We start from the raw sequence: 72,089 nt of genomic DNA, 5'->3' as shown, positions 1-72,089 counted from the left end.
GGTCGCCGATTTATATGGCTACTGTGAAAAACAATGGCACTGTTGAGCCGCTTTAAAGCTTCATGTAATAGGATAGCTAAAACTTTGTTTATCTGCCATGCCATCGAGCATGCTTCATAGCCCTTTGTGACAATCTGTGCCGCCCTTCAGGATATATTTTATGCATAGTCTTTGATGACTTGCCTTCCTGGGTACAAAAAACTTAAAAGTGTCTAGCGGTTTACCGCTAAACATGTCATAATATCCAAGAAGTATATAGTACTTGAGCTGAATAATCAAGTGTTTGTACAAAAAATAATGTACAGAACATACCTCATTGAGTGAGCAAACGTGTATACAGCAAAGGTGTTTAACACCAACCCGATACGTTTGATAATCTCATCTTCATAATGCTTGTCTATCTATTAAACCGGACCGGTATACCTACCGGATTTTCTTCATAACAATGGTGATTTAGTCAAACCATACCGGGTCAGTGACCACCGGTTTATAACTGATCATGAGCCAACAGCTGGTGGTTGGAAAGCAAGCCGGATCAAGGATGCCGGTTTATCAAAAAATACTTATGATTGTCAACAAACAAAATTCAAATAGGAAAATATGCGAGGCTTTTTACGAGCTGCCAGGCTCCAAATCGAGGCTTTTCATGGGCTGCCAGGCCTCTGAGTTAAACCATTTAACAAAGCCTTTTAAGATGGGCCTCCAATTAACCAATCACCGTTTTAACTATGACAAGTTCAGGGTCTGTAAAAGATTGACTTGTCAAACGTTCGATGGGTCATGCCAGGATTACCTGGATAGGAGTGGCTTACTTGATGAAGGCAGGTTAACCCGGGGTTTTAGGTGAATACACCAGGCTTCCAAGCCGTGGCTTGATAGCCAATTACGAGGGTCCTTTCAAACTCTTTGTTGCTTTGCAAAAAAGAGCCCCCAAGTAACTTTGTGAGCGATGCTCAGCGTGTGCCTATGTTTGAGTTTGTACAGTGTACAATACTCTCTTTGGCTCCACAAATTTTTCCTTGTGTGGCTGAAATGCCTATCAAGAGGTGTAGCTGTGGTTCAAACATGACCAAGCCCCCTAGTGATTTTCTTTATCTTTATGCAGTTGCTAAATCCGGTTTAACAAAGACTCCGCTTTGCCCGTTAACTTGTAAAAGCACACATATGATATAAGAAAGAACAGATACCCCGCTTATAACGGAGGCTCCGGTTTATTATATGGTATATACACTGTCATAAATATGTACAGGTGAAAAAGCCTATGGCTTCAAGTATAGTAAGGCCGAAGGAGAGCTATGTTCCATGGCCGCTTTGTCTCCTCCTCCGATTGACGTGAGTCTTCATGCTCTCGAACATCAATGAGGTAGTAGGATCCGTTGTGCAGATTTTTGCTGACCACAAAGGGTCCTTCCCAAGGGGGGGATAACTTATGCATATCAGTCTGATCCTGGATGAGCCGGAGCACCAAATCACCTTCTTGAAAGGTTCTAGTTTTAACCCGGCGGCTGTGATAACGTCGAAGATCTTGTTGATAAATCACCGAACGTGCTGCTGCAAGATCCCGCTCTTCATCCAACGGGTCCAGAGAATCCTGACGTGCCGTCTCATTATCAGCTTCAACATAAGCTGCCACACGGGGCGAATCGTGACAGATGTCACTAGGAAGAACCACCTCTGCTCCATAAACCATGAAGAAAGGCATGTAACACAGAAGTTAGCTCCTCGACCCAACAACCCGATGTCCGCTTTAAGGGAACCATAAGCCTTGGTTTGATACCCCACAGAATTTCATCGAAGCTCCACCGAGGTACTTCTTCCTCCTATATATATCTACGTACCCCCAAACGATCGGGAACGGATCCAAAAACCTAATTCCACCACTGCAACTTTCTGTATACACGAGATCCCATCTTGGGGCCTGTTCCGGAGCTCCGCCGGAGGGGGCATTGATCACAGAGGGCTTCTACATCATCATCCAAGCCCCTCCGATGAAGTGTGAGTAGTTTACTTCAGACCTGCGGGTCCATAGCTAGTAGCTAGATGGCTTGTTCTCTCTTTTTGGATCTCAATACAATGTTCTCCCCCTCTCTTGTGGAGATCTATTCGATGTAATCTTCTTTTTGCGGTGTGTTTGTTGAGACCGATGAATTGTGGGTTTATGATCCAGTCTATCTATGAATAATATTTGAACCTTCTCTGAATTCTTTTATGTATGATTGGTTATCTTTGCAAGTCTCTTCGAATTATCAGTTTGGTTTGGCCTACTAGATTGGTTGTTCTTGCCATGGGAGAAGTGCTTAGCTTTGGGTTCAATCTTGTGGTGTCCTTTCCCAGTGACAGAAGGGGCAGAAAGGCACGTATTGTATTGTTGCCATCGAGGATAACAATATGGGGTTTTTATCATATTGCATGAAATTATCTTGCTTAAGGCGTTACTCTGTTTTTAACTTAATACTCTAGATGCATGCTGGATAGCGGTCGATGAGTGGAGTAATAGTAGTAGATGCAGAATCATTTCGGTCTACTTCTCTCGGACGTGATGCCTATATACATGATCATACCTAGATATTATCATAACTATGCTCAACTCTGTCAATTGCTCAATAGTAATTTGTTCACCCACCGTAGAATACTTATGCTCTTGAGAGAAGCCACTAGTGAAACCTATGGCCCCCGGGTCTCTTTCTCATCATATCAATCTCCATTACTTTATTATTGCTTTGCTTTTACTTTGCTTTTACATTATTTACTTTGCATCTTTATACCAAAAATATTATTTATCATATCTATCAGATCTCACTTTCGTAAGTGACCGTGAAGGGATTGACAACTCCTAAGCGCGTTGGTTGCGTTGAGCTATTGTTTTTGTGTAGGTACGAGGGACTCGAGCGTAGCCTCCTACTGGATTGATACCTTGGTTCTCAAAAACTGAGGGAAATATTTACGCTACTTTGCTGCATCATCCCTTCCTCTTTGGGGAAATCCAACGCAGTGCTCAAGAGGTAGCAACATGCTCCTAGGGGGATAGATTGGTAGGAAAAGATCATCGCTCGTCCCCGACCGCCACTCATAAGGAAGACAATCAATAAATAAATCATGCTCCGACTTCATCACATAACGGTTCACCATACGTGCATGCTACGTGAATCACAAACTTTAACACAAGTATTTCTCAAATTCACAACTACTCAATTAGCATAACTTTAATATCACCATCTCCGTATCTCAAAACAATTATCAAGTATCAAACTTTTCATAGTATTCAACACACTCATAAGAGAATTTTATTATTAATCTTGTATACCTAGCATATTGGGATTATTTAGGGAAATTACCATGCTATTTAAGATTCTCAAAATAATCTAAGTGAATCATGAGACATCAATAGTTTCTATAAAATAAATCCACCATCGTGCTCTAAAAGATATAAGTGAAGTACTAGAGCAAAACTATATAACTCAAAAGATATAAGTGAAGATCATAGAGTATTCTAATAATTTCCGAATCATGTGTGTCTCTCTCAAAAGGTGTGTACAGCAAGGATGATTGTGGTACACTAAAAAGAAAAGAATCAAATCATACAAGACGCTCCAAGCAAAACACATATCATGTCGTGAATAAAAATATAGCTCCAAGTAAAGTTACCGATGGAAGTAGACGAAAGAGGGGATGCCTTCTGGGGCATCCCCAAGATTTGGCTTTTAGGTGTCCTTAGATTATCTTGGGGGTGCCATGGGCATCCCCAAGCTTAGGCTCTTGCCACTCCTTGTTCCATAATCCATCAAATCTTTACCCAAAACTTGAAAACTTCACAACACAAAACTTAAAGTAGCAAACTCGTGAGCTCTGTTAGCGAAAGAAAACAAACGACCACTTCAAGGTACTGTAATGAACTAATTATTTATTTATATGGGTGTTATACCTACTGTATTCCAACTTATCTATGGATTATATACTATTTTACTAGCCATAGATTCATCAAAATAAGCAAACAACACACGAAAAACAGAATCTGTCAAAAACAGAACAGTCTGTAGTAATCTGTAGCTAGCGCAAGATATGGAACCCCAAAAATTCTAAAATAAATTGCTGGACGTGAGGAATTTATCTATTAATCATCTGCAAAAAGAATTAACTAAATATCACTTTCCAAATAAAAATTACAGCAGTTCTCATGAGCGCTAAAGTTTCTGTTTTTTACGGCAAGATTAACAAGACTTTCCCCAAGTCTGCCCAACGGTTCTACTTGGCACAAACACTAATTAAACCCAAAAAAGCACAACCAAAACAGAGGCTAGATAAATTATTTATTACTAAACAGGAGCAAAAAACAAGGAATAAAAATAAAATTGGGTTGCCTCCCAACAAGCGCTATCGTTTAACGCCCCTAGCTAGGCATAAAAAGCAAGGATAGATCTAGGTATTGCCATCTTTGGTGGGTTATTCTTCAATGAGGCGTCTACCGTCCTTAGGGATTTCTTTCTTTTTATTGACTATCAAACTTTTAGGCACAAGATTGAAAAAATCATTAGCAGCAAATGGTTCCTTAATGATAGCAAAAAGATTAGGATGAGCACTTATAGATTTGAGATCCGCAGTTTCCTTGCTAGAGGATTCACCTTTAGTTTTAGGAACACACATAAGCTTGGAAATTTTAGTTGGAGGACTTGGAGTATTATTTAAGGAAGAATTTTTTTCCCAAGTTGGTAATGATACCCTCAAGTTTATCGATTCTAGTGGAATCATGATTTATTCTTTCATTAACTATAGGTTCCTTCTCTTTAATATTTTTCAAAGTTACTCCTACTTTAGATCCATATTGGGTGATTTGGTTGTGGATCTTCTTGTTGAAATTTTCAATTAACTCAACGGTAGCAACTTTATTTTCGATAATTTCAAGTTTTTGCATTACATGCTCCAAAGTTAACATAGTTCCATTAACCAAAAGAGGTGGTGAGCCAAACAGATCTATCATAGCATTATAAGAATCAAAAGTATGGCTACCCAAGAAATTCCCTCTGGTAATGGTATCAAGGATATATCTGTGCCAAGGAGTAGTGCCTACATAAAAATTGGGAAGAAGAACGGAAGTAGATTGCTTCCTGGTAGATCTATTTTGAGCATTTCAAATTCTATACCAAGCATCTTTTAGATTTTCTGCCTCCCTTTGCTTAAAATTTAGAACTTCATTCTCGGGAGACAATGGAGAAGATAAAGGGCTCACCATAACAACAAGCAAACGGGGAACGGTAAAAAGAGGCAAATAGAGAAAGAGAGAGAGGACAGAGAGAGAGAGAGGGTGAATAAAACGGCAAGGGTGAAGTGGAGGAGAGGAAAACGAGAGGCAAATGGCAAATAATGTAATGCGGGAGATAAGGGTTTTTGATGGGTACTTGGTATGTTGACTTTTGCGTAGACCTCCCTGGCAACGGCGCCAGAAATCCTTCTTGCTACCTCTTGAGCACTGCGTTTGTTTTCCCTTTAAGAGGAAAGGGTGGTGTAGCAAAGTAGCGTAAGGATTTCCCTCAGTTTTGAGAACCAAGGTATCAATGCAGTAGGAGGCTACGCGCCAGTCCCTCACACCTACACAAAACAAATAAATCCTCGCAACCAACGCGATAAGGGGTTGTCAATCCCTACACGGTCACTTACGAGAGTGAGATCTGATAGATATGATAAGATAATATTTTTGGTATTTTTATGATAAAGATGCAAAGTAAAATAAAAGCAGAGTATTGGAAGATTTAATATGATGAAGATAGACTCTGGGGCCATAGGTTTCACTAGTGGCTTCTCTCAAGAGCATAGGTATTTTATGATGGGTGAACAAATTACTGTTGAGCAATTGATAGAATTGAGCATAGTTATGAGAATATCTAGGTATGATCATGTATATAGGCATCACGTCCGAGACAAGTAGACCGACTCCTGCCTGCATCTACTACTATTACTGCACACATCGACCGCTATCCAGCATGCATCTAGAGTATTAAGTTCATAAGAACAGAGTAATGCCTTAAGCAAGATGACATGATGTAGAGGGACAAACTCATGCAATATGATGAAAACCCCATCTTGTTATCCTCGATGGCAACAATACAATACGTGCCTTGCTGCCCCTACTGTCACTGGGAAAGGACACCGCAAGATTGAACCCAAAGCCAAGCACTTCTCCCATTGCAAGAAAGATCAATCTAGTAGGCCAAACCAAACTGATAATTCGAAGAGACTTGTAAAAATAACCAATCATACATAAAAGAATTTAGAGAAGATTCAAATATCGTTCATAGATGAACTTGATCATAAACGCACAATTCATCGGTCTAAACAAACACACCGCAAAAGAAGATTACATCGAATAGATCTCCACAAGAGAGGGGGAGAACTTTGTATTGAGATCCAAAAAGAGAGAAGAAGCCATCTAGCTAATAACTATGGACCCGAAGGTCTGAGGTAAACTACTCACACTTCATCGGAGAGGCTATGGTGTTGATGTAGAAGCACTCCGAGATCGATGCCCCCTCCGGCGGAGCTCCAGAACAGGCCCCAAAATGGGATCTCATGGATACAGGAAGTTACGGCGGTGGAATTAGGGTTTTGGCTCCGTATCTGATCGTTTGGGGGTACGTAGGTATATATAGGAGGAAGAAGTACGTCGGTCGAGCAACAGGGGGCCCACAAGGGTGGAGGGCGCGCCTGGGGGGGAGGGGTAGGCGCGCCCCCTACCTCGTGGCCTCCCAGTTGGTTGCTTGACGTAGGGTCCAAGTCTCCTGGATCTTGTTCGCTCAAAAAATCACGTTCCCGAAGGTTTTATTCCGTTTGGACTCCGTTTGATATTCCTTTTATTCGAAACCCTAAAATAGTTAAAAAAAACAACAATTCTGGGTTGGACCTCCGGTTAATAGGTTAGTCCCAAAAATAATATAGAAGTGGATAATAAAGCCCAATAATGTCCAAAACAGAAGATAATATAGCATGTAGCAATCAAAAATTATAGATATGTTGGAGACGTATCACATGTTAAGGCTATGGGTTTACGAATATTTGAATGATCGTTTTGGACAAGTGGTAGATGTTGGAATCATGTGTCTTGCAACTATATTCAAATTACTTGGAATTGTTAATATTCCGAATGCCTCATTATGGAATTATACATGTATTTATACATGGAATTGCTTTACATGTTTAGCATGAAATTGTTACTTGCAGGAATGTACTTAAGTAATATATGCTTAAGAAATCTGGTCAATTATCAATGGAACACAATATACTAGTTATATTGGAAAGACTACCCGGGTACACTGGTGATTGGAAGAAGTTAGATCGCATAGTTAGATTACAGCCCTAATGTTGATCTATGTAATTAGAGAAATTTACACTCTATTATGGCGCGTTGCTTACAAGCGCGTCCTCCAGGGACATAACGGGTAGAATCCATTAACAGACAAATATGATCGTGGTTGTTAATTTGTTCTAGACTCTATCCCGGAAATTAGTTGTAACGACTAGGAAACTTATCTGTGTAAGAGGTGGACTCTTCAGAAAGACAGTATAAGAAGGTCCCTATCCCCTAGCCTCAGATATGCGATTTGTGAGCGGCACCACAGATAAGCGCGGAGGAATAGGGGATAGACCAAAAACCCTAAATTTCTAACAGTGAGCTCCAAAAAAAATGACAGACTTTTATAGTGAATAATGCATGTGCTAGAAGTACATGATTTTGTTTTTTTGTCCAGCTCACACCAATATGTATTCCATCATGAAATTATACAAAGATGTATACATCTCTATGTTCATGTGTATATTTCAGAATTTTTTGAAACATCGAAATATGATTTTTGTGCATGAACAGTGAAATGAGTGTCATGGAGCCAGAGCCCCCCAAAAAACACACTCTTGATTGATACCACGTACGTAGCTAATTGTGTGCATGTATGCTTGACTTAAAATATTTTCTAAAGAGGTCGGAAAAATGTGTTCATTCAATCTGAGGGCAAAGGTACCTATGGTGAATTTACTTGGATATTCCGTGGCTATAGTCTTTAGTGAACACCGATTTATGCCTCAGTACGGTAGCTCGACCAAGCATTCGTAAACTCCAAGGTACATACTGACCAACCTGTTTTTGTCCTGTTTGGGAAGGTGAGCCGCGGAAATTCATCTTGAATGGTTCTGATGGCGGCTAGCTGCAACCCAATAAGGTAACAATGGAGCAGCGGACTGTAGTAGTGTACGTTCATATAAATTAGGCTGTGTGGTGATTAATAGATGTTTATTTATAAACAATAACTCTGTGTGGTACTCCGTGATTCTTGTACTGTAGATGAATTACATCGTGCTTAGGGGCACAGCTAAGTGAATCAACCGTGATGCACTGACATATGGGTCAAATAAATCGTTTCGTAGTTTATGAGCTAAATAAGCATGGTGCACCAGGTTGGGATGACAAGAATGCATCAAGGGCCCTTGATTTCAGTTCACAAGGCTGCGTTTGCCGCCGCCCTGCCACAGCTCGCAACATCTAGTGTCCTGCCATTCCATCCAGCTGCCCAACTTTTATCTCCAAGCCATCCATTATCTTCTCCACGTTTAATTTTTTTGCCAGCTGTGCCTGGGCCTTCAGTAGTAGTAGTTATTTTCCTCTTATGTTTGACCAATGGTTCTTCTCAATTTTTTCTATCGTCGGTATGAATTAATTCAGAGGAATCTCATGGCAGAAAGATGTACGCACTAGAAGATAATGTGCATATTTTAGCTACTTATAACTTTGTTTGGACTAATATTGTGTACTTTGCAATAAAACATCAGTTGCAAATATCTTTAGGTTCATCACTGCCTTGGATATTTGGGAGAAAAAAAACTTGTCCATAGATATTTATTTATAAACAATAACCCTATGCATTTCATGATAAGCTAGTAACAAGCCGGTTTTTGTTGAATTGCATTATTTTACCCTGTAGGTACTCTACGAATTCTATGGGAGACCATTCATGATTACATGGCACAATGTGGTAGTAGACTCGTATGTGTTCTATCTACTTGAAAACATAGAGCCCTGATTTGTTTCCCTGGAAAGTAATGGGAGTTGTGGCTTGTTCAGTGGGTGCTAGTTCCCGTGCTACTTTATGGATTACACTTCTATATATGCATCTGACTCGATTTTCTAACACATCCCATTCCCCTGCTAGATCGCGATATGTGACCAACAGTTCCATGCACCTTGCCCGTTATTGTTGCTCCCCTACCTTGTTTTGCCATCCTCTACCAGTCTCCCTACCAACTAAATATGATCCCTCTACATGGGGAATAAGCTTAGTTATTTATAGGAGGTCCACTGAGTGATCAACGTCGTGTGTGGCCAGGACATCAACATTGCTTCATCAAATATCACATGCCAACTGTTGTATCATTTAATTCTACCGTGAGTGATGTACTTGCCGACATTTATAACACATATCTAAATGGAAACATATTTGGTGAACGATTCAGTTTTGACGACAGATACCAACCGTTCTATTTAAGTGATTGACAAAAAACTACCACTTTAGGGGTTTGCGTCCCACAGAACTACCACTTAAAAAAAGTGACCGAAAACTACCAAAATTTTATAATTTCGTGACTAAAAACTATCATTTTCAGATAAAGACCAGTTTAGACGATTTAAACGTGTTTATGACAGGCGAGGCCCACGTGTCAGCGTCAACCTCCTCCTTCTTCCTCCTCTCTCTGTGACATTTTCCCAAACACTTTGTGTGCACCGGCGCGCCACCTCCGCCGCCGTCCACCGGACTCAGCAGGGGGGCCGGCGTCGCGCCCACGCGCAGCAGCTGAACCTGCCGCCCTCCACCGGGCTCAGCAGGGATGGCCCAGCGTCACGCCCCTGCGCAGCCGCTTCCTCGCACCGGCCCCGACACAGCCGCCCCTGCCGGACGCCGGCGACCACACCGACGGGCTGTGCTCCGCGGGCTCCTGGGCGGTCTTCTTCCCCCTTGCCATCGCCGTGCCCTCGGCGGTCACCGTCGCCCTCAAGGCCTCCGTGCCGCCGCGGCCCCTGGACGGGAAGGTGCAAGTGTCCCTGCAGAAGAAGGCGGTAGCAGCGGCAGTGTCAAAACAGGCACGCGGGGAGCAGAGGTCCGGCGCGAGCGGCAAGGTGGCTACCTGTAGCGAGGCAGTCCAATGGCAACGGGGACGGCAGGAGGCGGAGAGGCGAGCAGATCCCGGCGGCGGAGGGGCTTGCACGAGCGGCGGCCATGGCGCCGTTGCTCCTGTCCAGGACAAGAGAGGAAGAGCGGGGAGGTCAGAGAGAGAGATGATGGTGACGTTCAGGCCGACGCCCGGCGGCGGCCGCGGCCTGTACGAGCTCACCGAGCCGACCTCAACGTCGGCGAGGCCGTTGGTGGCGTTCGGCACGGAGGCAGCGAGCACGACCGAGCCGCTAGTGTTGACAGATGGCCCACATCAGCATTGACTTTGACTTTGACTCTGACAACACGTTTAAATTGTCTAAACTGATCTTTATCTGAAAGTGGTAGTTTTTAGTCACAAAATTATAAAATTTTGGTAGTTTTTGGTCACTTTTTTTAAAGTGGTAGTTCTGTGGGACGCAAACCCCTAATGTGGTAGTTTTTTGTCAATCACTCGTTCTATTTGGATGGAACGAGCACTGCATGGGACACTGAGAAGTAGTAAAATTAAGTAACGTCATATGGGAATCAAACCCTAGTCGTCTGGTGACAGCTCCATGTCATTAACCAACTCTCCTTTGCAAGGTTATTCTTTGAATTAACGGATATTCCTCTATTTTTAGCATTTTCACTAATATTTTTTCTTCCATTATATTGCCAATGTTTTTTCATCACTTTTCTTTTCTTTTCTTTTTTTCATAGATTCTAGGTTTTCTTTTCCACCAAGCCAAAAAAATGCGTGCGGTGGGAGTTAAACTTTTTTTGTTGCTACAGTCTATGTTGGTTTTCCACCCAGGTAAAAATAATGCGGGGATGCGAAATGATCTCTAGTTGCTAAAAGACTAGCACATGCAAAATAACCAACTCAGTACATGTTTTCGTGTCAAGTGGAAGCAAAGCTTTGTAGCCGATCATTGTTTTCTCCGCTATATTAGTATGAAGAAAAAAAAGCTATCAAACTACAAATCAAGCCGAGAATATTGAGCCTTTGTCCTCTACCCTATGATGCCATGTAGTTAGATAGGTAAAGTTTACACTTCACTGCAACACTTTATATGCACCACGTGAGATGTGGATTTGTAAATAGACAATGCCAAATGTATTTTACGAATGTTTGCCATTTCTTTTACCGGGGCATTAAAAAGTTGTAGAAACATACTCCTATAACTCCTGTGTGAATGGCATGGTAATTTACGCACCGCAGAACTGATAACTCATGCACCAGCACCGTGATAACTCTGATCCCATTCGGTGGGCAAGGGGATTTGACGAAACATACCCCGGTAAATTCTTTATAAATACCATGGTAATTTACTCACGGTCTCGATGGGCATGGGGATCTAGTTTTGATGCTTTCGTCGCGACGAATTCGATGGTTAAAATGGATTTTGAATCGGACCGACTGTTTGTGATAAAAAAACATTTTGAATTTTCAAAATGAGAATAATCTATGATGACATCAACTCTTGCCCTCTAGTGCATTCATGCATGTGCATGTGGCGTGAAGTTTGAAGAACCAATTTGTATGCCCCGACTTCAGTGTAAACAGCAAGGTTAGTTACATATTGCAAGCGGGGTAGTTACGTACCCAGGCATGATAACTTTGGGCCAAAAAAAGTAATCAAAAAATAGCAACATAGGATCTAGTTTCGAAGATCTCATCATGATGGATTTAATGGTGAAACTGGATTTTGAATTGGACCGATGATTTGAGCTATAAAACATTTTGAATTTTTAAAATATAGGAAAAATCTAGGATGACGTCAGATTTTAGTCCGCTAGTGCATGCATGCATGTGCATGTGTTATGAAGTGTGGGAGAAGTAGTTTTTATGCCCCGCTAAATTCTAGGTAATGGTCTGGTAACTACATATTGCAGGGCTGATAATAACACACCCTATGCATGGTAACTTTGGGCCAGAAAATAAGTCGCTGAAACATATCAAGATTGGATCTAATTTTAAAAGTCTCATAACAACAGATTTAATGATGAAAAGGGATCTTGAATCAGACTGACGATTTGAGCTACAAAACATTTTAAAATTTCGAAATAGAAGAATTTGAAATGACATCGTTACTTCTTTACCTTTTCCTGCATGCATGTAATTAGTGAGAAGTGGAGTGCAGGTGCGATGAGATTTTATATGCATGCATGCATGTAATGAAGAAAGAAAGGATTGCACATGAAGAGACTTTTAATTGCCATCCCTACTTTAGGCTTCAAGTTCTCGTCGCATCTTTGTGTAGAAGATGAGCACCGAAACATAAACAATGAATCACAATAATCATCACCATGCATAATTCTCTGAATTGAAAAACGACATGGTCAAGAAAAATTTAATGTTTATTATTAAATCTCATGACTACATGAGAGGGAAGCAAAAAATTAACCCAACTGGACCCCTCAAAGCCTCCTTAAATGTTCGGGCTGTCGGCAGCCATCATATTGATCTCATATATGAGATGAGTATGAGGAGTGACCGGACATGACCGGTCAGTGGTCCTGCGTCCGCCACATAAAATTGAGCTCACCACATAGCATTTTTTTCGTATTATTTCTTTTCTTTCTCTCTCTCCTTCTCTACTAATCACATGCATATGACCGGACATATAAGGAAAAAATAAGTAAGGAACATGGCTGCATGGATGGATCAATAGGGAGTCAAAACGAACATGCCCGGACGCTGACCGGACGCGTCCGCGGATGTCTAGGGAGTCAAATTTATACAGTCCGACTGTAGATGCCCTTAACGTTGTTGCGAGTGGTCTACACCTGCCTCGTCGCATCCGACCAGGCCGCTGGCACCGAGTTCTGTCGACTCCTCGAGAGCTACGCCCGGGCCAAGGCCCCCGCCGCGGCCGTCATCTTGGCACGCGTGCATGAGCTCCTCCACGGACACCCCGACATCGTCGCCCGTTTCAACAGCTTCCTGCAATGGCAACCTTCATCGTATGCGTCAACGGTTTCCTGTGAGGATCTAGCTTAGCTAGACCTGCGCATGACCGTAATATTATCGTACATTCATACTTGTACTACTCTGTATGTAATACTCCTGGATCCTGATCGAATCGAATCAATATCTTTGTTACTATTAATGGTATTATTTTCATGTTTGTTTCATGACAACATGTTGGACAATGCTAGTTCCTGAAAATGCCATTGAATTTTTTTCTTTTGCTCTCACAGACAGTCAGGATCTCTACTCCTCGAAATGGTAACCTCCTTTACTTGCGCGTACATAAAGATCAAATAAATGTATATTTTTGGTTCATGTTTGTGGTACATATATTGACGAATACTGATTGATGTCTAGCTGAGCACTGCAATCCAACTATGCATTGCGTCAAAAATCCGTGCTCAAGAAAAGAATCCTTGCTATTGATCCAGTTGTTCGTTTACTCGACTCAAAGTCATTTAATTTTACATGTGTGAAGCAAAGAAAGTCTACAAGTAGGAGGGCGTAGGTGGGTTCATATTTTCAAGACTCCAGTACATGCCGAAAAAGATTGCATGTTTGTGAGAATATTTCCATGACACAAGAATTCGAGCCCTAATCAAAATATGTGTGTCATAGCCGTCCGGCGTTGCTTTAAGCGAGGACATGCGTCTGGTCAGTCCGAACTTCAAAAATAACATTTTTTGATAGCCGTTGCCAGACTTGGTTGCCTTGAACATTTAGAATAATTTGTTCACAATTTTATGGGTGGCAAAATTTTGATCGCAACATTTCGCAAATGAAACCCACACAAACAAATGAAGATCCAATAATAATAGTGTTGAATTTAATTGTAAATTAATGTAAAAAATGAAAAAAAGGAAATTTATAATATAATTAATACTACTCACAATAATTCAATTCGAAGCCAAACAAACACATTAGTATATCTGATAATATTATGCGCATGCGGGGTGTAGGTAGCTAACTACATCCTCAAAGGAAGCTGTTGAAACTAGCAAGGAGGTTGTCGCAGGAAGCTGCTGAAGTGGGCGAGGAGGTCAGGGTGACCGCGGAGGAGCTTGTGCACACGCGCCTCGACGGTGGCGGCCGTGATCTCCATGTCATCCTTGGCATAGGCCACGAGGAGGCGATAGAACTTGTTGGAATTTTGCTAGTAGGCCTTTGGCCCAAAGCCCAACTAAAATTCTGAAATTCTCTTGGCCCATTCATGCACACATGTGAGTGAAGTGAGTGAGGCTAAAGTTTAGTCCCACCCCGGAAGTTGACAGAAAATTGCACCTCTTTATAAGGTGAGCTCTTCTACCACTTGTATGAGCATGAGAAGAGGAGACCTACACGCGCGCTCCTCCTCGCTCGCCTCGCCTCGCCGCGGGTTGCGGGATTGAGCCGAGCCGAGGACAGAGCTATGCACGTTGTCTATATTTTTGTTGCATGGGAAATTAATAATTAACTGAACCGTTTCCGATTCTTTTGGATCGTGACGATTCGGACGTGGGGTTTACTCCCACGACCTACCCGGCCGCACTATATAGTCAGGCAGACGTCTACCCTAGTCGCCGCCGCTTCGTATGGTTTCTCACCACCGTTCCAGATCATTGCGCCGCCAAGCAAGTCTTCTCCATCCCTCCTTCCGGCGTGCACCGCGAGAAGGGACAACAGGCCTCCGGAACCCCGCCTCTCGTGATCCTGTACGGGAGAGGGGCGATCAGGTTTTTGGGGAGCGCACTCGCGCGACTGCTGGCAGCGACGACTTCGCGAACGACGACTTCTTCCCCGACCTCGGCAACCTCGTCCTCGACGACATGGGCGACAACGTCAATGCCGGCGGTGCTGCACCCGCTGCACCGTATGTGATTCTATCCTTCTTGTTCGAGATCATGGTAGAAATCATGCTTCTAGCATGTGCCCTAGATGTGATATGTTCATCTGCTATGCTAGTTCGCATAATTAGTTTCACCTCTGCTGCTGTGGTCATGATTTATCTTCTGTTTATTCGGATTAAATCTCGTAGTAATTTGCTCATATTTCCAACAGAGAACAGATCAGGCTTAGTTCCGTTCATTTTAGTAATTTCATATTTCACCCACGTCCTACTGAGAGCACAAAAAGAGACATAGATGTCTGTAAGTTAGGGTGGACGGCACGAGAGGTCTTTAGGACCGGCTCATGGCCCGTTCGGTCCGGCCAGGCTCGGTCCTGGCCCGTCATAAAATTCAGCCGGTCCGGGCCCTGCAAACGGGACCGAAAATCCCTCGGTCCAGTCCGGTCAAAGCTCGGTCCGACCGAGCAGACCGACGAACACGAGCTATGGCATGGCGGGGGCATGGCAGGGGCATGTCGGGACGAGGCGGGGGCATGGCGGGGGCGTGCCGAGGGCGTGGCAGGGGCGTGGCGAGGGCGTGTCGAGGTCGTGGCAGGCGCGTGACGAGCGCGTGGCCGGAGCTGCGTGGCATCTCTTTTGCTGTGAGCAAGCTGAGTCGGTTTGTGTCAAAACCGGGAGATGATCATTGGCATGCGCTTGAGAGAGTTATGCGCTATTTGAAAGGCACCGCAAGCTATGGGATTCACTACACCGGGTATCCAAGGATACTGGAGGGTTATAGTGACTCAAACTGGATATCTGATGCTGATGAGATTAAGGCCACAAGTGGTTACATTTTTACACTTGGTGGTGGCGCTGTTTCCTGGAAGTCTTGCAAGCAGACCATCTTAACGAGGTTAACTATGGAAGCAGAACTCACAGCATTAGACACTGCCACTGTTGAAGCAGAGTGGCTTCGTGAACTCTTGATGGACTTACCTATGGTTGAAAAACCCAATACCCCCTATCCTGGTGAACTGTGATAATCAAACTGTGATCGTCAAGATAAACAGTTTTAAGGACAATATGAAGTCCTCAAGGCATCTGAAGAGGAGACTAAAATCTGTCAGAAAATTGAGGAACTCCGGAGTTATTACGTTGGATTATATCCAAACGTCGAAAAACTTGGCAGATCCCTTCACAAAGGGTCTATCACGTAATGTGATAGATAATGCATCGATGGAGATGGGTTTGAGACCCACCGCATGAGTTCTCCATAGTGGTAACCCACTCTATGTGCTCGAAGATCCCGTAAAGTAGAAGTGGGAGACAAGCTGTTGGTCAGCTGGGAGGAGAGTATCCCTATATTAATTATCCCACTCCGTGAAGATGCAATACACTCCTGATCTGCATGGCAGGTTGGTACTTATCTTAATGTGTTCCAAGTGGCTTATTCGGGTAAGCAGAGATGTTGTCCTGCAGAACATCTTCTGAGGAACACACCTATATGAATTTGACTGTTAATGTCGCAGTCTGTGAGAATTGGGTGTTCTCTAATAAATTCATGAAAGGCCCTGGAGTATGACGTATACGCTCCACCCGCGGGGAAGCCTTGCGGCAGCCCAGTATCGGTCAAGAATTTGTGTGAAACTAGTTTCACAGACACTTGTAGTTCAAGGCATATTCCACTATTCAAGTTGTGATCTAGTGTAGCATAAATTTCTAAGTGGAAGTTCAACTTCACAGTCTCCACTAAGCACCGATATATAAAACAATGTTTTGGAACTAAATGATGAGATGTGCCAATGAGACTTTGTGGGGGATTGTTGGAATTTTGCTAGTAGGCCTTTGTCCCAAAGCCCAACTAAAATTCTGAAATTCTCTTGGCCCATTCATGCACACATGTGAGTGGAGTGAGTGAGGCTAAAGTTTAGTCCCACCCCGGAAGTTGAGAGAGAGTTGCACCTCTTTATAAGGTGAGCTCTTCTACCACTTGTATGAGCATGAGAAAAGGAGACCTACTCGCTCGCCTCGCCACGCCACGTCACGCCGCGCCGCGCCGCGGGTTGCGGGATTGAGCCGAGCCGAGGACAGAGCTATGCATGTTGTCTATATTTTTGCTGCATGGGAAAATTAATGTCATTAATTAATAATTAACGGACGCGTTAATTACTGAACCGTTTCCGATTCTTTTGGATCGTGACGACTCGGACGTGGGGTTTACTCCCACGACCTACCCGGCCCGCACTATATAGTCAGGCAGACGTCTACCCTAGCCGCCGCCGCTTCGTATGGTTTCTCACCACCGTTCCAGATCATTGCGCCGCCAAACAAGTCTTCTCCATCCCTCCTTCCGGCGTGCACCACGAGAAGGGACAGCAGGCCTCCGGAACCCCGCCTCTCGTGATCCTGTACGGGAGAGGGGCGATCAGGTTTTTGGGGAGCGCACTCGCGCGACTGCTGGCAGCGACGACTTCGCGAACGACGACTTCTTCCCCGACCTCGGCAACCTCGTCCTCGACGACATGTGTGACAACGTCAACACCGGCGGTGCTGCACCCGCTGCACCGTATGTGATTCTATCCTTCCTGTTCGAGATCATGGTAGAATTCATGCTTCTAGTATGTGCCATAGATGTGATATGGTCATCTGCTATGCTAGTTCGCATGATTAGTTTAACCTCTGCTGCTATGGTCATGATTTATCTTCTGTTTATTCAGATTAAATCTCGGTGTAATTTGCTCATATTTCCAACAGAGAACAGATTAGGCTTAGTTCCGTTCAGTTTCAGTAATTTCATATTGTCACCCACGTCCTACTGAGAGCACAAAAAGAGACATAGATGTATGTAAGTTAGGGTGGACGGCACGAGCGGTCTTTAAGACCGGCTCGTGGCCCGCTCGGTTCGGCCAGGCTCGGTCCTGGCCCGTCATAAAATTCAGCCGGTCCGGGCCCTGCAAACGGGACCGAAAATCCCTCGGTCCAGTCCGGTCAAAGCTCGGTCCGAGCGAGCAGACCGACGAACACGAGCTATGGCATGGCGGGGGCATGGCAGGGGCATGTCGGGACGAGGCGGGGGCATGGCGGGGGCGTGCCGAGGGCGTGGCAGGGGCGTGGCGGCGCGTGTCGAGGTCGTGGCAGGCGCGTGACGAGCGCGTGGCCGGAGCTGCGTGGCATCTCTTTTGCTGTGAGCAAGCTGAGTCGGTTTGTGTCAAAACCGGGAGATGATCATTGGCATGCGCTTGAGAGAGTTATGCGCTATTTTAAAGGCACCACAAGCTATGGGATTCACTACACCGGGTATCCAAGGGTACTGGAGGGTTATAGTGACTCAAACTGGATATCTGATGCTGATGAGATTAAGGCCACAAATGGTTACATTTTTACACTTGGTGGTGGCGCTGTTTCCTGGAAGTCTTGCAAGCAGACCATCTTAACGAGGTTAATTATGGAAGCAGAACTCACAGCATTAGACACTGCCACTGTTGAAGTAGAGTGGCTTCGTGAACTCTTGATGGACTTACCTATGGTTGAAAAACCAATACCCCCTATCCTGGTGAACTGTGATAATCAAACTGTGATCGTCAAGATAAACAGTTTTAAGGACAATATGAAGTCCTCAAGGCATCTGAAGAGGAGACTAAAATCTGTCAGAAAATTGAGGAACTCCGGAGTTATTACGTTGGATTATATCCAAACGTCGAAAAACTTGGCAGATCCCTTCACAAAGGGTCTATCACGTAATGTGATAGATAATGCATCGATGGAGATGGGTTTGAGACCCACCGCATGAGTTGTCCATTGTGGTAACCCACTCTATGTGCTCGGAGATCCCGTAAAGTAGAAGTGGGAGACAAGCTGTTGGTCAGCTGGGAGGAGAGTATCCCTATATTAATTATCCCACTCCGTGAAGATGCAATACTCTCCTGATCTGCATGGCAGGTTGATACTTATCTTAATGTGTTCCAAGTGGCTTATTCGGGTAAGCAGAGATGTTGTCCTGCAAAACATCTTCTGAGGAACACACCTATATGAATTTGACTGTTAATGTCGCAGTCTGTGAGAATTGGGTGTTCTCTAATAAATTCATGAAAGGCCCTGGAGTATGACGTATGCGCTCCACCCGCGGGGAAGCCTTGCGGCAGCCCAGTATCGATCAAGAATTTGTGTGAAACTAGTTTCACAGAAAACTTGTAGTTCAAGGCATAGTCCACTATTCAAGTTGTGATCTAGTGTAGCATAAATTTCTAAGTGGAAGTTCAACTTCACAGTCTCCACTAAGCACCGATATATAAAACAATGTTTTGGAACTAAATGATGAGATGTGCCAATGAGACTTTGTGGGGGATTGTTGGAATTTTGCTAGTAGGCCTTTGGCCCAAAGCCCAACTAAAATTTCTGAAATTCTCTTGGCCCATTCATGCACACATGTGAGTGGAGTGAGTGAGGCTAAAGTTTAGTCCCACCCCGGAAGTTGAGAGAGAGTTGCACCTCTTTATAAGGTGAGCTCTTGTACCACTTGTATGAGCATGAGAAAAGGAGACCTACTCGCTCGCCTCGCCACGCCACGTCACGCCGCGCCGCGCCGCGGGTTGCGGGATTGAGCCGAGCCGAGGACAGAGCTATGCATGTTGTCTATATTTTTGTTGTATGGGAAAATCAATGTCATTAATTAATAATTAACGGACGCGTTAATTACTGAACCGTTTCCGATTCTTTTGGATCGTGACGACTCGGACGTGGGGTTTACTCCCACGATCTACCCGGCCCGCACTATATAGTCAGGCAGACGTCTACCCTAGCCGCCGCCGCTTCGTATGGTTTCTCACCACCGTTCCAGATCATTGCGCCGCCAAACAAGTCTTCTCCATCCCTCCTTCCGGCGTGCACCGCGAGAAGGGACAACAGGCCTCTGGAACCCTGCCTCTCGTGATCCTGTACGGGAGAGGGGCGATCAGGTTTTTGGGGAGTGCACTCGCGCGACTGCTGGCAGCGACGACTTCGCGAACGACGACTTCTTCCCCGACCTCGGCAACCTCGTCCTCGACGACATGGGCGACAACGTCAACGCCGGCGGTGCTGCACCCGCTGCACCGTATGTGATTCTATCCTTCCTGTTTGAGATTGTGGTAGAATTCATGCTTCTAATATGTGCCCTAGATGTGATATGTTCATCTGCTATGCTAGTTCGCATGATTAGTTTAATCTCTGCTGCTGTTGTCATGATTTATCTTCTGTTTATTTGGATTAAATCTCGTAGTTAATTTGTTCATATTTCCAACAGAACTCGTTGCTGACGGATGGGTCGTGACACGTGGGTGGGACGCGGCTAAGCGTGTCACGACCTCTCTCGCCAAGGAAGCGGCCGCGTGGATTTCTGGTACCGGAAAAACTTGCTTCTTCGCCGGCTCAACCATCACGCTCCTCGGCGGCCCAACCATGGCGGGCAACATGGCAGAACCTGCACCCTTGGATCTTCTTTCTTTGTGTGTTTCTTCGTATGAGAATTACCGCTGGTCGTGGCGATCAAACCAGCTAACACCTCCACTCTAGCTGCTTTGGGTTTGGAGCTTTGCACGGCGTATCTATGATTTGGATATAGAGTCGGATACGTATAGGGAAATCCTGGTCAGGCCGGAAGCTGTTTCAGAATTTCACCGTCCAGCCGGAATCATCCAGGAGATCCATGTACGACGCGAACACAATGATAAAACGGTTTTCTTTATTGGCAGATTGCAAGGATGCGACGTTGTAGATTCCTCAAAAGCATCAATGCACAGCTAAATGCCGTTGTCAATGATGCTAATTCACTAGTACGAACTTTTCTGTGACGACCAATGTGCGCCCAGTCGACCCATGCGTGTAAGCTCGTAGGGCAACTATGCACTCAAACGTGAACCCAAAATGAATAAACTCCACACACTCCCACGCTTCCACATCCTGGTGTATGGAGCCATATCGAGCTACACTAGACAGCATCGATGAATGCACGAATGCCGGAATGCATGCAAGTATGGTTGAGTTCCTAAGGTCGCCACATGCTAGCACAACTCTCTTTCCCAAAGTCTCCCATTCCCGATCTCATCACACAACCGGTATCTAATTTTCTTCTTTGGGCATGTATCCCTATGCTACTTCTTTTTCAGCTTTCCTAAGTCATGAGCTATTTGATACCGGCAATATAAATTTGTGTCAACAGGTGGGTTGTCAAGCTTGCTGCAAGTTCAACATTATATATGCGTGCTACATTATTGACAAGTACCATTTTGCATTGATTTCGTATCGGTAAGTAGTACAGTTATGAGTATTCGAGCACGTTTATACACGTATTGAATGGAAGGCAAATCATGAACTTTAGTAGACAATTATTGTGTATCTCTCGTGCATTTGGTTCAAACATGTACAATATGTAGTCAGTTACTTGTTCTCCAGATGCGATAGTCATAGTGGGGAGTAACTTAGACTATGTTACTACCTTCATAGTCGGGAGTAACATAAAGGTAGTGTTATAGGTGGTTGTACTTATTAATTTATAGACTCATTTTGTCTTGGAAAGTATTATATGATGGTAACATATTAGAGCATGGTTATAACGAGGTGCCATGTCAGTTAGAGCCAACCTAATAGCCGGCATGTACAATAGTATTCCCCCCGTTTCAAAATATCAACTTCTCTATCCAAGTAAGCTAGGCTAACTTCTTATATTAACATATGGTTCCAAATATCATTAGACAAGTTCGGAGAACTGACTAAATCTGACATGTGGCATGTTTATTGTCAAATAGTATCGCACTAATTAAATTGCATGTGATCCTCTGATACCAATTAGTAGAAAAGTCGTGAAGTAGCTTAATATTTACTCTCAACTTAGGGCCTTTTTGATTCATAGGATTGTAAGAACGTAGTAATAGGAAAAACAAACAATTGGAATGTCATGCCCATTAGAATCTTACAAGATTTGTGTTTATTTAAGGGAACTTTTATGGTACATTGGAGCTCTTGTGTTCCGGTGAACCCTATATGAATTGTAAAATAAGTAGAAATACCTTGATTTTTCTTCTTCAAAGTACCAAACCTGGTTGTTCATTCTACTCCCGGATGAAGTTCCGTAAAGAAATGGCATTCGTCGTATTCTCGGCAGATAAGTCAAAAAAATTGATTGTATAAAAATGTTTGAATGAATCGTAGGTCAGACAGTATTTTTTCGCTATGAATCGTAGGTTGCCTTAACGAAACTTCACACGTGAGTAGAATCATCAACCAGTTCTGATACCCGGAAATTTAGATTTGTTTAAATTTCACTTGTACCTTTTCTATTTTACTATTCATATAGGGTTCGCAGGCAATACTCAACCCTTTCGCTAGCATCAATAGCCGCTGCTACCGCCGCACACCTTTGCCTCCGGTTGCCACATGCCGCTGTCATCAGGCTTGTCTGCATCCACACACTACTCGGTGTCTCCAGGTTGCCGGCCCAGCCCTCACTGCCGTGCGCCCATGCCAGCCAACACGCCGCAGCTCTGGTCATGTACACGGCATGTAGGGGAATCCCTGCTGTTTGATTCTCATACTGCAAGCTCTAATGCTAGGCCACGTTTCTGTGATATAGAATACACTGAACAAATACAATTTATTAAGGAAAATAATGTTTATCAAATGGCTGGAGCCTGTTCGTGAATAGTGATACAATGGGGCCATATAGGTCGCGTTATGCATCGCCCTCCAGATCTTTTTAGATGATCCGCCCCCTCCCGAGTCGTTGGATTGTGCCACAGATAGTCGTGAAATTGCAACAAGGTAGATGTTGTGAAATTCATTGCTTTGTTGCAAAACCATCGAAGCATTATATTCACTTAAATTTTTATTTTGTCTTTAACTTTTTATGCAACATAGATGATGTTACAGAAGGACTTTTGCAACAGTGATGGTGTTGTAGATTATTTTTTGTCTTCACCTTTCTTGCAACATAGATCATGTTGCGAGAGGACTTTTGGAACATGAATCATGTTGCAGAAATTTTTCACTGAAAAGATGATAACATGTGCGGTGTGAATCAAGAAAGTTATGCAACAAGAGATGATGTTGCGGGAGGACTTTGCCAACAAAGCCTTTGTTGCGAAAAGTATAAAAAAGCATCGCCGGCAGGAGCAAAGAGAGAGAGAGAGAGAGAGAGAGAGAGAGAGAGAGAGAGAGAGAGAGAGAGAGAGAGAGAGAGATGGAAGTCTGGAGCGGCTCAACTGGGCAGATGGTGGCGGGAGTGGAGCTCGGACGTGTGCGCTTGAGCAGCAGCCATGGCTGCGAGTGGGCGTAAGGAGGCGGAGAGTACATAAGGAAAGGATAAAAACACGTATCAAACGTAGGAGGTGCCAGGCACAATGTGTGTTATCCGCCAGCTGAACCATAGCGTTTTCCATATAGTAATTGTTCTTGGAGGGATCAGGGATGCTCTCTGAGAGATTTATGATGCTGAACTACCCAAAATGTCCATGGCGCCTAAGTATACTTTTGGTGTAGTATTCATGCATCCAGACCATCTGATCACAAAAAAAGGGCCCAAAACCAGTTGATGTTCTGTAAAATGTCTCATATTCAATTGTATTACAACAAAACAATTTTTTTTCATGAGGTTGGAGTAGATGCTAGATTTTTCGTGGAGAGTACAGTGGAAATGATTTCATAAAAAAATTCACAGGATTCAATTCTACTAATAAAACCACCAACATATGGAAATTTCCTATAAAAGACCTTCAAATCAAAGGTGCCCTTAATTTATCAAGCACATCTGACAACATACACAAATTTCACAAATATACATACGAATTTGATCGGCTCGAACATATCGAATACCACCAATAACACACAGCACAACCCCAGCCTCACTGGTGCACTGGCATCACCACGTGAATTTTACGGGAAAAAGTACAAGCCGTCGGCACACCGTCCAACGAAACGCTGGAAAAACAAGGGTGGAAACCGAGGTTTCAACCGTACAAACATCGCCCGTCCCATGCAGGAGCTGCCGGACACCCGAAACCACCACCGTAGTAGTACGGCGCCGTCATCGGCGGGTAACAGCTCACCGGAGCAAAGTCTACTGTGGGGTACAAACTGCTATCCGGCTCGCCCACCGTCGGGTAAATTCCACGGCTCGATGTCTCCTGCAACGGCGGGTAGACCGCAATCGGCTCCGATGAGCTTGAGGACGTGACCGTGTCGTTGTTCACCGGCGGGTAAACCGCGAGGTGCTCCAGTGGCCCCCAGTCTATCACCGGGTACATCCCGGAGGACGACGCCGTCGACTGAGGCAGCGGCGGGGGAGGGGCCGGGCTAGCGGGCGATACGGGCTCACCGTCGCTGCTGCGGTCCTCCTGGTCGTCGTCGACGGTGCTTCCGTGGTGGAAGGCGTAGGAGAAGGAGATGACGCCGTTGGGCTGCCTGCGGTCCTCGGACGAGGCCAGCTGGTAGGAGACGCGGCGCGTCCTGCCGTCGGCGACGAGGTCGGAGAGCGGCACGACGGCCGACGCGGCGAGCACGTCCCCGAGGACGGCCACCTCGGCCTTGAGCTCGAACCGCACGAGAAGGACGCCGTCGTGGTTGTCAACGTGCCCGTCCTTCTTTTTCCCCGCGGCTTCGTCCTCTGAGGCGTCGTCGGGAAGGGGGAGGCGCAGGCGCTCGTCCCACTCGGGGTTCTCGCCGCCGGCGCGGTCGGTGGGGGTCTTGACGCGGCGGCGGCGGACGTTCTTGCGGGCGGACGACGGCGTCAGACAGACGGAGGCGTAGAGGCACGGCGTGTGGAACGGGAGCGACGACCTGACGCCCCGGCAGGACACCCAGGTGATGTCGATGGCCGCCGGCTCCGGCCGGCGCCGCAGGCAACCCATCGGCAAGCTCGTGCGCCCGAGAACTTGACTCTGGCTTGCCTATTTTGCTTGGTGTTGGTTAAGAAGGCGCTGGACGACGCGGTGGCGGGAGACGACTGGAGGGAGGAAGTCCGAGCGACGCTGCGCGTTTGATACCGACGGGAAATCAAGTCGGTAGGTTTGGAACGGGTCCGTGTCAGATTAATGGCGCGGCATTAACTTAGGGTTGCTGTCACAGACTGGAGGAGGTTGCGCGGCAACTTCTTCTTCTATTGTGGAAAGGTACGTGCACGGAGAACACTGATAGAGAGAGAAATCACGAAGACTTTTCCCTTCTTTTTCTGCGAAGGAAGTAGTAGACTTTTCTTGGGTGTCGTTCGTGTCTGGTGGACAAGAACTGCAGTGGAAATCTACAGAGAGTTTTTTTTTTTTTTGTCTACAGGGAGTTGGGGAGAAGATGCCTGTCATCACGATGAAACCTCAAGAAGCAGACAACGAAACCTCATGAAAACATATGTGACGCTTCTAAAGAGTTCCGCGGAACAGTGAGTAAGAAAGCCGAACCATCGCCCACTCGCGGCTCCCGCGTCGGCCATTCGGGGCGACGAAACCCTAGCCGCCCGAGCCACCCCCCTCATCTCCCTCCCTTCCCGCCGCCACTTATGGACGCCGCCAACTGCCGTGCGGCCTCCGGTGAAGGTGGTGGTAAGGCTCTCCTGCCCTACACCGGTGCACTGAGCTTTGGTCGCCGGGGAGGTAGCCCTGCTTATGGCTGGTGCCGTTAATCTCTCTAGTCGCGTAGGCTGCTCAGTTCTCCGGCCTCCTTACCTATGTTACCCTCCCCCCACCCACCTTACCCCGCAATCAGGATCCCGGCCCGCTCGGGTTGCCAGATCTGTCTCTCGAAGGTGTGGTGGAGGGAGCCTGAAAGGGGAGAGTCTCCCCTGGTCGACTCCGCATCAATGTCGAACAGACCCAATTGGAACAAAAATGCAAAGGGGAAAAAAACGATGCAGACAACCAAACATGTCTACATTTTTAATAAAAAAAATCCAGCCGAGTGCTTCTATACTGCGCCTAGTGCGTGCAAGACTAGAGCTAACACTCATGCAGGGTGCGACATGGGTTGGCCTATTTCTCTGGGGAAATATCTCTATTTCCCAGGTTGAGAAAATATGTTCATTATTTTTTAAAATATAAAAATTATATTGTAGAAAATAAAAAGAATTTATTGTACACACATTTATTTATTTGTTATTCTGAAAAATGTTCATCGGGTATTTGCAAAGTTGTTCGTGTATAAATTTATTTTAGTCATGTACGGTTTATGTATTTAAAAAATTTCCATGTTTTATTTAAAAAGGGTTGTATATATGAAGTAAACTATTTTCATCACTAAAGGTCAACGATGTTTATCCTCTCTCTCGCTCTGATGTCAGACAAAGTTGTAGGGAAGAAAAAGATGATGTGGGTGGGGGAGGGTGTCTAATCTGACGGTTACAGGTGGACTAATCCAATGATCGTGGTACAGCTGACGTGTCGCTTGGGTCGGTCGACTGGCACAGAGCGCTGGCCTTCGCTACACTTCTTTCTTGGAAGTTCTTTTACCTGATTTTTAGGGGACTTTTTTATTGACTGGGAAAATGGTTTGGGCAGCCTAGTTGTTGCTTTGTCTCCAACTTGCTCAAGACCCAACCATCGCCTTGCCTTCTCTCGCATCCCTTCGCCTCAGACACGTAGACGACAATGGATGCCACTTCTGGTTCAGAGCAATGCGCTGACGACCATTGCTGCAGCTGCAACCATCACTGGATGCAGGACCGTCACCGCCCACACTCGAACGCCCAAACGGTAAAGTTATTAAACCGAGTTGAACTACACACTGGACCAACCGGGTTGGATTCTACGATTCAAATCGATGAATTACATCGCCTATTTCGGTCGATCGCTGCACCAGGCCTCCGAATGCCACCCTCATGGTTGCTGGATACAACTTCACACACACATGATTCCAAGCAGTCCTCCTTCTCACATGCCTCTGTGGGCAGCACATGCGTCCCAGCCACAGCAGGACCCTGCACGTTCACGCTCCGCTCGATGCTCTAGTCGCAACATGTTCGCCGTTCACACTCCGCTCGCTGCACCACCCCACCTACTCCGCGTTGCGCGTTCGCATGAGGAATAGATGGCTTGTCAGTGAAGCATCATATGCTTGCCGGTCCAGTAGCAACATGTTTAATGCCAGTTGAAGCTTCGCCACGCGCATGTCATAGTTTCCAACGCCGTCTGTCGCAACTCGTGCGCGCCCCATCACAGCAACATCACGCGTCGGTCACAACACCTATGCACCACCTTCCAAGCGCCTACGGACCCCTTTGCATCACCCGCACTAGGCCATTGTAGCACTGACACATGGAGTGTGGCTACCTTACAGCGCCGAGTTGCCGGTGTAGCGGCAGTGCAGCGCGGTGCGGTGGCCACCGCCCCCTGCGGCAATGTCTCTGCTCTGGAGGAGGTAGGGGACGATGGAGGTTCACGCTTGAGGAGAGATGTGAGAGGAGGATCTCATCCATGAGGGTAGGGAAGGAGCAAGAGGTAGGTGATGGGGGAATGGATTAGCACTCGATAGAAATTAGAATGAGGTACGCAATGAAACAAGTGGCTACGAGAGGTCGTCGACGAGTTAAGGCTTGGATGAGGCCCACAAACAGAGGATGGATGGAGCGTGTGACACGCTGATGCGAGGCGACTGACACGAGAGGTAATCGGTCACCCGATATACATAGATTTCCTAAATCAAAGGAGACCACCAAGGATTACATGTGCACAATGGCTTAAGAATCACCCGATATATATAGATTTCCTAAATCAAAGGAGACCACCAAGGATTACATGTGCACAATGGCTTAAGAAACTTTACGTGATTGGAATTCCAAAAACTATTACATGAGGCAACCTAACCACATGTCACTTCTGTGATGAAATCTGAATATGAAAGATATATAGGCTGAATCGCACTGCTTTATCAACAAAGAGCCACGTTGTTTAAGCCTCTAAAGCAAAAAAGAGCCCTAACTTCTCTCCTGCTTGCTAGCCACATCATTCAGTTCTGAACTTTGTGTTTGTACTCATCCTTGACTTAATTTTTTGATACATCCCATTCCACACTAGATGACGCTTTGTGTGAGTCTCTGCCATTCACCCTCTTCAGCCTCGTTGCCTTCTACACTTTGCCATTCCCCCTAGCAACTAAAATGATTCTGCTGCGTGGGGATGAAACTGGTTATTTATAGGAGGTCAACAAGTGATAAATGTTGTGCGTGGCCCATATATCATCATTTCTTTACCAAAACATCACATGCTATTTGTTGCGACCTTTTAATTCTACCATGAGTGAGGTACTTCTCGGCATTTGCCCCACTCATGACATATATAAATATGAGCAGCCCTAAGCGAAATGCACCCAGCAAGCCATACTAAACTCAAGCTATTATATAAGTGGATAGTGCTTAGATGAAGTGTGTCAATGATCCTGTTGGAATGGTGGGTATATATATTGCACGACAAGAGTTCATTTTAATCCAGTTTTGTTAACTTTTTTTTTTGTATTTGTGGACCTTGATCTTCAAGACTTTTACCTACATCAAGAGAGATTCAGTGAACTTAAACACAAACACGTGAGGGACTTTATTGTGTATTGTACTAGTGGTACCAGAGTAGTAGCTATGCATGAGAAACACATGAAACCTCTTTTTCCATGAATAGATAGTTTGTGCTTTTCAATTAGGCAGGCCAGATAAATACAAGCAACTTCACGCGACATCAAAGGGTAAAAAAATACCCTAAACAACCAGCAATCACATCTAGGGAGGCAAATTGCGTCTAACATTTCGAGAAGCACCTGAAAAACATTTTGGAGGGATCGAGCTAACGGCGGCTATTCGGTGGCATGTGGCTCTCGATTTCTCTATTCGATGGCTTCGCTACGCTTCTTTTCCGGAACTTCTTTCATCAGATTTTTAGAGGACTGTTTTATTGGCTGGGAAAATGGTTTGGGTGGCCTCGTTGTTGCTTTGTCTCCAACTTGCTCAAGACCCAACCATCACATTGCCTCCTCCCTTCGCTTCAGACATGTCAACGACTATGGCTGCCACTTACGGTTCGCAGCAGTGCGGCGACAACCAATGTCTGCAGCCACACTCGAGGCCAACAACGTGGGACTCTACGATTCGCATAGTTGAATTACATCACCTAGCAACTAAATGTGATCGTGCTACATGGGGATGAAGCTAGTTATCTTCTATATCTAAATAGCTAGCCCCCACTAACTATTTCTCTCAACATGCAAGAATATCACATCATCACACAACATGCACGAGAAAAGGCCCACCTCCACTACCATATGTCTTTCAACATACAAGCATGTCACTTCATCATGAAACATGCATTGAGAAAAGATTCATCTCAACATGCAAACATACATATCTAAATAGCTAGCCCCCACTAACTATTTCTCTCAACATGCAAGAATGCCACATCATCACACAACATGCACGATGAAAGGCCCACCTCCACTACCATATGTCTTTCAACATGCAAGCATGTCACTTCATCATGAAACATGCATTGAGAAAAGATTCATCTCAACATGCAAACATACATGAGAATTTTCATTCTATAAAGTTATTTATATTTAATAAATATTTTACAACTATATAGTAGTCAAACATAATGAATTATATGTATTTTCAGTTTTAGCTTTTTATATTATTACTTCAAATATTCATGTTTCATATAACAAATCACACTGAGATATGTTGCGAAATATTCCCGCAACAACGTGCGGGGTATCAGCTAGTTTATAGGAGGTCAGCAACCGAGAAATGTTGTGGGTGGCCCATATACCATCATTTCTTGACCAAACATCACATGCCAACTGTTGTTACCTTTTATATTCTACGGCAAGTGAGGTAGTTGTCGCCGTCTGTTGCACTCGTGGCATCTATAAATCTGAGCAACCCTGCAGAATGTGGTTAGCAAGCCATGACAAACAAGTCATACAAAACTCAAGCTATCATATAAGTGGATAGTGTTTACATGAAGTGTGTCTTCGATCCTGTTGGAATCACATGTATATATATTGCACAATAATATTTCGTTTCGATCCAGTTTGGCAATCGTTTTTTTGGGGGTATATATGGACCTTGATCTTCAAGACTTACCTACATCAAGAGAGATTTAGTGAACTTAAACACAAACACGTGAGGGGACTTTAGTGTGTAGTGTACTAGTAATACCACAATAGTAGCTATGCATGAGAAACACATGATCTCCTTTTTCATAAATAGTTTGTTCACGGTTTTTAATTACACACGTAAGATAAATAAAAGCAACTTCATGTGACAACAAAGGACAAAAATACCATAAAACAACCAGCAATCACTTCAAAAAGGGCAAACTGGAAGAGGCCCACTAAAATTCTCTAGGGAGGCAAATTGCGCCTAACATTTCGAGAAACACCTGAAAAACATTTACTAATATTTTGGACAGAGAGAGCATTATGCTGATTTTTTCCTATAGCTTTTTTTTCTCACTAGAGCTGCACCAATGAACAATATGTCGAGGGGGGGGGGGGGAGGGGGGACTGAGGCCATAACACCGGCAATAAATACGAGTGCAAGTTCATAAATTCGTCGAAGGGTAGGTGAAGTCAACTATACATTGCTAACGAGCTACTCCTCTGTCCATGTTAGTTGTGGCTGATTTAGTACAAAATTGTACGTATTAAATCATCGACATCTTATATGGATCGGAGGGAGTATAACGTATATTTTACTAGTCAATTCTTTGATTATAAGTTTATCCCAAATAGAGGGGGGCTAACTAGCTCGAATGTATAGGACGACATATTCTAAGAGCATATGCAGCCAGGCTTAGCAAATTCGGGCCCTTAAATGCCCGCGAACACGCCCAAGCGTGTCCGCAGGCGGTGACCGGCACACATTTTAAATTTCCTCTACTGCATCTGGATATGTCATATTTGAAATCTTAAATCTACTACCCCTATAAAAGCACGAGAGGGCGGAGAACCAAATCATCCTATCCATCAAAACGTGCAATCTGATGGTCTACATCCCTCAAGGATACTAAATGTGTTTTATGCTTTAATTACCCATCATGTCATTACGTTAATTAATTACCCACCATGCCATTGGGTTAACATCCTCACTAACACGTCGCTGCCCTCTGTCCTCTCGCGACCACGCCGTCGGGGCAGTTTTGGCCACCGCCCCCACTCCTCGCCCCACCTCTTCCCTACAGGCTCCCCGCCAACCACCGCCTCGACCTGTGCCTCCATCTGCACCCGCCGGAGCACCGCCTGTCCGTCTAGAGTTCCTCACGTCGCATTCGACCGCTCCACCGCCGGCCCGACTGCAGGTGACGGCGCTCATCGCCGGTGAGAGGTGAGTGGATGCTACCTCTGCCGCCGCCGCCTCCGCGGAATTGGACGCACGCGGGACAGCCGCCGACGAACGTGGCCGGACAATGGTCTCCTCCCTACCCTCGTCGACCTCTCTGCCGCCAGCTCCGCCGGTCCGCCCTCCTCATGCCCTATCTTCTCCGCCTCCACGTCCACGCGCGCCGCCGGCCGAGTCCCGCTGTCGTCGCCATGAGCTGCCGTCGCGCCATGAGTGGGCGTGCCGTGTGGAAAGTGGCTGGGCACCACGCCTCGATCCCTTCGTCCTCCTCCTCCCGAGCCGTCGGCGTCCACCGCGCGCCCCCTACTCTTCTCCACCAATCTGGCCAGTCCCCACACCTGGAGCCCCTGCGGATCGAGGCGCCTTCCACGTTCTGACGGCCGCCCGACGATGGCCCTGACATGATGGGTCGGGAAGTGTCTCTATGGTTGACTGATCGAGCGATGTGTTCATTTTTTTATTTTATTCTCTGTGGCGGATCGCGAAGACGACCCTGACAGGAGAGGAGGACACGGAGAAGAAGGGACGAGAGTTAGACATGGACGTGCACTATGAGGCAACACGCCGCTGTGTTCGCCCCGCATCTTCTGATCTATTCAGCATTCGTGTTGTCTTCGGTTTTCCTCTGTAAGTTTGGTTCTGTAACTCTGTATGCTCACACCCCCAGTCTCTGTCGCTTCCTCTAATTTCTGTGGACATACAGACACAGTGTTTTAGAACGATGCTGCTTCAGAGTTTCAGTTCAACTCACCCATACAGAAATACATTCTATCGCTGGCTAAGCATAGTACGAACTGGGTGGACATGGAGTCAAGGACATGATAAGGAAGTCAAGCAAGTGGTTGATTTGCTCTCTTCTTCTTCGTTTCACCATGCTGCACCCCTTCTAGCTTATTAGTCGTTTGTTTCATCTCTTTTCACTATACTAATCTGCCAATATTTTCCTATCTTTGCAGCGATTGACTAATGTTTAGTTTTAGTTTTACAGTAGACCAGAATGGATACTGATCTACAGTGTTTATTAACGAAAAACATTGTACACGGTCTTCTCAACTTTAAGGTCATAACCGAATCAGCTTAGCTGTTTATAATCTATTTTCCCTGTCACTTTTAAACTCTTGAATTCGCCACGCCAACCATCCTACAATTGTGTAGGAATTCATTAGCACATCATAACATGTTATTCTCTTTCGATAATGCTTTGTTGGATTTTTGGGAACAAGGTGGTGAAAAATAAAGTGGTTGTGGAAGCAATGGTCTGTTTTGGGATGTGGAGAATGTTTTTATGTTATTTTTGGTAGGCATGAAGACACCCATTTGTATTTGTTTATAGTAATTCACTACAGTCTTCTGATTGGATAATTACATTGATGTTCCAGCTGCTGGGCTACATGAAGATGTTTTTGATTAAAACTTTACACTACCCATTTTTCCCTGTCAAGATTAGTTTGATTTCTTCCTTCAGAATTGTTCAGGCCAAATCCATAAAGATCACCTTTAGTATCCTTATCATTGATGAAATTTATTTCCATCTTTCCAGTAGATTCACTATAACTATGATTGCTGATTAAGCTAGATGACTTGCAAAATTATAGTTATGATTATTCCACTTTTAATGTAATTTACAGAGATGACGGGCAAAGGTTTTGCATGTTTTAATTAGTTACAAAAGACATAGTTGGAACTAAAAAAATGTTCATTATTTGGCACTTAAGTCAGAACTCGGGAGTCAGGGCAACTCAACAAGGGAAAGAGGAGCCTCAGCGGAAGATACATGAATAACACCGGAGGCACTGTAGAAGGAATCAGAAATGGTGTTATGTTTTAGTGGCAGAGTGGCAAGACATCCGGTTAGATGACCTGGGTCCGTGGTGAGTTGGTGGCTATCGATTACAGGAAGTTCACCGAGGCAATCGACAGTAGGTTGGTAAATTGCTAACAAAACATATCTAGAACTGAAAAATTGGTTTTGTTCTGCTATTTATTTATTTTCTGACTAAAAGTAGCAGTTTTTTGCTTCTGTATTAATATTTCAACAAAAATCTATAAAGGGCTCTAAAGGAGCTTAGGATACTACCTCCGTCACGGTTTAAAAGGTGCACTTGGAAATTCTCTGGGACCTAAGTGGTTATCTATTGGTTACTAGTAGAACGCCCGTGCGTTGCTACGGGCTATCATGCATATACTTTAGGAAGCATCTCTGGTCTGAACTCATAAAAGCCCACTGTGGTCTTGTGAATGTCTTCTCCAATAGGCCCTACAACGTACATAGTTGCCGCTGTCGAAATCAATGGACATCATCTTCCTCAATTATGTGTCAACCTTGCTTATAACGAACCTAAAAAAGATGGAGTTAATGAACGGAAGCATCATGCAGTTGAAGCTTGATAATCAAAAAATGCATGACTACTTTGTACAAGAGGTTAGGTAACTATAGATGAAAACATATCAAGCTTGACCTATGCTTTTTCACTAATAATCCCCATCCTCCATAACCTATACTGACATGGTATGATTGGAAAATAACATACTTATTTTCTAAATTACATAACTGAAAAGAAATCATGAACTATAGGCAAAAGAATGACGGACCAACTATTACAGATTAGGCACAACATGTGATCTTCATTGACATGCATGCTAGTACTAATCAAAAATTGTGTGTGCCTTAGGACCTACTATAGGAACGCTCATGTGCGCGCTGGCTCGTGACCGACATCTTACATACAATTCTTCTATTGAGTTTTTCATTTTGCGTTTCCATTTTCTTTTTTTCCCTGTGCAATTGGTGTGCTCTCGCCCTTCCTCTATGCAACTCTCCTATGTACTTTCTATGATGCATTTCTATGAACGCAACTCTCCTATGCAACTCTCACATGGCAATATACCTATTGCACAAAAGATGTCTTGTGTAGACAAGAATGAATGCACTTTATCGTGAATGTTTTTATTTTATTGCTGCCATGTCATGCCCATGTTTTTTTCATCGATTCTCATCGGTAGGAACCAAGAAAACCGGTTTCCAGAAATTCTCGGAATTTTCAAATGAATTTTGAATTCAGAATTTTTGTGTATCAATATAATATGTTTAAGCCTCTTTTTAACATAGTGATTGGCCTGTCGAAGTGGCTAGCCAAGTGTTATCTTGTGTTCACAAGGGCATACGAACTGTATTTGACATATGTCAGCCGTATAAATTCAGAATTTTCGGTGATATTTGAATTTTTCGCTGGGTTTTCGCCGTATTTGACATATGACATAGTGATTGGCCGGTTTTCGATCAGTTTCCGAAAATCTCGGCCAAGAAAAAACACTGGTCATGCCACCATTATCTGGACAACTTCTTGCAAGAACATGATGGCTGATAAAAAATGATGCAGCACAGCCTGAAAACAGCATGTAGTAAAACAACATGTAGTATTGGCATTCTGTATCATTTGATGACATCATATTATAGTTGGGTGAAATTTTATTCACAAATTTGAAAGATCAGAGCAAAGAAAAACAAGCATTTCGTGTCCCATTAGCTCCTTGCAACTTGGCTCCTCCGAAATCACACATATTCCTTGCAAAGATTTCTTTATTAAAGTTATGTTCGAGGTAGGCTGATGTTATTTTATCATCAAAGCTGGACTGAAAGCTAAACCAGATTTCCCCAGGAAGCTTGTATTACACCAAATCATTTTGCCGATTGAAAATCTGAATCAAAAAACACAATTCACGGGTTAGGCTGCTCCTTCAGGAAAAGTTATGAATTAGAATGAAAACGGATGTCTATCTGAATGAACGACTTATATAACCATTCATCAATGAAACACGATTTGAATCTGGCAGGTCTGTCCACAAGGTACAATGCAATGTAGACATGAATGAAATATCAAGGAAAGATGAACAACTGAATATAAAGTGTGTGTTCGCATTACGTTGTTCCACTCTCGTAAGATACTGTTGTTATCCTTCAAGATGCACTGCACCAATGTGCCATGATGCTTGCCTATCCTGATGCATTAGCTCTGCCGCTCTAGGAGTATATATATGGTTGTTCATGCAACAAGAAGAGATGCAATAAGTTGTTTGCAAGCAAGAAATGTCTAATTCGTATTATAAAAACCATGCAAGAAAGGACTTCGAGGACACAAATCAGTGGGAGATTTGCACAAACTAATTCGTCATCCTCTCCTAGATTTATCATCATTCAGAAAAGAGCCTTCAGCTTCAGTTATTTGCCTCCTGAACAAGCAGATATGTTCTTTAGAAAATCACAAGATCTTCAGAAAATCCACCTGTAGGAGAGCATAAGATTCACATCCAGGAGATTGAAGGAATGAACAAACAAGAAAAACACATGGACATGTTCAACTACTCTGTATAGGGCGATCTAACATACATCGATGGAATGTTTCAACAGTGCCATAATACACGTTTCCTTTGAACCAGATGAGGAACGTGCTATGATGAAATTTGAGTACGAAACAGCGGTAAGAACAGTAGACACCAAGATACATGATACTACATCACTTGTGGCCATTTTCTGTGCGTACCTTGCTGCGTGCTCCACCGCCGCCTGCTGCCGCTCCTGGCCTTGTCACCCTTGTGTCTTGTGCGTGGCACATCTGCGCCCTCAGTTTGTAGTCTGCACAGGCTGACCTGTCGTTGTTATGCTGGTCGAAGAGGACAACGGTGAGGGACTCTTCGTGCCACAGTGAGTACCCAGGGACATCAACTGGGCATACGATGGACTCCTCGCCCCTTCTCGAGGTGACGGCGGCCCTGCAACATCCCGGTATGCCGGCCCGGATAGAGAGATGTCCCAGGCTGGCGCTGGCGCTAGAGCCACAAAGTGGGCGGTGGTACAACAAGCAGGCGGGGCTAGGAAGTAAGCCCCACAACCCAAAGTGGCGAAGAACAAATAGAATTTGCTACAAAAGCCACGAGCGTCAAGAAAACAAAGAGCCTTCTGTGCTGAGATTGATCGCTTGTTGGAGGGGCATGTAGGCAGCGCGATCGATGGAATCCCAGATTCCAAGTTAGTCCATATATGGAATGAAGTGATTTGGAAGATTGACTCTCTTCTTTTTTTTGCGATGTGGAAGATTGATCGCTTGTTGATGGAGGGGATGGAAAGGCAGTGCGATTGATGGAAAAATCCCAGATTCTCAGTTAGTCCATATATGGAACGATGTGATTTGGTGAGTAGTAGTAGATGAGTTTTCGAAGAATGGATCACTTTCCTACCACAAGGACTGCCGAAAAACAGTGCTAAAATATTATAAAGCATTTCATCAAGCATTCCTGTGCAGGTCCTAGGTATTGTAAAATCCCTTCTTGCCATGTATGTATTCCTATACATACACATACAGCCTAAAATGCGGTAGTTAACAAAAGTCAAGACACTATAAAAATATATTAAAAAAACTTCATCGGAATAGTCCCGATATTCAATTGCTACCTTCTGATGACATCTGGGTCATTGTATGTTGAAATCGCAAACTGACAATAATTACACCATATGTCCACTGAATAAGTAACTGCAAGAACTGCCCGTTCATACACCTCCATCTGTCCATATTCACAAGGATTTCGCTGTCATAAATGTAGAGTATTTACTATTTACAGTGATTAGGCACACACACACACACCCTAAAATCAGACACAAGGATCAACAAAAACACCTTATCTTCGTTTACTTCCATCACATTCCATTTCTTTTGACAAAAGCTAGCGAGTTCTTGCAGTTTCAATAACAAGCAGGTAGCTGAAACTCACACCAAACTAATGTTCCAACTATACAAATAAACAACTAAAATGAAAAAATGGAGATGCGTATGCTTGTTCAAATAAAAAAAAGTCACATAAACTAAATTTTCCTAATAAAACCTCCTTGGATAGCTTATTCTAATTAAAATGTTTAATATAAAGTGAGCAACATGTTCCAGAATAATGATAATTAAATGAAAGCAATTGGCTAGTTAATACTCCCTTCGTAAAGAAATATAAGAGCATTTAGATCACTACTTTAGTATTCTAAACGCTCTTATATTTCCTTACAGAGGAAGTACATACAGTTGCAGGAAGGTAAGTGTGCATATACAGGACAAAAGAAGGAAATGTTCAACGTCAGGGTTGTGAGATTAACATACCAGCTGTATCAACTGTTATTTCTAATTCAGTAAATTTGGTACAAAGCTTTTATAAAGCAGCCCTTAGGACCTTAAGGTTAATTTTCCCTCTATTTATCACTATACTGGGAGTCACATTCTCTAAAGTCTGTCGTCTCGTCCTCTGACAAGTTTCTGAAAAATGAAACTATAACAGAAAAAAAAACAAGAAGATGTGTTATGCACTGCAGACTGTACTACCAAGCAAGCAAAGAAAACAGAGTTTGAAATTCAGATCATTTCAGTACCTTATTCAGCATGCATAATAAACCTTATTCAGCTTGGTACTCACAAGTGCATTGATTTTGAAAGAGCAAACCTTTCCTGCAGCGAACTTGAATTTCTTTAAGATGTGATTGGGAACACTTGCTAGTGTCCAACATAGCCCATGTCAAGTCTGCACAAGACACCTAGCCAGACATCGAACTTGAATTGGCAGAATCAGCCTTTTCTCGTCTGATGGGTTTAGTTTATTCAGTTTTTTTTTCAAAATGACATCGCTCAGTACAAAAGCCTGGCCAAACTGTTAATCTGTGCCATGCACATAAATTTATCTATAAAAATCCATTAGAAAATCAATATTAACAAAGCACAAGGAAGCAACAATGTGCGCATCTTTGACTTGTATGAATGGATAAGAAAGCTGTTACAGGATCACTAATAATAGAGCACGAGGAAGAATCAATATCATTTTCTTTAGATAGATTGATATCAATGTCAACCTATGTTTTCCAAAATCATCCGCAGATGGCGAAAAACATATTTGGCCAAAAATATTTCACAAATCATATTGCACAAAATATACAAAATACTCCCAAATACAAAAGAAGAAAAGGTGCATGACCGATAGCCCCCATATATTAAGTCTTGACAGAACATAATGCACCCAACATTGTTAAGTTGTAACCATCTATTTCCCTCCAAAAAAAGTTGTGCCCATCTATTGAATTATTAGCATGCAAAATCAGTCAACTAAATTACTACAGATTAAACGTAGAGTCGATCTTATGTGGAAGAGTACAACCATGTGGTTGTGGTAACATCGAAACAATGGCAAAGTAATAATTTCAAAAAGAAAAGGTAAGTCAAGGCCTCACATTTAGGGCATTTTTACAGTGAGAATATGCCTATAACATATAGCAGCTGATCCAAAAAAAGTGAATCAAGATTGACACCACCAGTGAGTTTGAAATATGCGTATAACTTGTTTGTACTTGAACACTAAAATTGTAAATAGAATCTGTTGAGCACCACAATGCTACATTTAACAGGCCAACCTCTTTGACAAAATTTGAGTGCTGGTATTTTATATATGGATCAATTAATACGTACAGGCAGAAATCACCCTCACAAATTAGAAAAACATACAAAATGAATATATATGTAGAGAAGGAAGTTATACCTTGGAATATCCAACACTAAATGATAGACTGTGTAATTTTGCGATGCTTTGACATAGAAGAGAGAAGACCTTAAGAGGATGTACATGACAAGTGGAAGGTTATTCCCTTTCTTTCATAGCTTCTAAAGGTTTTAGAAAGAGTTAAATTGGAGAACCCACTGGGAAATTTTAGTCCAATTTTAGAAGAGAGAACCCCATTGGCCAGTAAAAGAGATATTGCCTTTCTGAAAAGTACTGAAAAATAACTGTTAATGACATGAATCAAGAGGCCATCAAAATTATGAAATATTCAATGAACGTCTCAGAAAATAAATTCCATCAGATAGAACATAAAAAAATATTGCTTTTAAATATATATTATTGTATGGCATATACAGACTCCAGGTTCATTAGGAGGTCACAAATCAGTGGTGAACTAAAGAAATATACTGCCATCAATTAGGTGGACCCTAATTAGTATAAAACTACTTGAAGTCATTGTATATTAATATGGAATAGAAATGCTCAACAAGCTAAGCACATCCAAATATATCTTCAGTTGTAAGTATAACAAATATCCAGGCAACTGTGGAAAATATGCTGGTTCAACAAATATTATATTACGATGCCTTGTTGTTAATGAATAGTGACATAATTTCTAACAGAACATGGGATGAACAGATCCTAAACTACTCGCAGCCATACATACGCCACCATGGACAAAATAAGTGGTAAGAAAGCACTTTCAGCGTTTAGATAAAGTAAACAGGTGGTAAACCTCCTACCTTCTGAAAGAGCTCTTGCCTTTTGGATTGAATCATTGCCCAGCAAGGCCGCTTTTCCTGATCCAGTTTGGAGGAGAGAGGGGCATGGTACTGTTACGCACTCCACCTAAATTTCACAAGATGGAAAACTGAATCAGTAACGCACAACCTCAAGAAGATACAGTTGGTACAATTATCTCTACAGAGAAAAAGGTGAAAGCAAGACCACGTTTCTGACTATTGTTGCAACATTCAATCTTGTCTATACAGAGAAAAAGGTTAAAGCAAGTCTTGCCTCTAAATGGAGCATCCATTTCTCTTGATTCGCCCTCTGCATCAGGTACGTCCTCAAATGATTGCTCTGAAACACAAAAACTGGTCATCAGGTACAATACATGCAGAAACGAACAATGGAACAGTCTGAATACTGCAAAACAAAAGTTGGGCACATAAGTTCTTACTTATCTTGATCAGTGTGTTCTCCTCCCCGACCAATGCCATGGCCCTCCTTATAGCCCTCTCGCTGACAAAAACTGATCTCCCCAATCCAGTTCAGAACAGCTGACCCTCTCCCGCATCAGCAGTTGCCCCAGGCATCCCGTCACCTTCGAGCAGTGTGTTCCAAGCTGCAGGTTCCATCAAAAAGCCAGTACCAGTTAAACATAACCATTTTTGTTCAAACTTGGAGACGCTCATTTCAGCACGCATGAATGCACGTGCGTCCTCACTCTCACAGGGCCGAATAGAGAAGAGATGAAGGGAAGAGGTCCGCCATGGACTCAGATGCGGCATCCGTCAGCAGCGCCCCGGCCTAGGGTTTCGGATGGGAGAAAAGCGAAGACAGGAAAGTGGGCGGTCAGTATCCACTATCCAGCACCACAATTTCTACGACGGAATCCACACCGAGGTGGGAGAACGATGAGGCCATACCTTTGATAAGAGCGTCCTTGGATGAAGCGGCGGCTATCCTCACACAGCGCCCTGGCGGCAGAGGAGGAGGCGGAGCCGCGGCAGGCGGCAGCGGCGAGTCAGGCTTGGGGATTGCTGCTAGTCATGGCCGACTGCGTCGGCTAAGGCAGAGGCACACCTGGCTTGGCTGCATCGGGCATCGTCGAAGAAGGCGAGCGAGGCGCGACATCGTGCGGTGCGTAGGTGGCGTCGATGTCGTCGCGACGAGGCATGTGGCCGTGGCGACGGACGTGAGTGGTGGTGCGGGCCAACCGCCGTCGCCACCGCCTGTGTCGCCGCCGCTTGAAACCCTAGAAGAGAGGGGCAGCGGGTCGTGCCTTCCTTGGTCGGGGGATCAGCTGACGGGCCTCCGAGTCACGCGATCGATAGAGTGGTTTTTTAGGCCTGATTTTTGGCTGCGTGCGTGGGTGCGGGGGAGAACGAAAAATAACCGGTTGAAAATAAACTGGTTGAAAGTGGTGGGACTATTCAACCAACTCGTCTATTAGGAGTAGAGATGAGACGGGCTAAAAAATAGCATTCACACTACGCATGCATATAGAAATAATATATCGGAATACTAATTAGCTACTAGAAATAAATGCAATGCGCCCTAAACCTTTTCTATTATGGAAATGCACGTAAATTTAACTGCGCCTTCTAAACCGTGACGGAGGGAGTACAAAAGAAAACACCTGACAGTTGCAAAGTGCTCTTAGGTAGTAAGATCAACACAAGGGTACTCATGAAACGCCTCCATCAGAAGGCCAAAATATACACATACGAACTCCCGAACATTGCATACCGGGAAGCTTTCTTCTATTTAGGACTTAAGATACTCGATCATTTGTTCTAAGTTCAGTATTAACTTATTTTTTTGTTCTGAATGATTACAAACACAATACATGGTCCACCAAGAAAAGACTTTTTTTAATTTGTAATCCTTCTATAATACCAATCGATTTTGTTTTTGCACATCTAGGCTGATAACATGCTCATGAAAAGATAGGAATGCAGCGCCACTCCAAGCTTCAGAAGGTCCACACCCTGTTCTGGTATGTTTATGCTTATGCATCTATAGAATTATTTGATGTTATAATGATGTGTGAATGGTGTATACCTGTTCGGGTATGAAAATCGGGTTGCTATAGGAATACTCTCCATCATCCCAGGATTGTGCATATGTCTTGTTCTATATTCCCCTCTTTATAATGCTATGTGTTGTGGTCAATGCTCCCAAACTGTGATAGCTCGCTGCTAGCAGGTTGCCGCCCTAGCCCCCACATGCTACCAGCATGTGTTACTGTACATTTTGCTTTCTTACATGTCCTGAATTCTATATCAAGGAAGATGACTATGATTTATAAGCACACAAACACATCACAATGTCACATAGTAATGCCCTGTGATGGCAATCCAGGGTCATTTCTGGATGCATTCGTGTGCTCGTGAAGTGTCCATGTACTCATGATGTTACATTAGTTTTTTTTTATGTTGTCATTTTCTTACCCTGGTAGTATAACTATGTATACAGAACTCCGACACTGCTAGTGAAGTGTCTTTCCTTCTAACTTTTTTCTCCAAGAAAGTACTATTTATCTCGGATAGTGTGTGATGATCATTGAACAACTTAAATACCTTTTGATTAATGAATTTGGATAAAGACGAAGAAGAGAACATAATTTTGGTGAAGGCATCTCAATGGTGATAGGACATTGTTTATTCATTTATGTCATATCCCACTCACAATCTGTTGTTCTGTGAGCAATTGTTTACTTTTTAACAACATACCATGGATAATGAATCTTGTATGGTGGCTTTGTTAATATTCAAGCAGTATTACATATTAGTAATCTTGAATGTATGTTTTTTTTGGTTTACTTATGTGTGCATGATTGGGAGTAGGTGCTTGTCAAAAAATAAAATTAATTGTCTCATCATTTGATTTACTCATTATATTGTTTTTGTACAAGGCGAGATGTGCATTGCACGTGCAAGCTTACTAGTCTATACAAAAACAAAAGCATGCAAATAAGAAAATCCTACGTAGATCAACCTATACTACTCTATTCCTCGTTGGAGATGTCCACTATTTCCATGCCCGTCTCCTGGTACATGGGCGACAGCCGCAGCTCCGCCTCCTTCGGTTGCTCCGCGTCGGCCTCTACCACCATCTTCGCCTCGAGTTCGGAGGCAGGTTGCTCCTCTTCCTCCTCCTCATTTAGCTCTGGCGAGTCCGAAGGTAGGCCGACAGCGATGCGGGTGAAGTGCCTTGCTCAGATCTCCTCCTCAATCTGGAACCGACACTCCGGCGTGAGCATAGCATACGTGGTCTTTTTTTTTGCCGAGCCATGGTGAAGCCGAAGGGTGTGGAAAGAGCGATGGAGCAAGAGAGAGAGAGAGAGAGAGAGAGAGAGAGATGGGTTCGGGCTGGCAGCACGAAGAGGGAAGTGGTGGATGTCAAGATTTGGGGGATGCCAGCCGGCTTAAATAGCCGGATTTGGCCTCGGGCTGCGAGCCAGAGCGGCGCCACGTGGCGTTCACACCCCCACCGAAGGAGATGTTCGTCGGATCGCCGGGTTCTCGGGCGATCCTGTGTGGAACCCCATCACTAGTTCGTCGTGGCGAACGTGCCCGGGCGTGCCTGGGCGCCCATATCTGCCCCAGATTTGGGTTGGATTTGAGGAGTGCCGATTAGCCCCGGCATTTGAGTACGTTTGAGAAGTCCGTCTGGTTATTTTTTTGTGACCGGTCACTGATCAGGCCGTCCGCTATAGCGTTTGAGACGGGTTTGAGGCATGTAATGCTGTGATTAGTACTTTTTCGCTGAGAAATTAAAAGATGGAGTATAAATCCCACCGAAAATGCTGTGCAGACGATGGATCTATCGCACGACAGTTGGACGATGCCACATCCAGCCGTTCACTGGACTTTGATGATATGCATGGACGACCTGATGTGCAGCGTCGTGCACAAATCGTTCACGCATCGTCGTCTGCGTAGCAGCGCTCTAAATCCCACTTCCATTTTGCAGTGCAAGTGGGTGATAATTGATGAGAGAGTTACTGCCCCACGTCTCGACCAAAACGCCAGAAGAAGAGCAACCGCGTTGGTTTGGACTTTGGACTTGGGGTCGGGTTCACATTTACACTCCACACACCACACACACGGAGGGTCGACGCTCGGCCTCCCCGTTCAGACTCACACTAACACTCCAGCCAGCGGTCTCTCCACGCTCCACAGTCCACACCGGCCTCGGCGGCGGCGCCGGCGGCGGCGATCGATGGCCGGGGTCAACCCAGCACCAGCAGGTAGCCACCACTCAGATCGTGCTCGATTAGTACGTGGGGGAGTCTAAAAACGTCTCTCTTCTCCCGATTTCTTCTTACCCGCTGCTATCCATGTGTGGCAGGCTGGAGCGGCGGCGACGGCGACGGCCACTGCGAGGACTGCGCCGGCGGCGACGGGAAGCAGTTCGTCATCGTCGCCTCAGAGGGCTTCCGCGACCACGCGGTGAGAGCTCCATTTATCCCCTTCAGTTAGTCCCACTGCCGGGCCGGTCATTTATCCCCCTCACTTACCTTCCATTGCATAGATTCCTTCCAATTTGAGGTTTTGAGGTGCTCAAAGCTTGAAAAGAATGTGCGATTGGTTTCGTTTCGTAGCTCCATTGTTGCCGTGTGCGCAGATCCACGATAGAATTGTTTCGGTTAGGTTATTGGTGTCCCGGCAGATTTTAGGCAAGCGATAATCTAGGGAAAAATAAATAGACGCACCCAACACTAGTAGGAAAAGGGTCAAACGTGAAGCACATTAGTGCCGGTTTGATTTAGGCCCGGTACTAATGGTATCATTAGTGCCGGTTCGAACGGATTTGCATTAATGCCGGTTCGTGTTGAACCTTTAGTACCGGTTCGTGGCACGAACCGGTACTAAAGGGGTGGTGGCAGGCTGGTGTCAGGCCGGGGCCCCACGATCACCTTTAGTACCGGTTCGTGACACGAACCGGTTTCGTGCCATGAACCGGTACTAAAGGGGTCTGACCTATAGTATCGGTTGGAGACACAAATCGGGACTAAAGGGCAATTTTCAAACTTGAAAAAATCATAACTAAATCATCCTAATTCAGAAAAATACATATAATATATCAAAATTTGCAGAACAAAAAGATTGATCCGCTGAAACACCCAGTTTTCCGTTTTGACAATTTTTTAAAATCACAAAATTCCAAAGGGAAAATAGAGTTTTTGGGCGTTTCAGACGTTTTTTTTGGACGTTTTTAGCGTTTAGTGCTAGGATTTAGATTTCAGCGTTTAGGGTTAGGTTTTATGGTCTAAACCCTTAGTTTTTACTGTTTAGCATAGAGTTTCTGACGTTTTAAGTCCCGGGTTTAGGGTTTAGGACAATTTTTGAAATGACAAATTGTAAAAGGAAAAAAGATATGCTCTAATTTATGTTTTTTTGAATTTTGGTTAAATCTTGTCAAACCGGTCAAACAACTGATTCAAGAAATATAGAGTGTTACTAAATAATTACGCAATAATATTAGTGTTACTAAATAAGTATCTCAGTTTTTTTTGAATTTTGTTCAAATCTGGTCAAACTATGGTCAAACTACTTATTCAAGAAATATTAGTGTTACTACATAATTATTCAAGAATATTAGTGTTACTAAATAATTATTTCAAACTATGGTCAAACTGTGGTCAAACTATGGTCAAACTTATTCAAGAAATATTAGCGTTACTAAATAATTACTGTTTTTTTAGAATAATAGTTTCAAACTCAAACAGTGAAATGTGTGACTCCATGCTCAAGCTAAACTCCTGAGGGTTAATAGGATTGACATCTTACTATTGTCAGGAAAACAACAAGTGCAGACTCGGAAACGAAGGAGAATAGAACCTGAAAGTTAAGCGTGCTTGGGCTGGAGTAGTGAGAGGGATGGGTGACCGGTTGGAAAGTTAGATGATTTGGAATGAGTGATCCACACTTGAGCAGTTAAAAGAGGTGATTAGAGACTAAATCATCAAATAATTCAGAAAAATTAAAAATAAAAAAATCAAATTTTTTTTCCAAAATTTTCAAAAAAAAAATAAAAAAAACTTTTAGTACCGGTTGGTAACACCATCCGGTACTAAGTTCCCCCATACCAGGGCGCGAGCTCACGCCACGTGGTGGCATTTTAGCGCCGGTTCGTGCCGAACCGGTACTAAAGGGGGGGGGGGCCTTTAGTGCCGGTTCCATAACCGGCACTAAAGGCCCTCACAAACCGGTTTTAAAGCTCCGTTTTCTACTAGTGCAATACAAAAGTTCTGAATAGGATTTTTGACTGGAAATTTTAGATGATAATTGGTTAGGATATTTTATTGGTGGGGCGGGGGGTCGGGGTGATGAAATTTTTGACTGGAAAGAAACGTTTGGCTCTGGTCTTAGCTACGGTATCGGTCATCCTACAAGTACCAAATGGCCAAGGTGTGAACAATATGCATTTTTGAAGTTAAGTAATTAATAGTCCATAATGGAGTACCACGTGATGGACATTTAGTAAGTTCATTTAAGCTAGAGATTACTCATTTTACCTGATCCAGATGAATTGGCAATAATATATGGCACTTGTTTAAGCGAAAATATAGGTTGGGAGCGATGGCATTATGGATCAGCAAACCGGTAGCTTTGTGCTGGCGTTCGATGAGTGGAAAAAGAAAGAACCACAGGGCACACCTTTAACTCAGATTTGGGTTCGTTTCTCTGGTGCCCCGTCTGATCCTTTGGACAGCTTTCTGGTGACATGGAGTCTGGGGTCGCTGATAGGTAAGACCGAACAGGTGGATATGCAGTTCACTCGGGCTCATGGGGTCGCACGGCTGCTAGTTAGTGTCGCCAATATTCAGTATTTGCCAGACGTGGTGCCTTGGACTTACGCAGGCGTTCTGTATCAGTTGGACGTGCACTATGAGGATCCTGATCTTTTCAATGAGTTTGAGGATGACAATCCCATGGACACTTCTGAGGGAGGTGGGGGTTCAGGTACCAGGGATGACAATGCTAAGAGTAATGAGGATAAGGCTTTGGGACCGTCGGGGCAGTCGGAGAATGCCGACTCCACTCCTGTTGGGCCGTCCTCCACGGTACCAACTACCACGCTTCAGCTGGGTTCTCTTGGGGCCTTCTCGGCGCCGCCGAGATTGTCGAGTGTTAGGGCTGGTCCTCCGAGTCCAAGACTTAGATTATGTGTGGGGAGGTCGGTCGACCACACTGATGAGGTGGGGCAGCAGGCCCCGTCGTCTGTCCCTCGCTCGCCTTCGGCCATGGTGATCGTGGCGGAGCCGGTCGCTGCGGGACGAGCGGACTTGCAGGAGGCTAGACCTTCTGGGTCCTTGATGTGGCTGGAGACTGGGGGCGGCGCGGCCCCACTGAAAAGGTCCCCGGATGGCAGGGAAACGGGTGCGCAGGAGGCCGCCCTTTCTCCTGCGGTGGCACTGGAAGGCAACCTGGTGGGTGCGCTTCCTGCGGAACCGGCAGCGCCTTTTTCTTTGGGCACGAGCATCGGCGAGGTGGATACTTCGTCATCTCGGGTGGTTGCTCCGGCGGCTCCGGTGATGGTCTTAGCGGCTGGGGGACGGGCAGGAGGCTCTTCCCCTAGCGCTACTTCGCGCGAGGAGGTCCACGAGTTGGAGGATTCGGCATCTCTGGTGGCTGCTCCGGTGGCCTCGGTGATGGCCACTGCGGCTATGGGACGGGCAGGAGGCTCTTCCCCTACCGCTACTTCGCGCGACGAGGTCATCGCGTTCGGTGGGATCCCGGACCCGGTCTCTGTAGGGAGACGGGTCAGCGGGAGACTACAGGAGCACTCCGATGTTGATGACATGCAGCTGAGGTGCGCGTTGAGAGCGGCCAAGCTGCGGGACGTCGAGACTACAACTGGTATGTCAGTTAATAAGTCTAATTCTATTATGCATTTTACCAATGAAGAGATTGTTCATAATGCAAACCAAATAGGAGTGTCTCTTGGTAACGATGATCTAGAGATCTCTAAATCGGTTAATGAGATGCTAGACTTGGAAGCTGAACGTGCGTTAGAATTGATTCGTAACATAGCTGCAGTAAAACCGATGAATGAGTCAGAGATTGACAAGCTAGGGGTTAGGGTTCTTGATAGCTTGTGTGCTGATCTTGATCCTGCGGTCCAGGTGACGGAGGAGGAGGATGAGTATACCTCTCCGGTAACCACAAACCTAGAGGTGGTGCCTGTGGCCGTAGAGCCTCTTTCCGAGTGTGTTGAATCTATTGATGGTGGGGTTAAGCCTAAGAGGACCTGGAAACGTAAGGTTTATCCGGTGTCGGCTGTGCGTAGAAGTGCTAGGATCCGTACCTCCAAAAAATTTCATGATGAATTATGAAAGGCATTTTTTGGAACAGCAGAGGTCTTAAAGACTTGGCTAAAAGACGTTTTCTAGCAGAAGCTTCTATTGAACATCACTTAGACTTTATTGCTTTGTCCGAAACTGGACGAGGTAATTTTTCAGCACAATTTCTTAGCACCTTAGCAGGGGGGGTAGACTTTGATTGGCATTGTCTCCCACCTCGAGGAAGATCCGGTGGGGTTCTACTCGGGGTTAAGTGCGATACGTTGGAGGTTCGGAGTGTAGTGATGGGTGAATTTGCGGTTAAGTTTAGGGTAAGAACGAAAGTTGATGGTTTTGATTGGGCTTTGGTGGCAGTCTATGGGGCTGCGCAACCCGAACTTAAACCAGATTTCCTGGCGGACTTAGTCCGAGTTTGCGGGAATGAGCAACTACCTGTCTTAGTGGGAGGTGACTTTAACATTATTCGAAGAAAGGAAGAAAAGAATAATGACAACTTTGACGGCAGATGGTCCTTTATGTTCAATACTATCATAGAGAGCTTGGACCTCAGAGAGATAGAGCTTTCGGGTAGGAAATTCACTTGGGCAAACTCATTACCAGTTCCGACGTTTGAGAAGTTGGACCGTGTTCTGGCAAGTGTTGAGTGGGAACAGAAGTTTCCTCTGGTAACGGTGCAGGCGTTGACACGAGGTATCTCGGATCACACACCGCTATTAGTGGACTCAGGGGCCCCAACTCATTTGGGTAATAAGAATATTTTCTCTTTCGAACTTGCTTGGTTTGAAAGAGAAGGATTTATCGATCTGTTGGCTAGAGAGTGGGCTAAAGACTCGGGGGGAAGGTCACCCATGGAGCGGTGGCAATGCAAGATTCGTCATCTGCGAAGGTTCCTTCGTGGATGGGCTAAGCATACGAACGGAATTTATAAGGCGGAGAAGGAAAGGCTCCTTATGATGATTCACACCCTAGAGTTAAAAGCTGAAACCTCTCTTTTAGATACCAGAGAGTTGGAGTCTAAATTGGAGGCCGAGCTAAGGCTGAAAGCGCTTCTTCGTGAGGAGGAATTGAAGTGGGCTCTCAGAGCTAAGGTTCGCAAGGTTGTCCAAGGTGAGGATAATACCCAATTCTTTCATATGATTGCTAACGGAAAGCATCGTAAGAAGAGAATTTTTCAATTAGAACAAGATGAAGGAACGATAGTTGGTCAGGAAAACCTGAAAGTTTACATTACCAACTACTATAAGCAGTTATTTGGACCTCCGGAACGGAGTTTTGTGTCTTTGGATGAGTCAAGAGTTGAGGATGTTCCCCAACTTCAGACGGAAGAGAATGAGATTTTGACTGCCCCTTTCACGGAGAAGGAGGTGTATGAGGCCATTGCACAAATGAATAATAATAAAGCGCCAGGACCAGATGGGTTTCCGGCGGAGTTCTACAAAAAGTGCTGGCATTTCATTAAACATGACCTGTTGCTCATGTTTCATGAATTGTTTAATGGTCAGCTTCATTTATTCAAGCTTAATTTTGGAACAATAACTCTTCTTCCTAAGAAGACAGAGGCTATTCGCATTGAGCAGTTCAGACCCATTTGTTTGCTTAATGTAAGTTTCAAAATTTTCACTAAGGTTGGGACGAACCGACTCACGCAGATAGCGCATACGGTGGTGCAACCGTCCCAGACTGCTTTCATGCCGGATAGAAATATTCTTGAAGGGGTGGTCGTCTTGCATGAAACGCTCCACGAAATTCACTCAAAAAAACTTGATGGGGTGGTTTTTAAAGTGGATTTTGAAAAAGCATACGATAAAGTCAAATGGCCTTTCCTTCATCAGGCGTTGCGTATGAAAGGATTCGACAAGGCATGGCGCGACCAAATTGATTCCTTTACGCAAAAAGGGAGTGTAGGGATTAAAGTGAATGACGATATAGGTCACTATTTCCAGACACATAAAGGCCTAAGACAGGGGGATCCAATGTCACCGATCTTATTTAACATAGTAGCTGATATGCTATCTATTTTAATAGGCCGGGCCAAGGAGGCGGGGCAGGTTTCGGGCTTGGTTCCGCACCTAGTTGATGGAGGTATATCCGTTTTGCAGTATGCTGATGATACGATCATCTTTATGGAGCATGACTTGGTGAAAGCTAGGAATATGAAGCTTGTGCTGTGCTTATTTGAACAATTGTCTGGACTCAAGATTAACTTCCACAAGAGCGAGTTGTTTTGCTTTGGAAGAGCTACTGAGGACCAGGTGGCGTATAAGCAATTGTTCGGATGCGAGTTGGGTTCACTACCGTTTACTTACTTGGGCATTCCCATTCATCATCGTAAGCTTACGAACAAGGAGTGGAAGTGTATTGAGGATCGTTTTGAAAAGAAACTAAGCTGTTGGAAAGGGAAGCTCATGTCATATGGAGGTCGATTAATTTTGATTAATTCAGTTCTCACAAGTATGCCTATGTTTCTTCTATCCTTCTTTGAGATCCCGGTGGGGGTTAGGAAGAGATTAGACTTTTATCGATCCCGGTTTTTTTGGCAAAACGATGAGTTGAAACGTAAGTATAGGCTTGCCAAATGGGACATCATCTGTAGGCCCAAGGACCAAGGCGGTCTAGGCATTGAAAATCTAGAGATCAAGAATAGATGTCTCCTTAGCAAGTGGCTTTTTAAACTTTCATCCGAGACAGAGGCTACTTGGGCACAAATTCTGCGTAATAAGTATCTTCAGTCAAAAACTTTAGCTCAGGTGACGGTGCGCCCAACTGATTCACCGTTTTGGAAAGGGTTGATGAGAGTCAAGCCCCTCTTCTTTAACAGGACAAAAATCTTAGTTGGTGATGGAGCTACTACGAGGTTCTGGGAGGATACGTGGCTAGGAGAAACACCTCTGGCACGTTAATATCCCACACTGTATAACATTGTTCAACGTCGAGAAGTATACGTTGCAAATGTCTTACAGTCAACGCCTCTCAATATTAGCTTCCGGAGGACACTAGTGGGTGAACGATGGGAGGCATGGCTTCATCTTGTACGACGGCTAATGGATGTCCAACTGTCTCAGGATCCAGATAGGTTGTTTTGGAAATTGACAAAGGACGGTAGGTTCTCGGTTAAATCCATGTATCTGGATGTCATTAATACTAGTGTCATTCCTTGCTCCAGACATGTCTGGAAAGTTAAGGTACCTTTGCGAATTAAAGTGTTTATGTGGTTTGTGCATAAAAAAGTAATTTTGACAAAGGATAATCTGGCAAAACGCAATTGGGTGGGTTCTGCTAGATGTAGTTTCTGCGATTGTAATGAAACTATCAGGCACCTCTTTCTGGATTGTCCACTGGCTAAGCTTCTTTGGCGTTCGATTCATATTGCCTTCAATATTATTCCACCTACTTCTATCAATATGTTGTTTGGAACATGGCTTGATGGGGTAGACTTGATTTTAGCAAGACTCATTCGTGTTGGCGCGTGTGCCTTGTTATGGGCAGTATGGAACTGCAGAAATGATTTGGTTTTTAACAGAGCAACGAACTTTCATTTTTTGCAGGTTATCTTCAGGGCCACAGCGTTGATCCGTATGTGGTCGCTACTCACTCCGATGGAGGACAGGGGGCATTTGGCTACTGCGTCTACCCGATGGGAGATGGTAGCTCGGGTTATTTTCAACCGGTTTGGATGGCGGTCATGTAATAGGATAGGCATGTAGTGCTCCTATTTTTTGCCAGCCGGTTGTGGCTTTATGTTTACGCTCGTCTGAGCGGCTTGTCGTCTTTTTTACTTTAAACCTGCTGAAGACTTTGTGACACTCTCTATTTTAATATTATGAGCCGTATGCATCTTATTGATGCAGAGGCTGGGGTTGCACCCCTTTTCAAAAAAAAAATGAAATTCAAGAAGGTCACTCGATTGTGTTTGTGTATCGTGGGAACTCCACCTTCAGAGTTAATATATCCAATATATCTGGCCATGAGAATCCTTCTTCTCTGAACCACCTCCCAAGATCTTCGGAGCCATTCCTCCTCCGCACACTTCTTGTGATCATCGTATGCTAATGAAAGGTAAAGTGAATCACCATCTTAAAGTCAAATGTTTTTTGCAATGCTTATCTGATCAATGTAAAGAACATACTTTATGTGCAGAACAAGTGGTGCCTGATCCCTCTGGACATGTTGACGCCTCAACCGTCGTTGGCTATACGTTGTCAAGTGGGTGTTGTCTAACCAAAGCACAGGAGGAGAAAGTACTTGAACTAGCTCACAGAATGAGGTCTGGAATTCCTCTACATGTGGCAACCATGGCCAAAAGAAATGTTAAATTGAAGGACAGTTGTATTGTAAGTTGAATCTTTTCCAGATGATTTGTTGCCTGCCTTTGTTATACGTCGGACCTCTTCATCTTTTTAAACTTGCCATTTTTTCTGCTTATGCAGTACATCCCCTTGAGACTTGTCGACCATTTCGAACCTGACATTACACTCAAAGACCACGAGGAAAAGATACATGGTGTTCGAGCAAGGAAGCACGATGCTGACCAGATAGTCTTAGAATCTGGGTGGGGTGAATTTGTGTCTAAACAGCGCATACAAGAGAATGACCTCATCGTTTTCAAAAAGGGGAAACCTCACATTGAAGTTTTCATCCTTGAGAAAACCTCATCATCTTTTTTCACGGGAAATTGTTCCTATGCCCAAGAAGTCATTGAATTGAGCTGTGCTGATGACGATGACATCGTGGTAGAAGGCACGAGAAAATCCAGGCGGCTATCAGGATGTTGTGTGAAGGCTAAGAAGATGGCTTCAGTATCCCCCCCCCCCCCCCCCCCCCCCCCCTTGCGCTAGATCAGGTTATAATATTGTAGTCACATGTGCAATTTTTTATTTGCCATAATTTCATATGATTTTTGGTTATTGTATCCTCACCATAAGAAAGTAGGGATATTTTTTGTAGAATATGGAGCTCCCAATCTGAATGAAGTTGTTTCAGAACCTCCTAGGTCCAACAATTTCTTGGGACCTTCACGGCGTCGTCGCTACATTTTAGCCCAACGGAAAGGTCTAAAGGGGCAAGCGAGAAAGAAAGTGGAAGAGAAAGTCCAGGCAATTTGTTCTGAATTTCCTGTGTTTGTGAAAGTGATGAACAAATCCAGTGTTACTTTCAAAGCAGTACGCGAAATACACTCTCTGGTGAGTTCAGAGGTCACATGTAATTTTATAATTCTCTAGTTCGTTGCTGATTCCATAATGGAAATCTTGATACCCACGGCTTCTTCCATTGCAATGTAGTATAACTAACTTATAATCCATGTCTGACAAAAAAAACTTGGCGCACGCAGCAATTAGAAGTAATGTGGACCTTGAATCAATCATCGATCTGAGATTGCGTTCCTCAGCTCACTCTTTTTTCATTCTTGGACAGAACTTCTGTGTAGGGTATGCTTCTGAATGCCTCCCGGCTGAGCAAAAATGCCTCCTCCTTCTGCTGGAAGGCGACGAGAGGGAGTGGACTGGTAAGTTGGACATCTCGATGAAGGGCTCGAGGAAGGGAAGGAGGTGGATCCATGGAGCCTGGAGGAACTTCCTCTCGCAAGTTGGGCTGGAGGAGGGAGACATCTGCCTCTTCGAGCTGGTAGACAAGAGTGCAGGTTGGATCACGATGAAAGTCCACCTGATCCGCAGGTCGGGGATGCAGCCATAGCTCTCGATCCTGCACCAGTTTCCTTACCTATCTATTGTATCTAATGTGGCTGTAAAATCTCTGATTAAACATGTTATGAGAGAGCTTAGCTAACTGATGAGCAACTTGACCTGTAGAACTTGTTAAACAACTCTTCTGGCATCTAATTTGGGAAGTTACTGGACCCTATTCTGTGTCTGTCGCCGCCACATTCTCTCCTTATATTGTTGCTGGTTTTCTTTTGTGTTTGACAAAGTTTCTTGCTGGCTGGGATGTCCACCAGCTACCATTTTTTCTCCAGTGAGACTGGGATATGTTTTCCAGTCAAAAATGGTGTAGAGGTCATGAACAGAACTTTGGGCAAGATCACAGGAACATGTAGTAAGTACATGCATGCATGAAGCTCATAGAAGATGTACATCAAGAACATGCAGGCATATGTAATGGAGTTTAGATTAGGAACATACAAAGAAACAGTTGTCGTATCATTTTACGCCCATTCATCTGTGCCATTGGATTATTTCCTTGTTTTCTATCTGTGTGCTTGGGATAGTATCGTATCAGAATCGGATGTTGACTGTCGTACCTGTAGCTATTTCGAGACTTGAAAGTTTGGTTCCAGTGCTCAAAAGTCCTTCACTAAAAGGGAAAAACAAGAAACCTTTTCATTTTTATACTTGAAAATTCGGTTCCAGTGAAATCAGGAGCCCTTCACTAAAATAAAATAAAAATACTATCGCAAGTTCCCACCCCCATTACAGCATAGGAAATGCAACAAGGAGTTGAACTGAATTTTCTTTTGTACCAGAGCAAATACCAAACTACAACATAACAAGGTAAAACTAGTAGAAATGCCATCCATATGCAAATCCACTTCATAAATTTTATTTATTGAGAAGGCAATACGTAAGAGCTATATACAGGGGAGAGGGCTTAAGCCCAGGTCATCTTTCATACAGAAACAGTCCTCTTTTAAGAGGAGGAATGCCGAATGCAGGCTAAGGTTTACATTGTGGAAGATCTTAAGAGTTTCAAATGGCCCAAGGAGCAGCCGTGAAGGCTTCCATGAAGAAAATATAGTCCCTGCTCTCAAGCTGAATGTCATTTCAGCGAGACCAAATTGGTTTTCTTTTGTGTTGCGCCGGTCATTAAGCAGTAGTTCTTTCAGGTGCATTTAGAGATTTCGAGGTCCAGTTTGAGAAAATCGGAGCCTGAACATGATCGAAGGATAGCTTATATGTTTTGGAGGCAGAGAGAAGATAGTGCTCAGCTGTAGCTCCGAATGTGATGAAAAGGAGCACACACCAACCCAAGGGTATGTTTTGCAAGAGCTGCTGACGCAGTGGGTGGATGCAGATCTCGACGGGCATATCCAGACGAACAAGGGACGTGAGGGCGAGGCCCCCGACTCCTCCCGTGTCGCCCCTGCACGGCGACCGGGGGGAACCCTAGCGCCGCCGCGTCCTCGTCCCTTCCCCGACCTCTCCTCCTCGCCGCAGCCGGGACGCGCCGCCGGGCAAAGCCCGGTCGGCGGCGGCGGCGGCGGGATCTCTTCTCCCACGGCTCGCTGGATCTGGCGCGGGCGGATCGCGGCGGTTGTTGGCGGCGCGCGCCGATGCGGGCTTGGGGGCGACGGCTGGGCTCACGCTCGCGGTTTCCCCTGGTGTGCGTGGGAGTTCGCTCGGGGCGCGCGGTGGCGGCCCTCGGCAAGCGGTGGTGGGCGTTGAGATCTCGGCGGCGCTCCGGCGTGTGCAGGTGGCAGCGGTCCCTGTGCGCAGTCTGCGGCTACGTCTCTGACTCGGACGGCGCGGGGGATGGCGGCGGCCCAGCATGGCCGGCGATCTGGATGCGGTGGTGCCGGCGGCTCGCTGATCTGCCGGTGTTCCAGGGTTCTGCCTGGTGGTGCTGGTGGTGACGGCGGCCCGTGCACGAGAGTTGGATCCCTTCGAACTGATCTGGGTGAAAACTTGCCTTCGGCATCTGCTAAGGCCGGCGGTGGCGGCGCTATCTGCGTCGTTTCCTTCTTGAAGGCATCGCCTTGGAGAAGTTCAAGGCCACTCTCTGCTACCTCCGGGGGAAACCCTAGATCGGATGATCGGATGACGGCGGCGCTCTGGTGTCATTCCTCCCTTGTGGGCGTCATTCTTGGAGATACACACATGATCGAGGGATCAGAGGACGGATTCTTTGGTGGAGCGGTGATCCATCCTACACACTGATGGCGACGGATCTTGACGGCGTGGCACAGTGCAGATTCGGAGTTCGCTTTGGGAGGATGGACTCGCGCAGAGGACGACGCTGTCGGGCGTCGTGGTGGCGTCAATGGCAGAGAGACCTGGCACAATACATGCAACAATACAGCTCTGAAGATGGATTGGTGGCAGGTGGCTGCGACGCCCTCATACCCGGCAGGCGTCCTGGTTGAGGAGTGCGCCGGACTGGTAGGTGCCCCATACCCGGCAAGCGTCCTGGTTGGGACCTCATGTCTTAAATGTTTAGGTTTGGCTGCGATGTCTGTTTGGTATTAGGCCCAGACTATCTGCGTCCCTTTATCAATTGGATAGATGTAGCGACAATTGTTGCTTAGACGGTGGCTTTAATTTTACTGTTGTATGGTTTTGTAAGGTCTTGTGAGAATAATTAATAAAATGGCTGTATGCATCATCCAGATACAGAGGCCGGAGGTCATCCTTCTTTAAAAAAAAAAATCCAGACGGGCAAGGTCCGAAGCTCGTCCTGCCAGAGGTAGTAGGTTGCTTGACACATACACATGTGGGACTTATGGCCTCCAATAACTCGTGATGGTATTCAACAATTCATGCAAAGTCAAGAGAGCATACTTCTTCATTTAGTTGTGAACCGATTATTTTTTAAGAGCTGAAAAGACACAAGAAGTCTCCTAAAATTTTCCCTTTTATATGCAAATATAAAACCAGCGGAACACTTGAAACCAGCATCTAAATGCACTTCACGTTCTGGGGCTCTACTGACAGTGATATGAAAAAGGCAGCCATGGGTAAGTACCAGGGTGTATGCAGCGAGCGGGCTTTTTGGCCCGCTCGTGGCCCGCACAGGACTGGACCGATCAGTCCGGGCTTGCTAGCAAACTTGGTCGGTCCGGATTGTAAAAGTAGGCCCATCAGCACCTCGGTCGGATCGGTCGGATCGATAACTGCCGCCGGCGACGTGGGCGCTGCGTCGAGGTGAGCATCCAGTCGAGCCTCGTTCACCTGTTCGGTCTTGCATGATTGCATCACACCATGCACGGCGGCTACACATACATGGTGTTCTAGTTCGCCGAGAACAGCCCGCTCAGCGAGTGGCTCCACGTCCGTGGCGTCCACGTCCACGTAGTCAGCAGCTGCACACGCACGCACGGCGAGCGGCGGCGCACACACGCACGCACGCCATATGTCGTCGCTGAGATGACCGCGGTGTCAGTTAAAAGTTGTTGCCAAAGTTTCAGAAACATTCAGTTCCGTCAGGAGTAATTGTACTGTTAAAAGTTCAGTTTCGTCAGTTCGAATTTTCTTCAGTTAGTGAAATAAGGGCTGCGACTTGGTCTTCGTTTGTTAGCGTAGCCCGTCGCTTTAATCGAATCGTAGGATGGCATGATACTAAAACGATCCTAGCGACGTTGCAGTGTAGCGGGCGAGGCACGCTGGGATGGATTCGCAAAAAAAAAAAGAAAAAAAGAGGCACGCTGGGATGGCAGAACAGCAAGAAACAGCAAGGCCCGCACACAGAAAATCGTGGTTGGTTTTCCTTTTCTTTTTACTCCATTGAACAGATAACAGAAACAGCATGAGAAACGAGGTTCGATCCGCTAATTAAGACGTCATCCCACGACTATCTCCACGTCAAGATTGATCCGCTAATCACGGCAAGGCCAGCACACACAAAATCGTGGGCTCATGCACCCGCTAAAATACTTGCATGTAATGGAAAATCTTCTTTTTTTTTGCGGGAGAAATAGCATTTCATTTCTCAATCACAATGTCTTTACAATCATACGATGATATTTCCACTACTTCATCGGGACCAGTTCCTAACCAAGTCAAAGTCCTGCCTTGGGTTCTAGCAAACTTAGCTAGGCAATCACTAGCTTTATTTTGAGATCTAACTATAAGAGAAATACAAGTCTTCCTTAAACCCATTAAGTGCTTAATCTCTCTAACAATAGAGGAGTAAACTGAGCGATATGTATCCAAGCTTGATATGAGAGAGACCGCTTCGAGAGAATCCATCTCCACCACAATCGGCAAATCACTTCTCTGCAGGGCAAGGGACAAGCCTTCCATGCACGCGCACAACTCCGCCTCGAGGGAGTCTCTGCACAAAAACAGCACCCTGCATGCCGAGAAATTGATAGCCCCTCGATGATCACGTAAAATCATGCCCGCACCCGCTTGGTCTGATGCAACAAAAGATCCATCCGTATTTAATTTGCACCACCCCGGCTCCGGCGCAATCCAGCTCCTTTCGACCTGCTCAACAACGCTTCTTCCCTTTCTCGCTGTATCCTTCCATTCAATATAAGTTTTGCCTTTGGCTGGGTCAGCATGTGGATTCTGCTTAATACCCACCAAGGACACCAGATAGCTTTGCAGAAACCTTACAGAGACTTCCATAGGCGGGGCAGGCTTAGCATGAACTAACTCGTTCCGGACAAACCAACTCCTCCAGAAAATCATTAGTACCATTGTTCGTTCAAGGTTAGTCAGAGGGTCCAGGACGTGTAGCAACCATTCTTTCCTGTTGTTAAGTATTGATGTGATATCCGGGAGCCTCCACACCCTAGCCATAGCCACAAACAAGTCACGCCCGAACTAGCAGCGCATGAACGGATGAAAGTTATCCTCCTCTTCTGCTCCACATACCTGGCACATACCTGTGGTTTCCAGTCCAATACGGTGTTTCCTCTGCCATGTGGGTAAAGCATCATTCAACAAGCGCCACGTGAAGTGCTTCACCGTTGGAGGAGCGTCACTCTTCCATATGAAGTCCCAACAAGCACGGCTGCCCGAAGGCGCCGAACTGGACGCCACCGCAGAACTTCGATGAGCCTCATCGAAAGCCAATTCGTAGGCTGACTTAACTGTAAAAATACCATGTCTGCCAGGCCCCCACGCGATCACATCTCCCTCCATTCTAGGAGATGCATGAATCTTCATTATTTCATGCACATCTGCAGCCATAAAATATTCCCGGAGGATCTCAACTTTCCACGACCCATTAGTATTCAGCAGACCAGAAACAAACCGAATACGGCAACGCCCTTGTGGAGAGATCGGTTTATATGAGAAGGGTCTCGGGATCCAGCTATCCCGCCACACCCGTATGCTTGCCCTGTCCCCTACTCTCCATAGCAGCCCCTTTTTCAACAATTCCAGTCCATGGCAAATAGCCTGCCAAGATGATGACCCGTTCCCAGCAAAAACTGTATCTTCCAACTTGTCATCCGGGTAATAGCGGCCTTTCAAAACCCTAGCACAGAGGCTGTCTGGCTTCGCTAAAAGCCTCCATGCCTGCCTCGCCAACAGGGCCTGATTAAACAGCCGGAAATCGCGAAAACCAATACCTCCCCTGTCCTTAGGCTGCATGAGATGGTCCCAATTCTTCCAGTGCACCTTCCTTTTACCCTTTGTCGATCCCCAATAGAAATTCCGCACCATACGTGTGAGATCACCACAAACTGAAAAAGGCAACTTGAAGACGCCCATAATATAAGTTGGGAGCGCTTGCGCCGCCGACTTTATCAACACTTCTCTCCCCGGTTGTGCCAGAAGGCCATCCCCCCATTGTATCAACCGTTTGGTGAGCCGAGTCTGTAAATTCTGAAAATGCCCTTTAGACATTCGCCCCTCCGGCGTCGGCAGGCCCAAGTATTTATCCTCGAAGTGCATGCTCGTGATATTAAGTACTGACCTTACTTCCTCCTGAACCGCTACGGGGCAAGCGTCGCCAAAAAGAATGGAGCACTTGTTAGGGTTTATGCACTGCCCCGTAGCCTTCCCGTACATATCCAACACCACTTTAACCTCCTCTGCTTGCTCTCTCGAAGCCTCAAAAAACAACAATGTATCATCCGCAAACAATAGGTGTGAAACGCCTGGTCCTCTTCTAGAAACCCGCACCGGCGTGATGCCACCCGGCGCCACTTTGCTCTTTAGTAGAGCTGATAGACCATCTGCCACAAGCAAAAAAAGAAACGGAGAGAGCGGATCTCCTTGCCGAAGACCACATGTCGGCGCAAACGAATCCAAGAGGGTTCCATTAAGTTTGACAGAGTATCTCACCGACGTGACGCACGACATTATCCAGTCAACCCATCGATGAGAGAAACCCAACTTTTGCATCATTTGCCTCAAGAAGACCCAATCCACTCGATCATATGCTTTTGAAAGGTCCAGTTTGTAAGCACAAAAACTCCTTGTGGGATCCTTCTCCTGCTTGATATGATGAATACACTCAAAAGCAACTAGTGCATTATCTGTGATCATCCGTCCGAGAATGAAGGCGCTTTGCTCAGGAGAGATGAGATCATCCAGCAACGGCCTCATCCTATTCACTAGACATTTGGAGATGACCTTATAAATAACATTGCACAGACTAATGGGCCTATAATCTGTGATTTTTACCGGGTTGGGAACTTTGGGAATAAGTACAATAGATGTAGAATTCACTCCCTCCGGCATGAGACCAGTGCTGAAGAAATCCTTTACCGCAGCCAACACACCCTCCTTGAGAGTGCTCCAATTCCGTTGAAAAAATCTAGCGGGGAAACCATCCGGACCCGGAGCTTTTAGTGGCCCAATTTGAAACAAAGCATCCGAGATCTCTTTATCCGTAAAAGACGCACACAGCTTGGCGTTATCCTCATCGGTTACCACCGGGTTAATTAAATCCAAAATAGGCGTTGCATTAAGTGTGGGATCAGCTGTGAAAATGTCATGCAAATAATTGTTAGCCACATCCCCCATAGAGGCAATATCCGAGTGAACTACACCGACACTATCCGTCAACTCACGGATCTTGTTCTTCCTCGCCCTCCATACTGCTTTGCTTTGGAAATACTTTGTGTTTCTATCTCCCTCCTTCAACCACGTTATACGCGATCATTGTAACCAAAGCATCTCCTCCTGGTACAGAAGCTCGTTCATTTTGTCCGTCACTCTTGCGATATCTTGGCGATCGGCATTCATATTCATCAACTCCTCCAGCTGCGTGCGGGACTTGGCAAGCTCCCTTGTAATATGAGCAGCCAACAGATGCGCCCTGGCCGGTGCCACCGTGTCTCGTCGCTGCCATCTGTGAACCGTTGCCGATCTCGACCATGCAGTTGTCTTCACCGTATCCAGGAGCTCGCCGGAGTCATCTGTCGCCGCTGCCGTGGTCACCACCTCACCGCCGGTCCTCTCGGTCTGGCCCAAGCTTTACATCCGCCGGTCCGGCGCAGGAAAAGGGGACCGCCACGCTGCTCGGTCTGGTCTGGTCCAGTCCTCCTGCGGCCGGTCCAAATGGCGGCTTGGTCAGGGACCTGACCGGCCCGGACCGTGTCCACCCTGAGGTACTACTGTAAGCTTCTTTCATTGATTGCAAATGTATTCCCCATTACGAAAATTTGGTATTCTAACAATTTGTTAATAAAAACATGATCAATCCATGTCTTCCAGTTTAATGCAGTAACTAATGTATTACCTTCTGAATGCTGAACACTTGAGAAGTGGCTTCCCATGTGTAGAATAGCCTCCCCTTATCCAGATTGAAGCATACAACTGTAAGTAACATGGTCCACTCTTGATCTAAGTCCAGAAGTTAACCATTTTGCTTGATTGTAAAGAGGGTAAGCAGAGTAACAATCACTTTAAGAGGCTTCTTCATGGTTCATTACATAACCAAAAGCTTTTGTTTCATAACAAGCTATACTATAACCCAGAAGTGGCGACAACCTAGAGATCATTGAGCAGACATCTTCCTTAGACAAGCCGATCCCCAGGAAGTAATTCACTCCGTAAACATTACAATTAACACTCAGGAATTAAGAAAGAGTCTTAGCGTAACTAGTGAAAATCACATTATTGGACTTCAGGTAGGAAGCAAATAGTAAAAACAGAAATTGAGTATCAACAATTGATTTCACAAGTGTAACTAGCTATTGACTGGAGTGACTTGAGACCATAACCAGAGTTGACACTATCTTGTAACAAGACATAATTCACATTTACTGGTAGTAATGTGCTAGTGCTGATGGTGCGCTTACTTAGCCAATAGATTTCTCTCAGAGATGGAAGAACTCATCACATCTAGGCCCAACCGCACCAACTGGCCCACGACTCTGTCCAATAGCAGAACCATGACACGTGAGTAAGAGACAAGAGGGATGGGTTCTAGCAAGGACTTCGTCACATCTAGGCCCAATCGCGCCAACTTTGACGCACGAAATGTCAAAAGAGCCTCCAAGCATTATATACTCGCTACCTTCGTCCTTTGTCTATGGGCTATGGTTTCAACAAATTCGCTGACTCAGTTTCTCGATGCGTCTCATTCCCTCGGACTGTTCTCTGTGGTCGCCGGTGCCCTTTACCCTGCTTTTCATTGTTGGTCTCCTCCCATACTTTTCTATTCTCCCCTAGCAACTAAACTGGATCCTACTACATGGGGATAAACTATTTAAATGTAGGAGGAATGTTATGTCTGGCTCGGACACCATTATTTCTTCACCAAACATGTCATGCCAACTATTCTGATCATTTAATTCCACCACATATGGTGTAGCTGTGAAAATTTCTAGCACTCATGTCATGTAAATATGAGCAACCCTATGTGCCATGTTGAAGCATGTGTACAGTCTTTTGGGAGCCATGTGTATTGTATATATGTGATTTCTAGTTATATTTTGTATATATGTGGTTTTGTTATCTTCATTTCCAAGACTTATGTACATCAAGAGAGATTCAGAAGTTTAAACATAGCACACACATCCAAACATACGAAGAGCTGAGTAGTCAGGACAACGACCAGTGAGACACACCATAGGAATACCACCCTGCAAGGCAGTCGATGGCTGAATGTTGATGATAGGTGGATGCGGAAACGGCCTTAGCCCAAAAGTGGGGTGGAAGCGAAGCGGCGATCATCAACGCATGAGCCGTCTCAAGCAGATGACGATGCTTACGTTCCCCAACACCATTTTGAGCATGGGCACCAGGACAGGAGAACTGGGCAAGAGTACCATATTCCGCGAGAAAACTACGCAACATCTGGGAGATATACTCTAGCGGAGTCAGCACAAAAAGTACGAATAGGCGTGGAAAACTAGGTGTGAACCATGGTAGCTCGTTTGTATATAGAGAGAACCTCGCTACGAGATTTCGTAAAGTAAAGCCAAGTGTAGCGAGAGAAATCATCAATAAACAGAACATAGTAGCGATGACCACCTTTTGAATCAAAGGGAGCACGACCCAATACATTGGAATGAACTAAGGCAAAAGGACGCTGAGATACCGACTCACTAGTAGGATAAGATAAGTGGGTCGGTTTTCCAAGTCTACAACCATCACAATGTAAAGAAACATCTAGAGAGATAGACCCTAAGACACCCTGGCACACCAACGATGACTAGCGGGAGCTAAAGATGTGACCAAGTCGATGATTCCACTGTTGCAAGGACGCAGAAGAGGAGGCAGCAAGAGCATAAGAACTGAAGAAGTGGTGGCAGTGGAAGGAACACAAAGCCGGTCAACCTCCCAAAGGCCCTCTGACTTACGGCACCGAGGGCCAGCACCAACCAGAGCCTTGGTGCAAAGATCCTGAACAGAGCAAAAGTCGAAATCAAGAATTATACAACAACCAGAATCAGTAAGTTGGGCAGCAGAAAAGAGATTCATAGTAACATGGGGAACATGAGAAACACTAGGAACAGAAAACAGTGAAGTAGAAAGAGTGCTCGGCTAGCAACAGGAAGGGGTGTGCCATCGGCAGTGAGAACATTAATAGGAGAATCAACAGGTCGAAGAGAAGACAACGCTGAAGAATCAGAAGACCTATAAAAAGAAGCTCCAGAATCTAGAACCCACGAGGATGTACCTAACTATGTAGGTGCCGGCGGTGATGGAGGGGTGGAAGCAGTCACAGCGGCAGCGAAACCCATCGATGAAGAGCTGGAGGAAGCCAGGAGGCGCTTGAGCCGCACAATGTTTTGAATGCCGAACACTTGAGAAGTGGCTTCACATGTGTAGAAGAGCCTCCTCGTATCTAGATTGAAGCATAAAGTTGTATAATCAGGCAGAGTAACTTGGTCCACTCTTGATCTAAGTCCAGAAATTAACCATTTTGCTTTATTATAAAGAGGGTAAGCAGAGTAACGATCACTTTAAGAGGCTTCTTCATGGTTCAATACAGAAACTGAAACTTCGGTTTCATAACAAGCTATACTATAACCCAGAAGTGGGGACAACCTAGAGATCATTGAGCAGACATCTTCCTTAGACAAGCCAATCCCCAGGAAGTAGTTCACTCCGTAAACATCACAATTAACACTCAGGAATTAAGAAAGAGTCTTAGCGTAACTAGTGAAACTCACATTATTAGTCTTTATGTAAGAAGCAAATAGTAAAAACAGAAATTGAGTATCAACAATTGATTTCACAAGGATAACTAGCTATTGACTGGAGTGACTTGAGACTATAAACACAGTTGACACTATCTTGTAACAAGACATAATTCACATGTTTTACTGGTAGTAATGTACTAGTGCTGATGGTACACTTACTTAGCCAATAGTTTTCTATCAGAGATGGAACAACTCATCACATCTAGGCCCAATCGCATCAACTGGCCCATGACTCTGTCCAAAAGCAGAACCACATCACGTGAGTAGGAGACAAGAGGGATGGGTTCTAGCAAGGACTTCGTGACATCCAGGCCCAATCGCGCCAGCTTTGTCGCACGAAATGTCAAAAGAGCCACCAAGCATTATATACTCGCTACCTTGTTGCTTTGTCTATGGGCTATGGTTTCAACAAATTCGCTGACTCAGTTTCTCAATGCATCTCATTCCCTCCGACTGTTCTCTGTGGTCGCCGGTGCCCTTTACCCTGCTTTTCATTGTTGTTCTCCTCACATACTTTTCTATTCTCCCCTAGCAACTAAACTGGATCCTACTACATGGGGATAAACTACTTATGTATAGGAGGAATGTTATGTCTGGCTCGGACACCATCATTTCTTCACCAAACATGTCATGCCAACTATTCTGATCATTTAATTCCACCACATATGGTGTAGCTGTGAACAATTCTAGCACTCGAGTCATGTAAATATGAGCAACCCTATGTGCCATGTTGAAGCATGTATACGGTCTTTTGGGAGCCATGTGTATATATATTGCTCAATAAAAGTTAGTTCCTAGTTATATTTTGTATATATGTGGCTTTGTTACCTTCATTTCCAAGACATGTGTACATCAAGAGAGATTCAAAAGTTTAAGCATGCGAGATTCTTACCACATCACTGAAATGCTCCCTTTCGAACAAACCTTACTAAAGGAAAAGAACGATGAAATAAGCACTACAATGTTTTGCAATATATTTCCGAAATAACTAATATACAAACTTGATTCCATATGCTTTGTTAGACTTATATATTATTCTATTAAGAAGTTTAATACCAATAGGCCATTGACCGCTTTTAAAAACAACAACTGTGTGCAGTTTTATGCTTGTGCATGCCAATAGATTGCACCTAGTGTATAACTCTCAGTGTGCATTATACATTTTATCATTAAATAGTTCTAGCACAAGTCGTTCATGATATAAAAACAATCTAAAATGTCATGTTTGTAATTTGCATTTTCTATGCGAAAACCAATCAAACTAATTGGCATGAATAGCTCCAATTGCTAGAACAATGAAATCCATCTATGGTCACTGAACTTGTCCGATGTGTCCACGTTTGTTGGGTGTAGTCCCACATCGTTTGTGGTAGGAGGCAGAATACGATTTATAAGGGTGGGCGTATCCCCTCCTACCATGCTTGTCTTTTGGGAAGAGAGGGTCCAAGCCCTGATATAAGTTTGTGTTGCTCTCCGGTTGGGCTTGGTTGACACATGCGGGTTGAAAACGCTGGTTAGCGAGTCCAAGATTGCATAACAATTATTATCAGAGTCCAGATGCTAGAAAAAATCTCGATGGATTCACGGATGGTCTATCATGGTTGATGGGCTGCAGTTGGTGTTAGTCACCGTACACAATCTAAACCCAATGGTTCTATTTTGTGATCGCAAATCAAACTGGATACATTGATATCAGAAACAGAGAAATGACACTATTACTCCATCAACCAATTAGACAAGACCGTCAAATGGAAATAAGTAAAAGATAATTAGCATGCTCTTGTATCAGTCACCATATATATGAAGGGAAAATGTCAGACTCCAATTGATATTAAGAGAAAATGGTGAAAAAAGAACATACGATGCAATCAGTCAAACGCCTTGTGAGCAGAGTAGAATGAGATGGAGGGATCAGTAAGTGGCTTGACCTGCACAGTGGTGTGACAGGCAAACAACTTCATCTGCGATGCTATATACCATAGCAATCATCAATGATGTACAATTAAACTACAAAGTTTCCTCACCTGCTCCTGCATGTTCATCTTCTTCACATCAGCAGCTGGCCTTGGCCCCCTGACATCACCACCCGGTACCACTTCCTAGAGATCTGATAGTCTGTCGGTGACCTACATACAAGCACCAACAACATTAAAAATCAAGATCCAGTATTTCCACCATCTACCCGTCGAACTATCAAGAACCAAGTAACCCAGTCAAGAACTCTGCAGCGGTAGCGACCTTACAGGACGATGGAGTAACCCAAGGTGAGACACCGCCACTGCTATGATAACATGCTCCTTTTACCGCCCTCCATCCCCAACCTGAAATGAAGACCCTAAAAATATCAATATAATCTCCTAAAGGAAATATGGAAGTGGCAGACACATGACTTCATCCCAGCACTCAGTTTGGCAAAGATAATTAATATATTTCTCAGAGAATCCTGGTCAGAATCACAACTGATCAGTCATGTATCCTAGCTGAACACCCTCTATACTTATATACTGGATATTTACCTGATTGGATTTTGCAAAAGAAGAGTCTCCACAGAAGAAATGCACGTCAGGGTGAGTGCTTTTTACATCTCGCTCAATCTGCTAGATCATCTCTGAATACTAACAAAAGATATCAATATTGGAGTGATGCAAAATGGACACCATGTGCATTTGCAAACATTGTGAGAGCACATATATACAGTCAAACAGAAAAGTTAAATGCTTCTTAAACTAAAAGGAAAATCCACGTATTTGAACCTTAATAGCAATTGCTTCAAACAGAAAAGTTAAATGCTTCTTAAACTAAAAGGAAAATCCACGTATTTGAACCTTAATAGTAATTGCTTCAAACAGCTTGGGCTTGGGGCTGAGACGTGCGCCGTCGGCAGAGGATCAGGCGCAGCTCCGCCCCGTGCTACTTCTCCAGAGGAGAAGAGAGCCGGTCAAAGAGGAGAGGAAGAGGCGTGGCTGGAGGTTGGCTAGGAGAGAGCCGCCTTGTATCTGGGCGACAGAGGAAGGAGGCGTCAATGCAGAATCGGAGCCGCGCAGTTTGGCGTCGCCCAGACCATGCACCACCGCCCGCTGGTTCTCCAGATCGGAACCGGCCGCGGCGCCGCCATATCGGCACGTCACAGGCGCCGCCACGGGCAGAGCAGAGCGGAGATGGCGGGGCGTAGCGGAAGCAGCGCTATGGAGATGCGGGCAGAGCAGGGGCAGAATCGCAGGAAGAGCAGGGGAGCTGAGTCGCGGGCGGAGCTGGGCACGTTGAGTAGCAGGCGGCGGCGGCGGTTTTTGGGGGAGAGGAGGAGAGGAGAGAAGAGAAGGTTGCGTGGGGTAGGAAGCCAGGAAGAGAAAATGAAATAGTAGATTCTAGAGTGACCCCTCCGATTTCCTTTTTCCTCTCCCACCCAATCGCCAACGTGTTTATTTTGTCGTATCTGTGATGATGTGGAACGAGCGAGGGGGCGCCATTAGCGCGACCCTTATTGGGTTTAATTTTGTTGGATGTGTGTGTATAACGATCTAGAAAAAATAAATACAATTGATTGTGAAAGGTCAGATGAATAATAATGACTACTATTGACTATCTAGTTCGTCTATCGTGGCACATAGGACGTGGTTGATCATATCCCTTCTCTCGTGACGTTAATATGCAACTAACAATTTTTCTGAAAAAAGTACATTGCATATTTGAAAAGTAATTAAAGTTATTAGCAACCTTTAAAGGTATTTGAGCTTCTAGAAAACTCGCTAGAACCATTACACATCTTACACGACTTGGACACTTGCACAAACTGAGCAAAACTCTTCAGATGGATAACCAGTATGAACTTGTGGTGTTAACTCGTGTGTAACTCATACTTATGAAGTAATGAATTATTCTCTCATGACTTCCTTGTAATTTAAACATCTCTCCATGGCTATCCCTAATCTTGACTCCTTACAAATTCTGGACTTCTTAATTCAACTCAGCACATGAATTATGATCTAGACTACCAGTCCATGCTGCCACATCAAGCGTGCTTGAATTCTCCCAAAGACAACAAAGCCTACATTCCAGAGTGATCCAACGGCGACGATGCAGTGGCCGACATTGACGCTCCCTCTCACGAGTAGAAAACATGGCTTTCGTTCGGGCCAGATAAGCCCATTAGTCCCGGTTCAGTCACGAACCGGGACCCATGGGGGCATTGGTCCCGGTTCGTAAGGCTAAAGGTATTAGTCCCGGTTCAAATGGGCCCTAACCGGGACTAAAGGGTAAAGGTCCCATTTTCAAACTCTACACTCCCCCCCCCCCCCCCCGATCGCCTTTTTAGTTTTGTAAAAAGCAAAAGAAAATGATAAAAACTTCAAAAATTAAAATCCTTCGAGATGTAGTTATGTTACTACATCTATTAGTTAGGAAAATTTAAAAACTTAAATTTGGACATCTTTTGCCAAAAGTGTTATGAAAAAGAATCAGCATACGATGTCGAAAAAACCCGCATAATATATCAAAAGAATCAACACAAAAATCCGGGGCCTGTTTGCAAATTTCTAGAATCCTTAAATTCTAAAAGGAAAAAAAGTTATGCTCAAATTTCAGTTTTTTTAAAAATTTGGGTTAAATCTGGTCAAACTATGGTCAAACTACTTATTCAAGAAGTATTTGTGGTACTAAATAATTATTCAAGAATATTAGTGTTACTAAATAATTATTTCAGTATTTTGAATTTTGGTCAAATCTGGTCAAACTATTTATTCAAGTAATATTAGTGTTACTAAATAATTATTCAAGAATATTAGTGTTACTAAATAATTATTTCAGTTTTTTTGAATTTTGGTCAAATCTGGTCAAATTGTGGTCAAACTGTGGTCAACCAATGGTCAAACTACTTATTCAAGAAATATTAGTGTTACTAAATAATTATTCAAGAATATTAGTTACTAAATAATTATTTTAGTTTTTTCGAATTTTGGTCAAATCTGGTCAAACTGTGGTCAACCAATGGTCAAACTAGTTATTCAAGAAATATTAGTGTTACTAAATAATTATTGTTTTTTAGAACAATAGTTTCAAACTCATATAGTGAAACGTGTGACTTCATGCTCAAGCTAAACTCCTGAGGGTTAATAGGATTGACATCTTACTATTGTCAGGAAAACAACAAGTGCGGACTTGGAAACGAGGGGGAATAGAACCCGGAAGTTAAGCGTGCTCAGGCTCGAGTAGTGAGAGCATGGGTGACCGTTCGGGAAGTTAGATGATTTGGAATGATGAGGGGTGATTAGAGATTAGAAGTTAAATTGAGCAGTGATGAGGGGTGATTAGAGATTAGAGGTTAAAATAATTCAGAAATTTGAAAATGGAGAAAAAAATTCAAAAAAAATCAGAAAAAATTTCATAAAATTTCCTTTAGTCCCGGTTGGTGTACCAGCCGGGACTAAAGGGGGTGGGGCTTTAGTACCAACCCTTTAGTCCCGGTTCCAGAACCGGGACAAATGGCCCTTTTTCTACTAGTGTCTCTCGTCCTCCAACTCCAATGGCTTCTCGCTACTTCTTCCTTTTGGGCTCCATTCACCGGGACGGCCCACACTAATTGGGCTCATGGTTGGCATACAACACTTGCCCATTCTCTGTATTGAAGTTGTAGGGTTCTTATACCAGAGCAAAAGATAATCTAGTCACTGACAATGCCATTTGAGTCTCTTCTCTTCCCTATGAGAACAACTGCGCGACGGGTACCAAGCGGCGAATGGTTTAATGAAGGAAGGAGCGTGTCGAACTAGGGGTTCAAGCTAGATCGTTGGGGAGTAGCGCGGAGCTTGTGGAGGGAGTCTGCAGCTGCAAATGTGGTGGCCAGCGTGGTCGACCCGGGAGCTCCTATTTAGCGCGATCAGCGCTGGGAAAGCTTCCTGGCGCCCACGCCCCATCACTTGTGAGATGACCCATTCACATGGCTCACTGTTGACTTTCAAGAGAAAAACACGATATAATTCGCAAAAAAACAAAAAATATCACGAATTAAAATGTTCACGGATTTGGAAAAAATGTTCACGAATTTGAAAGAAAGTTCATCGGTTTGGAAAAAGTTCATTGAATTTGAAAAAAAAAGTTCAACAAACTTGAAAAAACACATCAATTTGAAAAAAGGTTCATCGATTCGAAAAAGCGTTCATCAAATTTGAAAAAAATCATGGAATTTGAAAAAATGTTAATTGAATTTGAAAAATTGTTCATCAAATTCGAAGCATAGTTCATCGAATTCAAAAAAAAGTTCATCGATTCGAAGAAAGTTCATCAAATTTTAAAAAAGTTGATCAAATTTGAGAAAGGATGTTCATCAATATGAATAAAAAATTTATGATATTTTAGAACAAATGTTCATCAATGCGAAGGAAAAAAAATTGACAAAAAAGAAAAAAATGAAAATAAGAAAGGAGAAAGATGAAAATAAAGGAAAGTTCTAACTAAAGTCATCTGGTGGTGTGGATTTGTGGGTACTGTCGCTCGCGTCAAGATTGCGGGCCTCAGCTTGGAAGCACTAAGCGAGCATTTTTATTGCGGATTAGAAACACGGAAAAGAATTGTCGTCGATCCCTCTCGTCCTCTCCAATGGCTCCTCCTCTGCTTCATTGACTTTTACTGGGAAAAAAAATAGTTGGATGGGCTGCTTGCTGCTTGGGCTCCACTGACTTGAACAGCCCAGTCCTAAATGGGCTCGAGCATCCATAAGGCTCAACCGCACCATCCCCGCTCTACTCCGCCGCTCTGCTCCGACGCGTCGGTGGATGGATGACAACGACAATGGCCGCCGCCACCAGCTCGGAGCGGCGCGCCGGCGACCATGGCCGCCGCACCGAAGAGCGCGGACGCCACCGCTGGGCGCTGAACCCTCGCCGCCGGCACCCGTCGGAAGGTCTGCACGGCTCACTCTTGCTCTACCCCTGCTTAATTAGATCTCCCTCATTCCTCCCCTTTTCTGATTAGTTCGCGTGCGAGCGTGGTGGATCAGGGTAGCAGTTCTTATGGAAGAACTCGTGTAGCAATCAGTTGATTTTGTTGTATTTGGTGCTTCAGAACCCTCACCCAGGGACGAAAAAGGGAAGTAAAACATTTGTTGTCAGATTGCAGACATCATTTTCTGCAGTTCTGATTGTGTTTAATCAATATCTTTAGGCCACATAAATCATATTAAGATGGCTTGGTTCACAGCGAGCTCCTATGCTGTTTTTGGCACACCTACTGAGCTTCGACTAATTGTTCTGACTACATAGAGGGTTTGAGTTCCAGAATTTCTGGCCACCAGTTTTAACTACAATTTCATATGTGAAGAGAAGCGAGATCTTGTTGGATTCATATATATATTGCATTAGACATCATTGACAATCACATGGAAACCTGGACTAAGTATTAAGATTTTGTATTCAGAGTATTGTTCGGCCAATTAAGCCTCAAAGACGACCTCATATGAGAAAGGTTTCTACACGGATTGTCTTCGCCTCGTCAAAACGGTCGATTCTGATATAAAAATCATTTCAATCCGAGGTTGTATATAAAATTTAGAGCCATTCGAATGCAGCCTTCCACTAGGCAAAAAGTCGATCTCCCAATCAGACATTGTGTCTGATGGGTAGCACGAGTAATAGGCTGTCTTGCGCGAGCAATTCAGCCCTAAAGATGGCCTCGAATCAAAAAACGTTCAACATGAAAGTTGTTCGTCTTGTTGAAACAGTTAAATTTGCTTTTGGGAACATCTTCATTCGAGGTCGGTTGTGGCCTCTGAGAGTCAAAAACAGAACTAATGTCCCAGACTTACCTAAATCCGAGTTCGGTTAATTTTGAAAAGATTTGGACGTGATTTGGAGTCTTTTTCTTGTACGGAAAGTCCATCCTTCTCTTATATTGACAAGTGATGACGGCT

At 44.6% G+C, this 72,089-nt stretch overlaps 3 protein-coding genes and 3 long non-coding RNA genes across 6 annotated transcripts; 3 read left to right on the top strand and 3 right to left on the bottom strand.

Moving 5' to 3' along the window:
* Window positions 1-23,621: 23,621 nt before the first annotated feature.
* On the bottom strand, window positions 23,622-24,906 carry LOC123154415 (uncharacterized). Its single transcript, XM_044573160.1, has one exon. It carries the CDS (start codon window positions 24,823-24,825, stop codon window positions 23,926-23,928), a length of 900 nt encoding a protein of 299 aa, XP_044429095.1. The 5' UTR covers window positions 24,826-24,906; the 3' UTR covers window positions 23,622-23,925.
* Window positions 24,907-34,795: 9,889 nt separating this feature from the next.
* LOC123151211 (uncharacterized) lies at window positions 34,796-39,715 on the bottom strand. The gene is made up of 4 exons (XR_006475546.1): window positions 39,608-39,715; window positions 37,424-39,077; window positions 35,825-36,842; window positions 34,796-34,982 (listed from the first exon to the last, which is right to left on the bottom strand). It is a non-coding gene; the product is annotated as an uncharacterized lncRNA (long non-coding RNA).
* A 165-nt stretch (window positions 39,716-39,880) lies between these two features.
* LOC123151212 (uncharacterized) lies at window positions 39,881-40,900 on the bottom strand. Its single transcript, XR_006475547.1, has 3 exons — window positions 40,517-40,900; window positions 40,048-40,212; window positions 39,881-39,947 (listed from the first exon to the last, which is right to left on the bottom strand). It is a non-coding gene; the product is annotated as an uncharacterized lncRNA (long non-coding RNA).
* Window positions 40,901-47,276: 6,376 nt separating this feature from the next.
* Window positions 47,277-51,688, top strand: LOC123151132 (uncharacterized). Its single transcript, XR_006475511.1, has 2 exons — window positions 47,277-47,461; window positions 51,450-51,688. It is a non-coding gene; the product is annotated as an uncharacterized lncRNA (long non-coding RNA).
* Window positions 51,689-51,811: 123 nt separating this feature from the next.
* Window positions 51,812-52,739, top strand: LOC123152844 (B3 domain-containing protein Os03g0620400-like). The gene is made up of 3 exons (XM_044572257.1): window positions 51,812-51,960; window positions 52,042-52,235; window positions 52,332-52,739. The coding sequence occupies exons 1-3, from the start codon at window positions 51,948-51,950 to the stop codon at window positions 52,737-52,739; spliced, it is 615 nt and encodes a 204-aa protein (XP_044428192.1). The 5' UTR covers window positions 51,812-51,947.
* A 1-nt stretch (window position 52,740) lies between these two features.
* On the top strand, window positions 52,741-53,751 carry LOC123147473 (B3 domain-containing protein Os03g0620400-like). The gene is made up of 2 exons (XM_044566725.1): window positions 52,741-53,084; window positions 53,317-53,751. The coding sequence occupies exons 1-2, from the start codon at window positions 52,764-52,766 to the stop codon at window positions 53,593-53,595; spliced, it is 600 nt and encodes a 199-aa protein (XP_044422660.1). The 5' UTR covers window positions 52,741-52,763; the 3' UTR covers window positions 53,596-53,751.
* Window positions 53,752-72,089: the final 18,338 nt, after the last annotated feature.

This window comes from Triticum aestivum, chromosome 7A (genome assembly GCF_018294505.1).
Source record: "Triticum aestivum cultivar Chinese Spring chromosome 7A, IWGSC CS RefSeq v2.1, whole genome shotgun sequence".
In the NCBI taxonomy this organism is placed as follows: domain Eukaryota; kingdom Viridiplantae; phylum Streptophyta; class Magnoliopsida; order Poales; family Poaceae; genus Triticum; species Triticum aestivum.
The sequence above is the reverse complement of the archived record's forward strand: the minus strand, read 5'-3'. Positions and strand labels throughout refer to the sequence as shown.

Excerpts from the sequence above, each read along its gene's own strand:
- LOC123154415 (XM_044573160.1), bottom strand. The coding sequence starts at position 24,825 with ATGGGTTGCCTGCGGCGCCGGCCGGAGCCGGCGGCCATCGACATCACC.
- LOC123152844 (XM_044572257.1), top strand. Across the intron at positions 52,236-52,331 it reads AATTGAAGGACAGTTGTATT|TACATCCCCTTGAGACTTGT; the intron begins GTAAGTTGAATC and ends CTGCTTATGCAG.
- LOC123147473 (XM_044566725.1), top strand. The coding sequence starts at position 52,764 with ATGTGCAATTTTTTATTTGCCATAATTTCATATGATTTTTGGTTATTG. Across the intron at positions 53,085-53,316 it reads TACGCGAAATACACTCTCTG|AACTTCTGTGTAGGGTATGC; the intron begins GTGAGTTCAGAG and ends ATTCTTGGACAG.